The sequence below is a fragment of the Phaseolus vulgaris genome, chromosome 5, assembly GCF_051622355.1.
Source record: "Phaseolus vulgaris cultivar YP4 chromosome 5, ASM5162235v1, whole genome shotgun sequence".
NCBI classification, from domain to species: domain Eukaryota; kingdom Viridiplantae; phylum Streptophyta; class Magnoliopsida; order Fabales; family Fabaceae; genus Phaseolus; species Phaseolus vulgaris.
In genome coordinates this window covers 43,830,947-43,897,500 of record NC_143502.1, presented here as the reverse complement: position 1 = coordinate 43,897,500, position 66,554 = coordinate 43,830,947, and the positions used below count along the sequence as shown (strand labels likewise).

Here is a 66,554-nt window from a genome sequence, read left to right as displayed (position 1 = left end):
TTATGCATTGTGTTGATGTATAAAGCATTATGTTTACAGCAATATGAATGAAACTCCAAAATTTTTTGGCATTTTTTATCAATTTGATTGAATCTAACTAGCCATTGGCCGTATTCATGATTTAAACATTTTCTTTCGCTTAAAGATTTGATGTTTAACATAAAATTATTATAAATCCTGATGTGAAATGTTAACTTGTGCTTCAGGAAGTATAAGGGCTTGTAAAAATGCTGCCTTGAAGTGTGAGGAATCAAAGTTTGAACAGTACAAACTCATGGTTGGTGATCGATTCTCTACTGCCGATTCTGATGGCATGAATTCTTGTCTCAACAAGATCAAAGTTTTGGAACACTGAATATTTGGCCTTCAACTAGTGTCTCATTGAAATTTTTCAGGTTATTTGCAACTTGTTTGCGTTCAATCACAAGTTGCCTCAGAATTCTAGGTTTAAATTTTAATCTCTCTAATCATAGGGGTATTTGTTCTCTCTGTGAGTTCAGTGCATTTCTGAGTTTACTGGTTATAGTAACTAGTGTATGTTATAGTAACTAGTGTATGTTATAGTTACAAGTTTCTTCCGTGAGAGAAGTGTCCTGGGAAAATATGTAAATTTGTGCCTTTGTAAAATAATACTAGATAGATTATTTCTAGTTATAGGGAGACATAATTGCATAGGGAAACTTTTTCTCTTTTATATAGCCTGCAGCAAGTTTCTTCCATTCTTTCACTTCAATTTTCTAGATGTATAGGAACAGATGCATCTTCTTAATGATTTATTGGTCTGGTTTATAGTAAGCAAACACTCTAATGAATGTTTTGCTTGAAGTAAATTAGAGCTTGTATTCGTTATCACTTGTTAGATGAAACTTCAATTCTCTCAGCTCCCCTTCTGGAGCATCAACATCACATTGCAAATGTTCTCCCTTAGGAGCGACCGAGACCGTTGAAGACTCAACTGAGAAGGCCGAAGGCCACGGGTATTTGGCCGATGGCCGGCCCTCACCATGAGAATTTGGCCGATGGCCGAACCCCATTACAATTAACGCTCAAACCGAGATCAGTGAAGCTAATCCATCATCAAGAATTAGGTAATGCAACCCTAAGCGGTATCCACCCCGATAAACGGGCCCAACAAGGTAGGCCCACCAGAATAATATAAATAGCATGCATCCCAAGGAGTAAGGTATGTCATTTATTACGATTTGCCTACCTGAGAGCTGACCACCCGCTTTACTGACTTGAGCGTCGGAGTGCCTTCACAGGTACCCCCCACCATCCGGTGTTCACCCCGACGACCGAGCGCCGAGTGCCGAAGGATAAGCAGGAGGACGAGAAGAATCTCAGCTCACCACCCAGTCACCTGACCGACCGAGGGAAGGAGAAGAAGACTTCAATAGTTCTCTAGGTCCCATCTCCCTAGCAGGAACACTTTCCAAATATACTATTTTACCAATATACCTCCAGATAAATTAGAGATTATGATAGAAATCAGCTAACACTGATTCGGTCCATTATAGCAAATACTCATGACTAAACACTATAAATAAACATTCTTTAGAAGTATAATATACACTTTAATCAGTTTTCACTATATACTTTTAACACAGAGTACTTACTTGTCGGAGTACCTTCTTCAAGTCAACTTCGATCAACAATTTAAGAAGAAAATTTGAAGTGAGGAGCACCGAAATTATATAACTAATCTGAGATACTATCTAGACCCACTTTATCTATTTACCGTTTATCTATACAAATTTAATAATTAATAAATTCAGCAAAATTTTAGTATAATTTAAGAAAGTTTTGAAATATGAAAATAAATAAAAAGATTATAAATTTATTGAACTACGTTAACTTAAAGCATTGAAAATACGACATTGGAAAGAAAGTAAAAATAATAAAATATGTTTGTTTATTGAATTTGCTTGTGCACGTGTCCCGCAACGGATATTTTTCCACTCACATGTTTTAAGGGCGCCACTTACTCACTAACTCTATGATTTTCAAAATTTCAAAACGACGCGTAATACGAGGAGAGATAAACGAGGCCACACCGAGAAAACTTTGTGCTCTATCACAACTCAAAAACACGTGTGCGCACTATTGGGCTTCATGACTCAAAGCCCATTAAAAGACCCGGCCCGTATTTCCTGATCTGACATTATCTTCTAGGGTGTTTCTTTTTCTTCCTTCCATCGATGCTTTGTGTTCTGGGAATTCGAATCTTCAATTTGCCTCAGCGCGAAGGATCATGGTGGGATTCAGAAACAGATACATGGTGATGGAGGTTTTTGTCAACCCTAATAGAGACAAAGTGGGCAATGATTCTATTATAATTACACAGTTTAATGTCTCCAAAGCTGTGAAAGACAGCCTTTTGGAGAATTTTGGGGAGTGTGGTTTGGCTTCATCGTTGGGATCATTCCAAGGTAAGTGCTAATTTGTTTAATTTCATGCTTCTTTTTTTTTTAATTCTACACAATTTGATTTTGATCGTATTAACATTTGCTTTTTGTTTTTTGTGTACAGTTAAGTATGTGAATTCAATTACCAATGTGTGTATAATTCGGGTATCAAGAGAGGACTATCAGAAAGTATGGTCTGCCATTACAATGGTCACAAACATTGCAAACTGCCCCGTCATGTTTAATTTGCTGGATTTGTCTGGTAAACAAAAATAAAATCCTGCTTCGTTGGTTTTTTTTTGGTTAATTTCTTTGGAAATGTATTGGAATTGAACAAGGGAGAAAAGAAAAAAAGTGTGTGCTAGATATGATATCTCGTGGAAAAGGAAAATTGTGAAAAAATCGGAAATTTTGCATTGTGCTATTGCTTTTTTTTTTTCTATTCAGTTTGATCCTCATGTCTACGTGTATCAGAAAAAAAATGTATAGAGAGGTTAGCCCCTTGGAAGGATTTCATTACCCTGGAGGGTCTGCTTTGTGATCATACCATAAACAAATTGGTCCAGATTTCGATTTAGAATCCTGTTATTTGCGGGCACTACTGTTGTCAGAAAACCTTTGTTTATTATGCTGTCGCTCGTCTTTATCTTTCAACAACAAAAGAATGACTTCGTATTTTCATAACTTGTACATTTACGATGAAATTTTTTATTTCAATAGAATGCTGAGCCTATCTTGCTATGGGGTTATGATTTACGATGAAATTTATTATTAAAACAAAGCTACTAACTGTGAAAACAAAAGACCTCAGGGTACCAATGTGAAAACAAAAGACATCAGGGTATCAATGTGAAAACAAAAAGCATGTGTATTATATACTATTGAATGAAAATTGAGGTTTTGGATATTAGGCTTCCTATTATGAGGGGGAGTGGAGCTTTGGGAGGGAAATTGGTTTGCAATAATTTGATATATGCAATTGTTGGGGGTGACATGGACTGTGTGCTGCAGTCATATGTATATATAGATTAGTGTTTAGGGATATGTGTGCTACAAAATCAAATTGTGTAGAATTAAAAAAAAAAAAGCATGAAATCAAACAAATTAGCACTTACCTTGGAATGATCCCAACGATGAAGCCAAACCACACTCCCCAAAATTCTCCAAAAGGCTGTCTTTTCACAGCTTTGGAGACATTAAACTGTGTAATTATAATAGAATCATTGCCCACTTTATCTCTATTAGGGTTGACAAAAACCTCCATCACCATGTATCTGTTTCTGAATCCCACCATGATCCTTCGCGCTGAGGCAAATTGAAGATTCGAATTCCCAGAACACAACGCATCGATGGAAGGAAGAAAAAGAAACCCTGGAAGATAATGTCAGATCAGGGAATACGGGCCGGGTCTTTTAATGGGCTTTGAGTCATGAAGCCCAATAGTGCGCACACGTGTTTTGAGTTGTGATAGAGCACACAGTTTTCTCGGTGTGGCCTCGTCTCGGCCTCTCGGCCAAGTCTTCTAAAGGGTCTTGGCCTCTCGGCCGTCTCGGCCAAGCCTTCCAAGGTCTCGGCCTCTCGGCCAAGTCTTCTAAGGTCTCGGCCATACCGGTACACTTGCCCCCCAGGCTCAAGGGCAGATGTGTTAGATATGTCCGATGAGTCTTTAATGATGGGTGTCGGTCGATTTCCCTTGATCGTGCGGGTTATTCCATTTCTCGAGGTGTGACGTGACCCAGGGTGTGAACAAATAAGTTGGACTAGGGCGGTCGGACCTTTTAATTGTGATTTTAATCGAACAAGAACGGGCGATCGGCCATTTAATTGTGATGTTTAATCGAACAACTAAGGATAGGTGGCCAGCTTACTTGCGATGTTAATCGAGCAAGTGTAGTGGGCGGCCGACCATTACTTGCGATGATAGTCGAGCAAGCGGGAAGTCGGTTGGTCAATACTTGCGATGTTAATCGAGCAAATTTGGAGAGCGTTCGGCCGGGAACTTGCGATGTTAATCGAGCAAGAGGGCGTTCGTCCAATACTTGCAATGTCATCGAGCAAGTTTGGTGGGAAGTCGGCCGGCACTTGCGATGTTAATCGAGCAAATTAGGTGAGAGATCGGCCGGGAACTTGCGATGTTAATCGAGCAAGCGGGCAATCGTATCGGCCAATACTTGCGATGTTAATCGAGCAAGGGGGCGTTCGGCCAAACTTGCAATGTCATCGAGCAAGTTTGGTGGGTGGTCGGCCGGCACTTGCGATGTTAATCGAAAAAGCGGGGCAGTCGTTCAGCCATTACTTGCGATGTTAATCGAGCAAGTTTGGTGGGGTGGTCGGCCGGAACTTGCGATGTTAATCGAGCAAGGGGGGCAGTCGGTCGGCCGAAAAGTCGGCCAAGCATTGAGACTTGGTGGCGCAAATTATGTCTCCTATAACTAGAAAATAATCTATCTAGTATTATTTTACAAAGGCGCAAATTTACATATTTTCCCAGGACACTTCTCTCACGGAAGAAACTTGTAACTATAACATACACTAGTTACTATAACCAGTAAACTCAGAAATGCACTGAACTCACAGAGAGAACAAATACCCTATGATTAGAGAGATTAAAATTTAACCTAGAATTCTGAGGCAACTTGTGATTGAACGCAAACAAGTTGCAAATAACCTGAAAAATTTCAATGAGACACTAGTTGAAGGCCAAATATTCAGTGTTCCAAAACTTTGATCTTGTTGAGACAAGAATTCATGCCATCAGAATCGGCAGTAGAGAATCGATCACCAACCATGAGTTTGTAATGTTCAAACTTTGATTCCTCACACTTCAAGGCAGCATTTTTACAAGCCCTTATACTTCCCTGAAGCACAAGTTAACATTTCATATCAGGATATATAATAATTTTATGTTAAACATCAAATCTTTAAGCGAAAGAAAATGTTTAAAATCATGAATACGGCCAATGGCTAGTTAGATGCAATCAAATTGATAAAAAATGCCAAAAAATTTTGGAGTTTCATTCATATTGCTGTAAACATAATGCTTTATACATCAACACAATGCATAAATGATTTAAATAAAATCCTTATCCCCTCCTAACCCGCACTGGGAAGTAAGAAAAGCAATGCATAACTAATCTATATATACAATATGACTGCAGCACACAGTCCATGTCACCCCAACAATTGCATATATCAAATTATTGCAAACCAATTTCCCTCCCAAACAATGTTGTCAAACTCGTAACTCGGATCCGGATCAGAGAGGGAACAAAAACTCGTAACTCGGAGATCGTAACTCGAGTCGGAAGAGTTACTATTCGAGTTTCTATGCATAAGATAATTCATGAAACGGTCCAAATACATAATTTTGAGTCAGCTATGATTTTTATTTAGGATAAGAAAATGTGTTGGAGATAAAAATAATTGTAATTTTTAAAATGGGCCTAAAAAACCTAATTTTGAGTAAGCTGTTAATTTTATTTAGGGGTTCCAGAGCAGAAGACTGTGAATTTTATTTAGGATTCCAGCTGCACATAACAGAGTACATTCCATATTTAAATTTTGAATTAGGTTTTATTAGGTTAAAAATTGAAATGGGCCTTAGGCCCAAAGTTATGACTCTTAAAATTTAGGTTTAGGCATGTGCTGCAGCATCTTTTCCTTCCTTATGCGCGGCGCCGTCGCAACTCCTCCTTCCTTATGCCGCGGCGCCGTCGCCAACGAGCTCCTTCTTCATGCTTCGCCGACGTCACAACATACGTTTGCGGGTGGTGCGCGAAGGCGGGCGGCGGAGCACGAGCGGCGCATTAGGGTTTTTTCTGGACCGCGTCATGGATCGCGGAAGCTCATAGATCGATCCAACACTTAGATCACTGGATCGCTCCGATCCAGAGAGGGTCTGATCCCACCTCCGATCCAACTCGTTTTTGCCTAAAAAGATCGTAAAAGCGCAAGATCGGCGAGTTAACTCGCGATCTTGACAACACTGATCATATCTAGCACACACTTTTTTTTCTTTTCTCTCCTTGTTCAATTCCAATATATTTCCAAAGAAATTAAACAAAAAAAAACCAACGAAGCAGGATTTTATTTTTGTTTACCAGACAAATCCAGCAAATTAAACATGACGGGGCAGTTTGCAATGTTTTGTGACCATTGTAATGGCAGACCATACTTTCTGATAGTCCTCTCTTGATACGCGAATTATACACACATGGGTAATTTGAATTCACATACTTAACTGTACACAAAAAACAAAAAGCAAATGTTAATACGATCAAAATCAAATTGTGTAGAATTAAAAAAAAAAAAAGCATGAAATCAAACAAATTAGCACTTACCTTGGAATGATCCCAACGATGAAGCCAAACCACACTCCCCAAAATTCTCCAAAAGGCTGTCTTTCACAGCTTTGGAGACATTAAACTGTGTAATTATAATAGAATCATTGCCCACTTTGTCTCTATTAGGGTTGACAAAAACCTCCATCACCATGTATCTGTTTCTGAATCCCACCATGATCCTTCGCGCTGAGGCAAATTGAAGATTCGAATTCCCAGAACTCAAAGCATCGATGGAAGGAAGAAAAAGAAACCCAGGAAGATAAATGTCAGATCAGGAAATACGGGCCGGGTCTTTTAATGGGCTTTGAGTCATGAAGCCCAATAGTGCGCACAACGTGTTTTGAGTTGTGATAGAGCACAAAGTTTTCTCGGTGTGGCCTCGTCTCGGCCTCTCGGCCAAGTCTTCTAAGGTCTTGGCCTCTCGGCCGTCTCGGCCAAAGCCTTATCAGGTCTCGGCCTCATCGGCCAAGTCTTTTAAGGTCTCGGCATCTCGGTCGTCTCGGCCAACTCTTCTAAGGTCTCGGCCATACCGGTACACTTGCCCCCCAGGCTCAAGGGCAGATGTGTTAGATATGTCCGATGAGTCTTTAATGATGGGTGTCGGTCGGTTTCCCTTGATCATGCGGTTATTCCATTTCTCGAGGTGTGACGTGACCCAGGGTGTGATCAAATAAGTTGGACTCAGGCGGTCGGCCTTTTAATTGTGATTTTAATCGAACAAGTACGGGCGATCGGCCATTTAATTGTGATCTTTAATCGAACAACTAAGGATAGGTGGCCAGCTTACTTGCGATGTTAATCGAGCAAATGTAGTGGGCGGCCGACCATTACTTGCGATGATAGTCGAGCAAGCGGGAAGTCGGTCGATCAATACTTGCGATGTTAATCGAGCAAATTTGGTGAGCATTCGGCCGGAACTTGCGATGTTAATCGAGCAAGCGGGCAATCGTTCGGCCAGTACTTGCGATGTTAATCGAGCAAGCGGGCGTTCGTCCAATACTTGCAATGTCATCGATCAAGTTTGGTGAGCAGTCGGCCCGCACTTGCGATGTTTTTTTTTTTTGATCAGCAACGAATTAATAAAATTAAATGAAACACTTTAGGGGTGTTCCAACCCTTATACATAGACCTCCTAATTAAGCATTTAGCAATTAAAACAAGGTTAAGCGGCTCCCCACTTAACTCAAAAACTTAAAGCTAGGGTACATCATTGCGTTTTTGTTATTAACCTGGGGTATCTATTTTGGCTTTTGCAGTAACATGGCCAGAAACTGGTGGTTGGCGATGTTGGTCACGACTTAAATTTGGATAGAGTACCGGTACTTGCGATGTTAATCGAGCAAATTAGGTGAGCGATCGGCCGGAACTTGCGATGTTAATCGAGCAAGCGGGCAATCGTTCGGCCAATACTTGCGATGTTAATCGAGCGAGGGGGGCGTTCGGCCAAACTTGCAATGTCATCGAGCAAGTTTGGTGGGTGGTCGGCCGGCACTTGCGATGTTAATCGAAAAAGCGGGCAGTCGTTCAGCCATTACTTGCGATGTTAATCGAGCAAGTTTGGTGGGTGGTCGGCCGGAACTTGCGATGTTAATCGAGCAAGGGGGCAGTCGGTCGGCCGAAAAGTCGGCCAAGCATTGAGACTTGGTGGCGCAAATTATGTCTCCTATAACCAGAAATAATCTATCTAGTATTATTTTACAAAGGCGCAAATTTACATATTTTCCCAGGACACTTCTCTCACGGAAGAAACTTGTAACTATAACATACACTAGTTACTATAACCAGTAAACTCAGAAATGCACTGAACTCACAGAGAGAACAAATACCCTATGATTAGAGAGATTAAAATTTAACCTAGAAGAATTCTGAGGCAACTTGTGATTGAACGCAAACAAGTTGCAAATAACCTGAAAAATTTCAATGAGACACTAGTTGAAGGCCAAAATACTCAGTGTTCCAAAACTTTGATCTTGTTGAGACAAGAATTCATGCCATCTGCCCTTGAGCCTGGGGGGCAAGTGTACCGGTATGGCCGAGACCTTACAAGAGTTGGCCGAGACGACCGAGAGGCCGAGACCTTAGAAGACTTGGCCGAGAGGCCGAGACTTTGAACAGTACAAACTCATGGTTGGTGATCGATTCTCTACTGCCGATTCTGATGGCATGAATTCTTGTCTCAACAAGATCAAAGTTTTGGAACACTGAGTATTTTGGCCTTCAACTAGTGTCTCATTGAAATTTTTCAGGTTATTTGCAACTTGTTACTCATGATTGGTGGAAAATTAATTTCTAATTTTTTTAATACTTTTAATGAAAAGTGATTTAAACCAAATATAATGTTTTTCACGTAGGAATAAAAAGATTTTCATTATTTAAATCTATAATTATAACTTTTGTTTTGTAATAATTGTCATTCAAAATGTATTAGTTGTCATTTGGTATTGTGAGAAAAATAACGACAAAAAACTAATCCATAAATTCCAGCTCTGTAAGAAAATTATCCAGTACTCGTAAAAGAGGAGTAGTTATAAACATTATAACCATGCTAATATATAAGTCCAGTCTTAGCAAGGTTATGCAGAGCGTGGAATGTATGGTATCTCGATTTAGTCTTTTACCAGCAAATTCTTCACGCCCCACATTATCAATGCATGTATATGGAGCTTAATGGTCTTCTCCTTCCAGTTGCTGATAGTTTGTACAAAATCAACACACTGAATTACAATGAAACGTTTTAAAATTACTTCCCAATTTCAGTATAAAAAAAGAAGAAAATGCCCTTAAATAAAATGGAATACATTCCTTTTGTAGAATATGTTTTCCGAACTCCTTATGTAGAATATGTTCAGTTTTTTTTAGAAACATTTTTTTGTATTGTGAGTTTTTTGGATTTTTATTTCCGAAACACAATAGTATCTGCTGGAAAAGTTTTTTATGCCCCGTTGTCAAACTTAAACAAGCCCTTGTTGAACAATTTAGATTTCATTACATGGCAATTGCTTCCTGAACCATATCACTGCACCCGATCCCAGTGGAAAAGACGAAACTGTCCTTAAAAAAAAATTTCGAAATATGTGTTCCGGATATTCTTTTCCGGAACGAAATTTTATATTACGGATTTTTTTATCCGGAATGGATTTTTTATTTTTGTTTCTGGATTTTCATTTCCGAAACACAATTATTTCTTTTGTGGATTTTTTTTTCCGGAATGTATTATTTTTCAATTCTGGATTTTTTTGTCCGAAATAAAATTTTAATTTTTGTTTTCGGATTTTTATTTCCGAAACTTAATAATTACTTCCGGATTTATTTTTCTGGAATATATTATTTTCAATTCCAGATTTTTATTTCCGGAATTAAGGGCATTTTTTAAAATTAAAAAAATATGTTGGGTGCAGGTTAAAAATAATTGGGTGCAGGGAGCATTTGCCTCATTACATTTGAGGTTGTAAGCCCATGCAAGGCATCCCTACTTCTTCTGGAAAAAATTGATCAAAATAGTGTAATTCATTTTGAAAATTACACAAATAAACAAATACAAAAAAATTATGAAAATGGATATTTTCGAGTTAAAGTTGTTAATGGTATAGATAACATTAATTAAATTCATTAATCTGTCATTTATTTTATTTTTTTTAAAAATTAAAGTTACCAACATATTAACAACTTTACTTTATATAAAATATGAGAAAAGTGTACACTGGTTTGACAACTCTAATATTTTATTTAAATTGTTGACAATTTCAGTTGAATTTTTTTTTAAAATTTAATTTTGTTTAAAATAAAAAAATTTAGAAATTATTTAAAATTACATGAATGGACAACAACGTTGTGAAAATTTGTATTTTATAGATAAATAATATTAAAAAAGTTAAAACTACATTTTGTTTTGACAAAAAAAAATTGTGTTGGGTTAAAAATAGGTTGTGCAATAAATACAAAATATTTAACACTTTTTAAATATTGTTAAAATTAAACATTTTTTGTTGTTTTAAAAAATTAAAATTATGTTCACGAAGTAGCATTTATGATTTATATAATTATAAATAAAAGGGGTAGCATTTAAAAAATATTTATAAAATAATAAATAAGTAAAATTTATACATGATTAGAAAATAGAAATGTAGGAAAAGTTGTCATCTATGAGAAGCTGTGCCACAGGGTGGTCTTCTTCGTTGTCCTCGTGGTCGTCCTTGTGGTTGTTGTTCGGATGGAACGGTAGGAAGGAGCGGAGGTGGAATGTCATCGTAAGTGTCTTCGACTTCATTGTCCTCACTTTGATTTATGGACACCTGTGAAGGCATTGTTGGTCGATAATATTGCATGGATGACATTGGATTGTAGGTAGATGGAGGGGTTATGGTAGAGGTTGCAAAGGAATTTGATGGACCAACAAAAAATTGTTGTTGAGATGAAAATATTAAGTAGTTGAAAGGTGGTTGATGGAATGACGATTGGAATGACATGTGAAATTGATCCCTATCTCCGAACAACTGGAATAGGTGAACACTTGTTGTTGAACATGTACCCGATTTTTGTTGACTATAAAACCTAAAAACACTACACTATCTACACAAAAAGTGATTTTATCTATATTGTTCCGGCCGGTTGACCTGGGTCGTCTTTATGCGTATCTTGTTCTAACGAGCTAGGGCACCTTCGTTCCGCTTCGTCTGTGAGTACCTGAAAAAGAAGAACAAAGGGGCGCCCTCGTGGCCGTTTGCACTCCGACGATCAAGTCAGCTGGCGAGAAACACCGAAGTAACTAGAAACTGTATGCTAATCTCAATGACTGAAACTGTGTGGCTAAAACTATGTTGCCCTAATTGCCTTGTGCTCACAGTGGGTGCGCCGTCAAGAACAACTAGGGTTTTTCCTCTATATGTCTATCTGAGAACTAGGTTAAAAATCGTGTAACTGTGAAAACGTACCTTACTAGGGCTCTTCGCGCCCTTCATATAGGTGAAAACTAGGGTTTACCTTTGCGCTGCTGCTATTATCTAGGGTTCCTTGGAGAATGTCCTTACGCCGCTATCCTTAGGATCTTAGCGTATCTGGCCCTTAGCGTATCTGGACCATGGACTTCCCTTATCTGGAGTGCAATGATTAACCTTGTGGCCGCTTGGGCTCTAACTTGAGCGTTGTATCTCTCACGCCATCATACTGTTTAGGTGCCCTAATTAATAACGTCTCATGCATGCAGCCTTCCTTGGAGATCTTTTATGGGCACGTGGGCATTGTTACGTGCCCCTTTGACTTGATCGTTTATTCTGTGCGGAGGGTCCCACAGCGCCGCCACCCAACTTAGGGTTATTCCATCGTGTGATGTCACGCGGGTTGACTCTTCGGGCGATGTCTTACTTGAGCGGCGTCTTGCTTAGGCGATGTCCTTCTCTTGGCGGTGACACATCTCGGCGATAACCGATTATTTATACTGCAGAACGCCGCTTCTACATACGGCGACTACGTTGACTTCTTGACCACCTACCTTTCTCTTGTCCATGTCATCACACCCGATGACCTGGTCGGTACATATATTAACAAACAAACTATTTTTCCTAAGCACTAAAAGAACCTCTTTTAGGCGACTTAGGTAAGACTTTAGACTTTGACTATATACTAATATATCATCAAAATAAACTACTACATATTTACCTATGCATTATTCATAAGCCTCATGAAAGTGCTAAGTGCATTAGTGAGTCCAAAAGGCATCACTAACCACTTATATAGTCCAAATTTGGTCTCAAAAGCAATTTTCCACTCATCACCTTCTATGATTCTTATTTGGTGATATCCGCTTTTAAGATCAATCTTGGAAAATATAGTGGACCTATGCAATTCATCAAGTTTAGGATTTGGATGCCTATATTTGATGGTGATGTTATTGATGGCTCTACAATCAAAACACATTCTCCACTTGCCATCTTTCTTAGGCACCAACAAAACAGGTACAACACAAGGACTTAGACTCTTTTGTGTTAGAATGTATGGCTTTAAATTAGAGGGGGTGAATGGTTTAAAGAGGGTTTTCGCAAACTTTTAAGTCTAGATCTTTTGAGAATGCTTAAGCTTTGGATTCAATCAAGAGTGGATTTATACAGTTAATCTACCCCAGATCCTATCTAAAGACAGCTCAGCAACAACAAGCATATACAACCAGCCTTCCATCAACCTTCAAAGGGTTTGGATTCTTCAAAGCTTGAACACACTTGATTCAACAATCTCCCCCTATTTGATGAAGACAAATCCCTGGTTGCTTGTGTTGGATTTGATTGAATCTGAAAAAGTTCCTGCAAGACAAAGTTTAAGCAAAGCACAGTATCTCTGATATAGGGTTAGAGTTAAAAACAGAAACAATATATCAACAGTAAAACTAGCAGAACTAAGGCTTACTTAAACATCCATAAACCACATAGAGTTTTGCAGAAATTAAAAGATAATGAAAGAAAACACAACATAAATCTCCCCCTATTTGTGAAGACAAATAGACAAAAAGAAGAGATAAAAAAATAATTATTCCAGATCATACAGAAATTTAAAACAAAAGCAATTAAACTGTTACAAGACCTAAAACAATCGGTTGTTTCGTGAATTCAACCAGTTGTTTTTCCTTTAATCTTCCTTGCCATACTGCAGTTCAAAGATTTGATTCTGAACAACTTCTATCTATTCATCCAAGGTCATGAACCGTGTATCCATGCTGTTGAATCTGTTGTCTATACTCTGGAAGTTGCTTACACATAAATCATGAAGATTTCTTTGATTCTCGGCAAATCCATCAAGCCTATTGACCATATATCTTTCAAAAGAAGACATGGATGACATTTCATCTCCTTGATTCCCTACACTGGTTCCAACACCTAGATTGGTTTCAGGTTGCTCTTCTTGATGAAAATCCATGTCAGCAGCTTGATATTCTTCATCAAAATCAGCAGCTGCAGCACTTGGTGAAGCACCATGATCACCATCTTTGCTCACCCATTTGCCACTTATTTTGGTGAATCCCATCTTGCTAAGAGAGCCACTGTTAATCTCTTGTGTTGACTTGACAAGCTCAGATGACTCATCTTCCAGATTCACTTCAAAATAAAGCAGAAATTTATAGATCAAAACAACATAGGGATAGTGATAATCACTTAACCTCATGGATTTTTGCATGTGCTCTTTGATGATGTGGATCAAGTTGATTATGATTTTCTTCATGATGTAGTAGATAGATCATGTTCAGGATTTTTAATAGAACACATGGTTATCCAAAAACTATTCAGCACCAAGTAGATGACACTAAGCTTCAAGTTTCAACTGAAATACATGAAACATAGAATCACAACGGAAGTTGAAATAAAGAAAAACTATCCCCTATTTTATGTAATTTCACTTTTTGCAGATCAAAAAGGTGCTAAAGCTCCAAATTTCAACTGAAATACAAACATGGAATAAAAAAAAATAAGCCCCAATAGTTTATATAATTTTATTTTACCCCACAAAGCTATGTACTCTTGCATACACAATATAAATCTTCTTTAACCCAATAAATTTTACATCGAGCTTAAAATGACAGAATCCTTCTAAAGAAATGTAACATAATCAAACAATATCCCAAGGGAAGTATGAAAAGTGCTAAGAGGATACTGGTGACAAACATTCGAGTCTCACAACTAGCAGCACAGGCACCACAAGTAGAAGGGAAAGTCATCACCTGTCAAAAAAAGGCAGCAACTTGACATTGAATAAACAAACACATAAGGCCAAAGCTCAGTACACAGAACTATATAGTTCAGCAATTGTACCTCTTCTGGTGCAGTATATCGAAACAAGGCTTCAGCAATTTCTGCACTGTTACTCTGTGCAATGGCACGATGGCCAGCTGTTGCCCCTACTGATCCATGTGGTTCTCTCCTCACTTGATCAGTAGTCACAGCTTCTCCGCCTCCCGGGGCATCAACATGAGTTCCTTCAGCCTGTGCAGAATCAACAAGGTATCCCAATGATGCTTGCTGCTCAGGAGTTCTCTCATAAAACTTGATCGTCAACGATGGATCAGATGATGGTGCAAACCTATTCAATGTGTTCTGCATTTACTTAAAATAGTACTAGCTAAAACATTGGACTAATATTACCAAGTACCAAATGAAGGTACAAGTTTGCCTCACCAACAAATACATGTTTGTCTTGACCAATTTAAAATAAGTTAAAAGGTACAATATGGTGTGATTCATAAAAGAATGTATCCAATCCAAAGTCAAGCACAAGCACAATGTGACTAAATTTTAGCCCATACAGAGATCAGCACTTTACATACTAAACCACACTCCACTCTTGAGCAACAAATCCAGGAGGTTGCTAATTCATATGCTATCACTGAATACCTTTTGTCATTTACTTGTATGTGAGGATACCTTAGCCTCTATTGTTATAATCTCTTCTCTAATAAAAATACTTTTACTCATTTAAAAAAAATACTTCTACAAGGTATAATCTCTTACGGGTTTTCAATAAAGCTGTTTCCGACAGGATCATCAAGAATAAATGTGATGCATGATTCTCCTGTTGCACAGGCTCGCAGTTTCACCAAGAACTGATCAATTGCTCCAGCTGTCTCCGGAGCCACTTTCTAGAGGGTAGAAAGCATAACATTAATTAAGTTATTTAAAGAAGAATGCATGCATCAAATAAAAATATTTAGCGCAGAAACAAATAGTACTTTGCGTTCCTCTTGAAGGGCTTGAAGTTCATCAGTTGCTCTCATAAGTATCCCTTCCACCTATAATTACACAACAAAAGATATTGTTGAATCATTTGATTACAAATTTTCAACTGTTCAATGTTCATGAATTTTCACAAAAGAAAGTTAAGAGTTCTCTGATGCCCACGATTTACATTCCTTGTTGTTAGTAGGATATTAAATGTACTAGTAGAAGCTTCATGTTAGTAGGATATTAATGTACTACTAGAAGTTGTTAGAAGTTGTAGAAGATTCTAGATATCTCTTTGTAATAATTACTCTAGGGTTAAAGTTTTCTATATATAAAGGTTGATGTCTTGTTTCAATTAATATAATTGAATAAAAATCTTCTTTCATTCATCATTTATTTCATTTAAGTTAGTATTAGAGCTCACAATGTTGGGGCCTATTTCTACGACCTTTCACTGTCACTGAAGTTTTTTGTGTTAATGTTTCATTATACTTACAAGGGAGACTAAGAAATTCTTACTATTTATCTTATCACGGCAACTCTACTAAGTAATGATGATCTTCCTTCATCCTCTTCAATTGACAATGGAATGCCTGCATTACATGCTGAAATTGAACGTTTAAAATCTCTCATGGAGTCTATCAGTAAGCCACCTTGTGGTACTTGCTTCGTAACCATGACTGGTAAGAACTCTAATTCCTCTTTTGATGTTTCTTAAAATTTATGCAAGGACTCTTGAGTTCTAGACTTTGGTGCGACAGACCATATGACACCTCACTCATCTCTTTTAATGTCATGTGTTTCTTTTCCTGGTAATTACATTACTCTTGCCAATGGGACTCGTATCCCAATAGTTGGACATGGTAATATTTATCTTATGTTTCTAACTATCCGACTCTTCTTCAATATTATCCAATGGGGCATATCCCCCGTCTTCCCCTTCAGAGAAACTCTAGTCAAAGTTAAGTAATTATTCAAACTCAAAATCAAAGCTATCATGCAATTCATTCCCAACCCCGATTTGAATCTTCCCTTTGCCCCTCCCTTGTTGGGGATGGAGTTGCAGCTAGACCTTTCTTAGAAGCATGAGAAGATCCAATGACAATACCACAACCACTTGATGGTTGCTTTCTTTTACTGGTTACTTGTCTTGTGTAAATTATTAGTTCTCCAACATCTAAAGCTTCATAAGCAGTTGCCTAATTTAGAGTGGAATCATCATCAAAAACCAACTCATTTCCCCCCTCTTCATTATCATTATCATCATCATCATCTACTTGCCCCACTAACCACTCATCAATGTTATCGATATTGAATAACGGATCATATCGGAGACCCCATAAATCCTTTATAAAGTTATAACAGAAACCATAACGGGTTATGGCGGAAGGTGTTGTGGCGGAGATAAAAAAATGTATTGTGGATTGCAATAAGTATAATGTTTTAAATGGGTCAAAAATGGGCCCAAAAAAAACTAATTTTAGGTAGGTTTTGAACTCTTAATTAGGTTTAACAGCTCATGTAGCCGCAACACATTCAAATTTTATTTGAATAATTAAGGTTTTATTAGTTAACCGTTGGAATGGGCCAAAGGCCCAAACTTAATTTAAGTAGGTTTTGAACTCTTAATTAGGTTAAATAACTGATGCAGCTGCAGCACATTCAAATTTTATTTTAATAATGAGGATTTTAGGGTTTTATTAGTTAAAAGTTGGAATGGGCCAAAGGCCCAAACTTATTAGGGTTTTTTCAAAATTAGGTTTAGGTGTTTTATCTTCTTCATGCGTCGAAGGTCCCTTCTTCATTTTTTGCTATCGTCGCAGCGTGCGCTGCCGCTGTTACTTTCGTGGTCGTTGTCACAGTGTTTTTCTCTGCCTTTTACGATATTTCCGTTTTTCGTTAGCTTTCTGAGATGCCAAAAGCGACCTCCAAGGGAAAACCGCATCACCACCGCCTTGTTGTGGCGGTGGTCGGAAAATCCGCCACCGTCTTCCGCCATGGCGCCGCCATAACCGAAAAGTGATAACAATGACACTCATTGCACTCATCCATGCCATTGAATACAATAGGGTCTATTTTATCTCTAATATTGTATCTTTGAGCAAGTTGTTGGTTACGTAAACCAAATCATGCAACGTTTTGTACAGCCTATTCCTTTTTTTCAATGAATCTACAAGTATAATGTGAATTAATTTATTTCTACATTCTACAAAATAATAATGAAATGAGTCATGTTATGAGAAATAATTATTACTTCCTCAAATAAACTCCAATTGCGCTCACATTCCGATGAACTACATATCAAACTTAAAATCGTAATTGCTAGCTTTTATAAGTTGGGAGCTACGTGCCCATAATTCTTCCACCATTGAGCTATAAAAGTAAAAAAACTTAGAATGTAACCATTATATGATATAATTTACATCTTAACCCAATTTAGATAGCGTTTAATTGTCTCACCTGGGGTTGTGGTCTTCCTTGATTCTTTGGCAGAGAACACTTCAACTTTTATAAAGAGGCAAGTCAAATAAATTTTTTTGTGCACATCTTTACTTGGCACCAACCTCTTAATGCAAGCATACAATCCATTTGTATCTTCCAAATCATATTCCATTTTTGGGTTAGGACAATAGAACTTTGGATTCAAAAAAGTGACCAATTGCATGCAAGGGGCAAACGAAATTGGCATGTCCATCTATTATCAATGATTGTAAATACATCCTTGTATTTACTTTCGTGGTTATTGAATGACTTCATTATTGTTTCCTTGACTTTCTCCATTGCTTCATATTTATAACGCATAGTTGCTTTTCTCTCTCTATCAATCAAACAAAGTACATGAAGAAGAGGAGTCATGACTTTGGCAGTAAATATAACATGATTCCGAAATGAAGGCATAAGAACAATTTGTGTAGGTTCTTTACCCTTAGCTTCCTTAGACAGCTTGTTCTTGCTCCATTCATTTCAAGTGAAAATCTTTCTCAAATTTCCCTTCTTTTGATACAACTTTTGTAATGATAAATAAGAGGTAGAAAACCTTGTAATTGCATGTCTTACCAATTCCCTCTTATTTGTAAATTATCTCAATAAACTCAAGGAACTACAAAGGAATTTTTCCAATGTCTTCAAGCATCAAATCTATACAATAGGCCAGCACAAGGAGTCCAATAAAGATTATGTCTTTTTTCTTCCAATAATTTACCAACCAAGACATAATTAATACCATTATCTATGATAACTTCAACCACATTTTCTTCTAAAAATCTCCTCCAAAAGGGCATCAAGCATCTCGGAGAGTTTTTCTCCTGTCTTCACAAATTTAGAATCATCAATCGACTTGGCAAACATTGTCCCTACAAGAGAGCTCACCAAAAAGTTAATCAAACATCGTTGCTTCCAATCAATCCATGCATCTGACATGATAGAACAACCATGCTTAGTCCAGTGCAATTTATGATCTTTCAACAATTCTTCAGTGTACTCAATTTCCTTATTGAGGAGTGGAACTCTAATCTCATGGTAGGTAGGAGCTGGCAAATTAGGTCCATAAGCACCTATAGCAGCAATCATATCTTGAAAACTCTTCAATCTTACAAGATTAAATGACAAGCTTGCTTGATACCAAAATTGAGCAATATATTTATGCCTTTAAGAAGATGATGAACATGAGAAACAAATCTTGAAAAGAAAAGATTGCTACTCAGTTTGAAATGAAGGATCTAGGAAATTAAAGTACTTCCTTGGGATAGAAGTAGCTTACTCAATGTTGTTAAAATCATGATCTAGATCGTAAGATTGTACGATCTTGCAATTTTTTAGAAGAAATCGTGTCGGATCGCACGGTGGATCACTACCTAAATGGATCGGAGCGATCTAACGAGTCGGTAGCCGGATCAAAGAATCAAGGAGTCACGGCTCAGCACTATTGAAAAAAAAACTCTGAAAATGATGTTCGAGAATAACCCTAATATCAAACTCGCACCTCCGTTACCGCGCCTCTCTGCCACTCACCCCTCCATCACGCGCTCCTCCGTTGTTCACCTCTCCGTTGTCGCACCTCTTCGTCGTTGCGCCTCTCCCTCTCCCCACTGCCTTTTATATAGGCATGTTTTGTTCCTTCTTTATTTTCCCTTTCTTCTACTCCCTTGCCTTGTTAAAGGCACCATTGTTTACTAATATAAACACAAACCTAATGTGGAAGCAAGGCACAACAGTTTACTAATATAAAGACCTAACGTAGACAGATTATTTGTATTAAATATTTATTAATTTATTAATTATTTTATGCATTAATCTTGCGAATTATACTATATATGTCTAATTATTTTATATATTCAATATTATTTTTCATATTCACATTATTTTTCATATACCACTAACCCTTTATGGGTCGAGTTACAAAATTTTATCTCTTTTCCGATCCTCTTTCTATCCTCGAGTTTAACAACATTGAGCTTACTCGAAGAAAGGGATCTTTGTCTCCCAAAGAAAGTATGCTCTTAATCTTCTAAAATAAACAAGTAAGATTGATTGCAAGACCACTAGAGTTCCTATAGAACAAAGCCGTAAATTATAAATGATGAAGGCAGAACTACTGTGAATAAAGGTCAATATTAAAGACTTGTGGGGGAAGCTCATTTACTTAGGTCACACTAGACCTGACATAGCCTATGTTGTAAGTGTAGTTAGTCAGTTTATGCCTAATCCAAGTGAGAGACATTTACAAGTTGTGAATAGAATCCCTCAATATTTGAAGACAATCCAGGAAGGGGATTATTGTTCAAAAGGAATGGAAAATTAAGAATGGAAGTGTATACTAATGTAAATTTTGAAGGGTGTCACAAATAGGAAATCCACCTTAGGATATTGCATGTTTTTTGCTAGAAATTTGGTGAGTAGAAGTAAGAAACAAAATGTTGTTGCAAGGTCTACTGTAGAGGCTAAATTCTGAGTTATGGCACAAGGGGAATGTGAATTATTATGGTTGAGAATTATTCTAAAAGATCTTAAAGTGGCATGTGAAGAGTATATGATTCTTTATTGTGATAATAAGTCAGCTATTAGGCATTGCTCACAATCCAATTCAGCATGATAGGACCAAACATATAGAGATAGATCGACACTTTCTTAAAGAGAAACTAGATAGTGGCCTTATCATTACATCTTATGTGCCATCTTGTTAGCATACTTGTTTACAAAAGGTCTTCCCACTTAACAATTTCATGATCTCACATGCAAACTGGGAATGATAGATATCCATTCGCCAGCTTAAGGGGGAGTGTTGTTAGTAGGATATAAATGTACTACTAGAAGTTGTTAGAAGCTATAGAAGATTCTAGAGATCTCTTTGTAATAATTACTTTAGGGTTATAGTTCTCTATATATAGAAGTTGATGTACTGTTTCAATTAAATTTAATTGAATAAAAATCTTCCTGGCTACTAAATAAAGGGTGCATATAGAAATTGCCAAACCTATGATATGATCAAGAGTCGAACCAAAAGCTTAAAAAATCTACACTAAATCAAACAAAAAAAAAAGACAAAAAGGATAGCAATCTCTTCTTTTTAATTCAACAATTGTTTCGACCAAACAGAAAGGACACTGACATGTTTACTCACTAGATGATTATACACATGCGGAGTAAATTTAGCCATCTTAAATAGAAATACAATGTTGAGACTCGAGATTTTCACTGACAAATGAAATAATGGGTAACCCCCTGCCCTACCCAGAAAAAAAAATTGAACAAGCAAACTTGTCATTGCCAGGAATGGGAAACAACAAAGTAAATTGAAATATGTATTAGAAGTACCGTTGACAAACTACCACGTTGAGCCTCTGGTGGAATCTCAAAATCCAGTTCAGGTATCTGCACAATCATATACATATAAGGTTGCCTTTTGAATAAATTTATTACAAAGCAGACTATAAATTTTGAATAATAGAACCAGATTAGTCATTAAAATTTATAAGCAACATCTTAAATTACTTCTTTCATAAAAATATCTATCTTTCTAACTATCTATGTAAACAAATAGACATACAGATAAATAGGTATGTAGGTATGTAGGTATGTAGGTAGATAATATCAGCTCAACTAAGACTATGTGGCTTAGCCCTAGACTTCAAAGAGACAAGAACCAAGGTGTTAATGAACTAAAGAATTTTGAAGATTACAATCTAAATAGGAAATAGGGTACACAGGTTTATATAAATATGAAGAAAATAAACAAAACAAATTTGAGTACCTTAATGGTAGCAGATTCTGATTTAACCACTTGACGATTTAGCATCTACATTCATTAAACTTGTTAGACACTTGTATAAACAAATCATCATAACGGCAAACCACAAAGACAAGTTTACAAATCAAAATAAGATAATCCCAAATAATCATACATTCACCATAACAAGTATTAGAGATAATATTTTATTTCTTAATTATTTGATGTACTTTAAACTTATTTAGTAGAAATGTATTATTGACAACCCGAGATGCTTTACTTTTGTAGTTGACTGTATTGTTTTATTGCCAAGTTTTTGTTTTAACAATTGTTTTATTATGGAGTTCAAATGTATAATTACTATGTTATTTATTGTTAATATTTTTTATGGTAAGTAAACTCTTACAAGTTTGAGTCAAGTTTACAAAAGCCTTCACAAGTTTCTATGAACTCTCAAGTTTTACAATCTTGATTGCATGCATTTTGCTTCAAATAGTTTTATATCATTACATGATAGATGTCCTTTACAATGCTAAACTCAATATTCTACCTAGGATAAGGAGATTAAAAACTCGTAAATTGGGGATCTTAACTTGGATGGTAAGATCCTATGGTTTTACATAAAATGCAAAACTATACATATATAGTGCATATGCATAAGAATATCATAAACAAAGAAAATAACCTCCAAAATCACTACATTAAAACAAAATTAGATTTAAATTTATAACTATAGTAAGTCAGGTATCCAAATAGTATAATCAGAAATGTGAGAAAGAAATTCTTAATTCTATTTGTTTATTAGTAACGCTCTCGCTGGGAACCTTGGTCCCAGTTTAACTGCGTGTAACACGAGACCCCGATGACAATGCACCCGATGACTGATCGGTGCTCTATTGCTTCTCGCGTTTCTCCACTTGATCTGTCGGTGGTCACTTGGTACTGACCACCGATCACCTTCGTGGTTCCTACGCCACCTGATCTATCTGTCACCTTGACCACGTGTCACCCTGCGATTGGTCCACGCGGTCGTCTTCTGCTAACGTTATCGAACACCGATGACCGATCGGATCACAAGCCCCCTAGTCTCGAGCTGAGAACTCGTTCTCAGTGAAGAGACTAAGTGATTGTGCCCTTGGTCCACGTGGCATGTGGGGCCAGCTCACGTGCCACCTAGCGTGCCATCTCACGTGCCGCTTCTTCTTTCCTCACGTGCGGCTTCCTTTAACGTTTCAACTCCCTCTCTTGATCTCGCGACACGTGGACGCATCAAACGGCCAGCGCTTAGTGTCGCTAACGCTTCCTTCTTTTCAAATAGGCGCGGGTTTTACTGTTCCTTCATCTTCTCCACTTAGCTCTCAGACTTCTTTCGAACCTTCTCTCCGCGCTTCCACCTTTCTTCAGATTCCTACCTTCAAGACTCTCGCGATCACTCAAAGGTATGGTTTTTCTTCTTTCCCAGTCTATTTAGGTTATTTCCATCGATTGCATTCATCTCCTTCATCGTTATGCATTCATCTTCTCTGCTTTCCTCTACTCAACCCGCACTAGGGTTTCCCTGCTCCTTGCTTCGCTTTCTGCTATTCCTCCTTCCTCTCTTTTACCTGGGCATTTCTTTCTCATTCCCCTTCTTTGTTTTCACCGATCCATACATCATTTCCTCTTCTTCTACTCATTCTGACTTTTCGTTTTTCCTCCATTGCAGCTGTCTCACGATGGCTCGTTTGAAGCAAACTGCTCGCGTCATTGCTTCCTCTTCTGGTGCACAGCCTTCCGCGAGTGCACCAGCTTCGCCACCTCCTAGCGCAACCTCCTACCACGACAATGCCAGGGTCTACCAATGGGCTCCCCTGGCATTGCTTGCTGAGACGTCCACCCTACTGCCTCAAGGACACCTCACATCCCTGCTGAGCAATGACCCTGACGAGCCTTCCTGCGCCATCGATAGGGAGAACGATTTCAACATCCGAATACGCATCCCTCCCCGAGGGATGCCTATCTGCGTGGATGATAGGGCCACCAATGGGGTGCCCTTCACCTTCGTCTACTCCGCGATTTTCAAAAGACTGAAGTTGCGGCTGCCCTTCACTTTCTTCGAGAAGGAGTTGATGACAGAGCTCAACATCGCTCCCTGCCAGTTTCACCCGAACGCCTGGGCTTTCGTCCAAGCTTTCCAAATTCTTTGCAACTACTTCGGGCTTCCCGCCTCTGTGGACGTGTTTCTCTATTTCTTCGAAGCGAAGAACCCTGGGGACAGGTCCTGGGTGAGCTTGAACGGGGTTGTTGGACGGGTGCTCTTGGGCCTGTACCAGCAATCCTTCAAAGATTGGAAAGGCAGGTTCTACATGATCTCTGCCACCCCACAAAGCCCAACGCTGCTCGAGGGGTACCCTCTCTACTGGGTTCCTGGGGTTGAGTTCAAAAAACCCCGGGGTCTTGAGGCTATGGCCCCTTATGAGCGCGAGCTGTGCGGGCTGCTGTCGGGAGCCAAATACAGCTCAGCCCTCCTCATCAAACATGAGTTTGATGTGCTATCCCTGAAGAAACATATAGGTAGGCTCTTCTTCTTTCACCTCTCAGATGTTTGCACATTCTCATTCATGTTTGTACATATCCTGACTTATTTGCATAACTATGTCATCTGACCCTTCCTTCTCTCTTTGATGCAGATATGATTTCAGGGAAAGACAAGAGGAAGGCCCTGCTGGAGCTCGCTAGAGTCCAAGATACCAAAGGGACGGGCTCCCCTTCTTCCCCCACTGATCCAATTGCCGCTCAGCCTCTCTCGGTTGCGCCAGCTGAAGGCGCGGGGCCAGAGAGGAAAAGAAAAAGGCTGGTGAAGGCCTTTGCTTCATCTGCTGCTGCTACTGCCGCCGCTGTTCTTGCTCCTTCAACCGAAGAGGAGAGTTCTGGCTCTCCTCTTATACCCCGCAGGAGGAAACTGCCAGCGATTGAAGGGACCTCGTCTCTCCAGCCCGGGGAGATTGAGGTGGTGGAGGTGGAGGAAAGTTCAGCCCCTCTTCCTTCTGCTCAACCAGCTCCAGCGCCCACAAACCTTCCTTCTCCGCGCCAAATGCCATCATCTCCCCCAGTAGGCCAACCTCTTGGTCGACCTGCTCTACCTGCTGGGGGCGTCTCTGCTCTACCTGAGGGGCCACCACCACCGCTGCCAACTCCGGTTGCTACCACTGAACATGGTGGGGCCAGCTCGCGACCAAGCGCCTCGGGGGCTAGTCACGAGAACCTCAGCAAGGTTATTGCCTTGGTTCGACAGCTCATCAGCAACCGGGAGCTTGTTGATTGGAGCGGAGACGAGGTGGATATGCACCTTGCCAAGCAAATGATACTCTCCTTAGAGTTCTCCACTCAGCACCGCAAACAACTTGCCCTAGAGAAACGGGTACAGGAACTTGAGCATGACAAGGGGTCGCTACAGAGTGACTTCGAGGCTGCACAAGGATCTGTTGCCCTGATGAGGGGTATGGTGGAGAAGTCTAGGAGAGAGTACCTAGCGCAAGTCCAGGAGACCATCAAGACTGAGATCTTGATGGGCCAAGCCGTTACCACGCTGGACTGTGAAATGGCCGAGTTGAAAAGCAAGGTTCTCCGCCTGGAAGACGAGACTTCCTCCCTTCAGCAAACGAACTCAGAACTGGCGGGGAAGCTCGAGGCTAGTGAGGAGAAGGCCGCATCCAAGGAGAAAGAGCTTGAGGAGGCAAGGTGCCAGCTAGAAGAAGCTTCCTCTTCCATCGCTTCCCTCACCACTGCAAAAGAAACTGCAGAAGCTGAGAGGGCCTCCTTAATGAGTGTGGGTGCTGAGGCTCTTACTGACGGGTTCGAGCTTGCACTCGAGCAGGTCCAATGTGTTCTCCCGGACCTGGACCTCTCGCAGTTCAGCATTCACCACGAAGTGGAAGATGGGAAACTTATTCCTCCTCCTTCTTGAGCTCTTTCCATTTTTTGTAACCTTCGTTTTGTAACTTTAAATTTCTGCACCATTGACTATTGTACCTGAAGCTTCTTTTAAGTGTCTTTGTTAATATACATTGGTTTCAGCTGCACAACTTTCTCTTTGTGTTTTCTTGACTTCTATCTTTCTATTTGCACACGATTATCTGTTAACCAGCTTAGGCTTAGCGCGACCTTGAGCCTTGTCTTTTCCTTTTCGCATGGCTAAGTGTTGGCCAGTTTAGGCCTAGCGCGATCTCAAGCCTCTGATCTTGGCTTCTAACTCAATCACGACTAACAACTCGCTTAACTTGATCTCTAACAGTCCTTGTGCATGGCTTCGTACTGGGTATTCTGTTTGCTAACTTGATATGTGAGAACTTGTTTGGGAAAGCTTCCGCAAACAGGGCACTTACACACTAACACCTCTGCTGGCGACTCATCGGTCTTCGACGGTCGCGCTCTAACCCTCGGCGCTCTCAGCGTTTCTTGAGTCACGACCGATGACCGATCGTTAGACATTCCATCGCTTTGTACACATGAAGTACCTGGTTGTCTGACACGAACGCTCGTGGTACCTTCAAGGTTGGGCGCCTGTGATCGGTCATCGTTCTACGGTCTTTTCTTAGCTTCTCTGTGGCTCCAGCGCTAAGTGCATAGAGGACTTCGTCATCAATCTTTCGAGGTGATGCCTTGTTTTGGGGAAAGAAAAGTGTTTCTCGCTGACCCCTCTTACCTTCCCCAGGGTCATCAACCTTTGCGGATTGGTCGATCTTTCCCTACCTCACACCTGGGGTGAGAAGGGTTTCAAACTAAGAGCTTACTGGGCCAATATGGGTGTATGCCAAGTGGGCAAGGACTGCTGTCAAAATCTTTCCTTTCCCTCACTTGGTCTTACTAACCCCCTCGGGGTTTCAAACTTCTAACTGCTTGCGCTCACACCTGGGGTGAGGAAGACTCAGATTAGTGCCAGCACTTGCGCCTAGGGCAAGTAGGGCCTAATCAATCACCTGCACTTGCACCTGGGGCAAGGAGGATTCTGACGTCAATACTTGAGCACACTTGATACGCTGGAAATTTTCTTTTTAATTGGGTGGCCTCATCAAAAACCCTCCTTAGGGAAAAGAGTGCCCCCTTGTCTGTTCAACTGTTTCCACTACATACAAAGCATGTACCTCTTAGCGCGAGAACGCCATTATTGTACAACTTTTAACTGAAATAGAATTTTAAATGGGTAGCGTTCCACGTTCGGGGGATTGCTCCTCCCTCCAAAGTCTCTAGGCGATAGGCTCCGTTTTCCAACGTCTCCACCACTCTGTACGGGCCTGTCCACTTTGGGGACAACTTGTTCTGCATGTCAATCTGATGTGCCTTTCTCATCACCAGATCACCTTCCTGGAAGCGCCTGAGCCTCACTTTAGAGTTGTGCCTTCGTTCTACTCTTCTTTTGACGGCTTCAGCGCTGATTCTGGCTTCTTCTCGCACTTCTTCCAGTAGGTCGAGATTCACCCTTCGTTCTTCATTGGATTCTTCAGCAATGAAATTCAAAAACCTGGGGGAGTTCTCCTGTATTTCCACAGGGATCATGGCATCTGTCCCGTAAACGAGGCTGAAGGGCGTCTCGTGGGTGCTGGACTGTGGGGTGGTATGGTAAGACCATACGATTCTGGGAACCTCCTCAGCCCAGCTCCCTTTAGCCTTGTCTAACCTTCGCTTCAGCCCCCTGAGCAGTACTCGGTTGGCTGACTCTACCTGCCCATTTGTCTGCGGGTGTTCTACTGAGGCGAAAACTTGCTGTATTTTTAACTCCTCGCACCTCTTCCTTAGCTGATGACTCGTGAACTGGGTGCCATTGTCGGAGACTAACCTCTTGGGTACTCCGAAGCGACAGACGATGTTTTTCCAGACGAAGTGTTGGACTTTCTGTGCGGTGATGTGAGCAATTGGTTCTGCCTCCACCCACTTGGTGAAGTACTCGATGGCCACTATGAGGAACTTCATCTGCCTTATCGCCAAGGGAAAGGGTCCCAGGATGTCAATCCCCCATGTGTGGAATGGCCACGGGCTACGGATGGATCTCAACTCCTCGGGGGGCGCCTTATGCCAGTCCGCGTGAAGTTGGCACTGTCTGCAACGCTGAGCAAACCTTACGCAGTCTTCCTTCAGCCTTGGGCAGTAGTAACCTGCACGGAGTATCCTACTTGCCAAAGCGCGACCCCCCTACTAACTCTGGCAAGCTTCAAACTGTGGTGTATATGGGACCACGATTCACACGGCCCCACGGTGGGCGCCAAATGATACTGCCGGCAACTCGAGCGTGATGGAATGGCCTCGCTGCGCTCCTGATCCGTCTGTGCAGCTGTGTTCTCTACGCGAGCACCTTCAGAACCTCCTCTGCAAGCTCCGAACGTGACCTGCAAAACACACAGACGGCGCCTCTAGCGGCCGTTTGTGCTCCGACGCTCAAGTTAGTCCACAGAACCACCAAAAGAAAGCAACTGGAGAGCGTGATAACTCTCTTGAGAAAAGATGCTCTCTGTCTCTATGCGTAACCTCCTCTCTTTCAGACTCTGTGTCCCTCGGAAAAACCAAAAGTCCCTTTTTTGTCTCACCCTCACTCCCTTTTATCTTTCTCTTTGGTGACGTGATCAACAGGGCTCTGCTGCGCCTTTGGCGTGTGTCAGAACCCTGTTGTGCTTTCCTATCACCACCTACCCTCAGAGTTAGTGAGACTTGGGTGTCTGTGCCCGCCTGCGGGAGTCTGCGCTGGCTGTGCTAGGCTGCGCGAGACTGTTCCCTTTAGCGTGCAGAATACACTTTCGTCTGGGCCGCGCCATTCTCAAATGATGATACGTGGAGGCATGCTACTCACATCTAACCACACACGCGTCACCATTTGCAGGGCTCTGGTGCTTCTCTTTGCGGATCTAAGTTATTCCCTTGCGGAATGACTCAGACCCTTCTTCTATCTGGATAACTCGCGCGCTCGCAGGAGAGTGCCAGGTGTGGCTGGTCTAGGCACACTCACCAAACACTGCTCCCCGCGTAAGCGGCTTTCCTTTCGTGGCGTCATGCATGTAATGGGTTGAGGGAGTAACCGATCACTGATCGGTGTACTGGCTCCCTCAGGCCATCCTCGTGCACGATTCCCTGAGGTATACTCATGCGGGGTTCATGCGTAACGCTCTCGCTGGGAACCTTGGTCCCAGTTTAACTGCGTGTAACACGAGACCCCGATGACAATGCACCCGATGACTGATCGGTGCTCTATTGCTTCTCGCGTTTCTCCACTTGATCTGTCGGTGGTCACTTGGTACTGACCACCGATCACCTTCGTGGTTCCTACGCCACCTGATCTATCTGTCACCTTGACCACGTGTCACCCTGCAATTGGTCCACGCGGTCGTCTTCTGCTAACGTTATCGAACACCGATGACCGATCGGATCATTGCTCCTTTATCCTAACTATTCGATTAGTACTCTAACAAAAAATAAATTATTATTTCTTCAAAAAAAAAGTTGAACTAAACGCAGGCAACTTCTACTTCCATGCACAAGACCACCCAAAGTCAGATATACCCTTCAACTAGATCTCATTAATACCGATAAAGAATAACCATCAACGCCTGCTCACCTCCAAAATGCTTGTGCAGCGCATCAACCCTGGTGCTAAGTGCTAACTATTCTACATGTGCAGTGCACCGACCTAATACAAAGACAATAAGTGCTACCACTTCAACATGTGCAGTGCATTGGCCATATACAATAAACAAACAAAAAAATTTGATTGTGCCCTGTACAAACCTAATGTAAAAGTGCAGTGCATCAACCTGATGAATAGACAAAAACAAAATTTTTGCTTGTGCCAACTGCAAACCAATTCTGCAGATGGAGTCTGTCGACCTGATACAATAGACAAAACAAAAAAGTTTTGCCTGCACTAATACGAACCAATACTACATGTGTAGTGCATCAAACCGATGCAATAGACAAAACCAAAACGTTTTGTTTGTGCCGACTGTAAACCTATTCTACATGTGCAATGCATTGATCCAACACAATAGAGAAAGCAAAATGTTTAGGTAGTGAGTGCTAACGTATTCTAGGAGTGCAGTGCATCATCTAATTGTAACAGACAACAGTTTTGTTAGTGCCAAGTGCTAGCCTATTCCACTTGTGCAGTGTACCGACCCTGATACAATAGACAAAACAAAAAGATTTCCTTGTGACTTGGTTGCTTGGGCAAAGTGCTAACTATTCGTTTTGTCCAATCCTTCAATATGAACAAAACGTATCCTTAGTTCCCAACTCATACACGCAAACAATTTAATTAAGAGCTTAATTAAGTTCCCATTACATGAAACTTAACATCATAAATTTGATTATTATAATAAACTAGAAAATGGCTTATATTGATAAATTTCTCCTAAAAACTTATGCAAAACAAATAGTACTATTACAAGTCACATTCACAAACTTGAGCGAAATAAAAACTATATGACCTGAGTTCAAGGAGTTGTGAGTTCAAGGAGTTGTGAGTTCAAAGAGTTGTGAGTTCAAAGCGGTGTTCACTACCACCCCCACAATCCCCAAACCCCAACTAAACGCATTGATGGATAAAGTAAACACACCACCGGCTCATAAATTAAACGCATCGAAGCAGGAGGAGGCAAAAACAAGGTGCGTTGTTTAGAACATGACAAAGTTCACCAACTAATTCAGAGAGAAGGGAAAAGGGCAAAAAAATGGTGTATTGAATACAAATTAAACGCAGTGAAGCGGGGAAAGAAAAAAAAAACAAGGTGCATTGTTTAAACTTCGCCAACGTTCACCGATTAAATACGAGGGAAGAGAAAAAAAAAGTAAAAGAAATCGAGCATTGTTCATAGACTATTAAAAGCAATGACGCAGAGAAGAAGAAAAACCACATGAGCATGGCATAAACATCTAACGTTCACCCGATAAATTACGAGGGACGGAAAAGAAGGAGTAAAAGTAATCGAGTATTGAATACAAGTTGAACGCATTGATGCAGCGGAAGAAGAAAACAAAGCGCTAACTTCGCAACGTCCACCGAAAGAAGAATAAAATAGTAAAAGAATGGAGAATTGAATCCCTGAATTAACCACGCCAAAGGTGCGCGAAAAAGTAGAAAGTGAATTCATTGAAAAGCCAAAGGAAAAGGAAAAGGTGGCGGAGAATGGGGAGAAGCTTACGTTTTCACCACATCGCATGCAAAGACTTTCGAGGCTGTAGAGAGGAGCATCACCGTCATCGGCTGAAACGGCCTCCACTACCGATCCTACATCCATGATTTGGTCGCTTTTCGCATTCCCTTCCATTACTCAATTCAACAAGTTTTACTGTGAGAACCTTCAATTTCAACCAGAGTGACTACAGTTCCTGAACCGATGCAAAAGAAGTAGAATGCTGATTTCTATTAGCCTGTTTTGTGTTGGGGAAGACGCTGGAAGAAACTAGGGTACACGTCATCGGGTAAAGTTATTCTGGTCGGGTCATTGTATGGGTCCATTGCCCAAGTACTTGTTGGATTCAAAAAATCGAATTTACGCGGTTGACATTTAAACTGTTGGATGAGTTTTATTCAATCTAATGTGTTTAAAATAAATTGCATTTTACCTTGCAGGTTACTACGATGAATGTTTAATTTTATTTAATAAAAAAAAAACAAGTTATGTTTTAGCATTAGTTTTAATTGTTTTAGGTGAAAAAATATTTAATTTTGTTAATAGTATTTAATAAAAAAAAATTATTAAGAAGGTAAATAAGTTAGATTGGACAAATTCATCGACAACTTAAAAAAAAATCTATCACAACGTTTCTGTATTTTTATTTATCCAACCTAATCCAGTCTTTGTAACAACCCATCCGGTCTTTCTAACAACGTAACTTTTTTAAAAACAAAACAGAAACCCCAGCACATGCTGACGGCCCTGCGTCCGGGGCCCTTTGCCGACAACCTGTGCATGCAGCCGGCCGACAGCCTGGACGAGCTGAGAAAGAGAGCTGCTAAGTACATGCAGTCGATGAATTTGTCCAATCTAACTTATTTACCTTCTTAATAATTTTTTTTTATTAAATACTTTTAACAAAATTAAATATTTTTTCACCTAAAACAATTAAAACTGTTCTTACAAGGACCTAGAAACAAACTTTCTTCGCCCTCCACACGTTGACCTCTCGGCCTTCGCTTCCGGACTCCCTTCTCGGTATGATCTTTCGGTTCCCCTTACCCTTCACGTCTTATTAGATTGCCTGATGGAGACTTCCCTGTCCACTTCTAGCTCACTCGTTAATCTTTCGGTTTTTAGTCTCGGTTTCCTCTCACGGACGGGTGTGCGTACCTGAAAGGTGCTCCGATGCCAAAGTTAGATTCAGTTTTACAAGATACCAGAGTGAATTCCACTTACCTCACCTCTCAGGATGACCCTGTATTTATACTACTCTTTTATTGGGCCCAGTAGTTATTTGGACGTTTTCTCTTTGTATCAGGCCTTTACTACATACACCCGCATATTTGGGCCCAACTGGGCCCAGCTTCATGGGCTTTTGCTTAATAATATATTCCATTCTATTTTATTTCTTCCCTCATTTAGTTTACTTTCGGGTTGAGCTATCAGCTTAGTTTTCGCATTGCTTTCGGTCCAATCTCTCGGCCCGGTATACATTGCTTTCGGTCGGCCCTGTACACATTGCATTCTTTCGGTCGGCCACATTACTTTCGGTCGGCCCAGTACACTAAGCCCCCCAGGCATAAGGAGGTGTAGACGACGAAATGCCTTTTAGAAGATAAAATGCTACCTCTTGTATTTTTGGGGGGAAAATCAATTTTGAAAGAAAAAGAGAAAAACTTGAATGGTGTATTAATTACGAAAAGACTGTTTCGTTTTACGCGCTTCTTGCTGATGGGACCGCTTGACAGGACAAGCTAGAAGTTTCAACCATCGGATGTAAGTAAATCTGATGGTCACTATGCCATGACTCTTCAGTTTTCACCATTCTTCTACCACTATAAATCTTCACTTCTATTCACCTTATGTCACAGTTTCTCCCTGCATTATATATTAAAGCTGAAGCAAATATTCGCGGAAGGTATAATGTCTTCATCAAGTTCTGTTTCCGTTTCTTCTGAGTTTACGGAATTTTCGAGCACGAGTAATGAATCTACTGGGAGAGTGATTGAGACCAATAAGAATGCCGATCCTGCTTTGTCACCTGAAACGGTTTCGTGTCTGAATTCGTCAAGCAAGGATGGCGTAGATGTTGAGGCCGAGGAAAGAGAAGAAATGGCCGAACAAAAATTAAGCCTTCGACTCGGGTACGAATGGGTTAATCCAAAAGTTCGGGAATATTTCTCTCGGTACCAATTTAGCTCAACCCTTCGTAACTTCCTTTCTAAAATTTATGTGTATTCTCCTGATGCCACTGAGGAAATCATTTCTTTTCGGCGAACTTGTGCCATTGATAATGTTTGCCATGGCCGTGAAGGCGACGAACACGAATTTTTTTATTTTTATGAATGTCTCTTTACTGATCTCCATATTCGGTTTCCGTTAAGTGAATTTCAGATGGGTGTCCTGCGTTTTCTTAATATTGCTCCTACCCAACTTCATCCCAACGGTTGGGCTTATATGTAAGCTTTCAGTATTTTGTGTAAATACCTTTCTTTAATTCCGAGTCCGAAAACCTTTTTATATTACTATAGCTCTCGGCCCGGTAAGAAGCCTAGTTGGTTGTCCCTGATCAGTAAGAGAAAAGTGTGTTTTCTGTCTCCATTTACTTCTTCGTATAAAAATTTCAAAGGAGGTTTCTTTAAAATTTTAATTGAGGAAACCGGGAGAAAGTACTTCTTTGATGGTGATATTCCAAAATTCCCTTTTTACTGGACCCGTGCCCCTGTGCGATTCAACTCTAGTTCTTACCATTCGATGACTACCGAAGAGAAGCATGGTATTGTGGTTCTAGGTCACTTCTCCCATAAGATTCCAACTCGTGCTCTGCTTCGGCTATATGTTTCTCGTAAACCCCAAGAGGATTTCACGGGTATGTGATTCTTTCGGATTTTCTCTTTGAGTAACAATAGAATTTTAACTTTGCTGAATCTGTTGGTGATGTCCAGGTTTAATGGCGGCCATGAAACCGAAGGATCGTGCTTATTTTTCTAAGCTGTTTAATCAGGCTGGAAGTTCAACTCCTCGTCTTGAGAATGAAGCTCCAGGAACAGAAAATGAAGTTGTTGAGCCTATCCCTCACTTAGAGGGTGAAGTAGCCGCGGACGCCGGAATAGGACCTTCTAAGAAGAGTAGGAAACGGGACAAGAGTAATAGAAGGTCACACTCCTCTAAGAAACATCGTCATGGTTCCGGGAGCTCTTCTCAATCGCTTTTTGAAAGAATATTCACATCGTCCACACGTTTTTCAGACTTTGTTGACTGCAATCTTGATTCCTCTGCTCGGGATATGTTCAAAGTGGTTTCTGTTCCTTCTCTAGCTGATTCGATGTTTGAATTGACTAGCCGTGCTTTTTTGATTAGTGAAGCGATAAAGGAGAAAACAAAGAGCCATGTTACTTCTGCTGAATTTGAGAAATTGAAAAGGGAAGCAGCCGAATCAAATGAGAAAATCACATTACTAAATTCTCAAATTGATAAACTTTCTTCGGTTAATAACCGACAAGAAGCTGAGAAAGAAAAGTTGAAGAATGAAAATGTCAAGCTCTCGGCCCAAACTTTGGCGCTTAACACGGAGAATCAAGAATTGAAGGGAGACATTGCTAAACTCACGGCTGCGAAGAAAATCGATGCTGAAGGCATTTCTCAATTGGAAGCAGAAGTGAACAAGTTAAAGTTGAGAATGTTCTCCTCTTTCGCTCATCTTGTTTCTCGGCCCCACGGTGGGCGCCAAAATGTTCTTACAAGGACCTAGAAACAAACTTTCTTCGCCCTCCACACGTTGACCTCTCGGCCTTCGCTTCCGGACTCCCTTCTCGGTATGATCTTTCGGTTCCCCTTACCCTTCACGTCTTATTAGATTGCCTGATGGAGACTTCCCTGTCCACTTCTAGCTCACTCGTTAATCTTTCGGTTTTTAGTCTCGGTTTCCTCTCACGGACGGGTGTGCGTACCTGAAAGGTGCTCCGATGCCAAAGTTAGATTCAGTTTTACAAGATACCAGAGTGAATTCCACTTACCTCACCTCTCAGGATGACCCTGTATTTATACTACTCTTTTATTGGGCCCAGTAGTTATTTGGACGTTTTCTCTTTGTATCAGGCCTTTACTACATACACCCGCATATTTGGGCCCAACTGGGCCCAGCTTCATGGGCTTTTGCTTAATAATATATTCCATTCTATTTTATTTCTTCCCTTATTTAGTTTACTTTCGGGTTGAGCTATCAGCTTAGTTTTCGCATTGCTTTCGGTCCAATCTCTCGGCCCGGTATACATTGCTTTCGGTCGGCCCAGTACACATTGCATTCTTTCGGTCGGCCACATTGCTTTCGGTCGGCCCAGTACAAAAACTAATGCTAAAACATAACTTGTTTTTTTTTTATTAAATAAAATTAAACATTCATCGTAGTAACCTGCAAGGTAAAATGCAATTTATTTTAAACACATTAGATTGAATAAAACTCATCCAACAGTTTAAATGTCAACCGCGTAAATTCGATTTTTTGAATCCAACAAGTACTTGGGCAATGGACCCATACAATGACCCGACCAGAATAACTTTACCCGATGACGTGTACCCTAGTTTCTTCCAGCGTCTTCCCCAACACAAAACAGGCTAATAGAAATCAGCATTCTACTTCTTTTGCATCGGTTCAGCAACTGTAGTCACTCTGGTTGAAATTGAAGGTTCTCACAGTAAAACTTGTTGAATTGAGTAATGGAAGGGAATGCGAAAAGCGACCAAATCGTGGATGTAGGATCGGTAGTGGAGGCCGTTTCAGCCGATGACGGTGATGCTCCTCTCTACAGCCTCGAAAGTCTTTGCATGCGATGTGGTGAAAACGTAAGCTTCTCCCCATTCTCCGCCACCTTTTCCTTTGGCTTTTCAATGAATTCACTTTCTACTTTTTCGCGCACCTTTGGCGTGGTTAATTTAGGGATTCAATTCTCCATTCTTTTACTATTTTTTTCTTCTTTCGGTGGACGTTGCGAAGTTAGCGCTTTGTTTTCTTCTTCCGCTGCATCAATGCGTTCAACTTGTATTCAATACTCGATTACTTTTACTCCTTCTTTTCCGTCCCTCGTAATTTATCGGGTGAACGTTAGATGTTTATGCCATGCTCATGTGTTTTTTCTTCTTCTCTGCGTCATTGCTTTTAATAGTCTATGAACAATGCTCGATTTCTTTTACTTTTTTTTTTCTCTTCCCTCGTATTTAATCGGTGAACGTTGGCGAAGTTTAAACAATGCACCTTGTTTTTTTTTTCTTTCCCCGCTTCACTGCGTTTAATTTGTATTCAATACACCATTTTTTTGCCCTTTTCCCTTCTCTCTGAATTAGTTGGTGAACTTTGTCATGTTCTAAACAACGCACCTTGTTTTTGCCTCCTCCTGCTTCGATGCGTTTAATTTATGAGCCGGTGGTGTGTTTACTTTATCCATCAATGCGTTTAGTTGGGGTTTGGGGATTGTGGGGGTGGTAGTGAACACCGCTTTGAACTCACAACTCTTTGAACTCACAACTCTTTGAACTCACAACTCCTTGAACTCACAACTCCTTGAACTCACAACTCCTTGAACTCAGGTCATATAGTTTTTATTTCGCTTAAGTTTGTGAATGTGACTTGTAATAGTACTATTTGTTTTGCATAAGTTTTTAGGAGAAATTTATCAATATAAGCCATTTTCTAGTTTATTATAATAATCAAATTTATGATGTTAAGTTTCATGTAATGGGAACTTAATTAAGCTCTTAATTAAATTGTTTGCGTGTATGAGTTGGGAACTAAGGATACGTTTTGTTCATATTGAAGGATTGGACAAAACGAATAGTTAGCACTTTGCCCAAGCAACCAAGTCACAAGGAAATCTTTTTGTTTTGTCTATTGTATCAGGGTCGGTACACTGCACAAGTGGAATAGGCTAGCACTTGGCACTAACAAAACTGTTGTCTGTTACAATTAGATGATGCACTGCACTCCTAGAATACGTTAGCACTCACTACCTAAACATTTTGCTTTCTCTATTCTGTTGGATCAATGCACTGCACATGTAGAATAGGTTTACATTCGGCACAAACAAAACTTTTTGGTTTTGTCTATTGCATCGGTTTGATGCACTACACATGTAGTATTGGTTCGTATTAGTGCAGGCAAAACTTTTTTGTTTTGTCTATTGTATCAGGTCGACAGACTCCATCTGCAGAATTGGTTTGCAGTTGGCACAAGCAAAAATTTTGTTTTTGTCTATTCATCAGGTTGATGCACTGCACTTTTACATTAGGTTTGTACAGGGCACAATCAAATTTTTTTGTTTGTTTATTGTATATGGCCAATGCACTGCACATGTTGAATTGGTAGCACTTATTGTCTTTGTATTAGGTTGGTGCACTTCACATGTAGAATAGTTAGCACTTAGCACCAGGGTTGATGCGCTGCACAAGCATTTTGGAGGTGAGCAGGCGTTGATGGTTATTCTTTATCGGTATTAATGAGATCTAGTTGAAGGGTATATCTGACTTTGGGTGGTCTTGTGCATGGAAGTAGAAGTTGCCTGCGTTTAGTTCAACTTTTTTTTTTGAAGAAATAATAATTTATTTTTTGTTAGAGTACTAATCGAATAGTTAGGATAAAGGAGCAATAATGTCATAGTACTAATTTATTTACAAGCAACATTATTACCCGAGTAATTGAGTAATGAATATTTACATTTTTTGTGTGTTTCGTCTTTTGTGTTGTTCTATCCAGGGCCATGTTAAAAATCAAGGAAACAATTATTTATCGCTCAACAAATGAGTCAAATTCACCCTAAGTCTTAATATTGTATCTTCATCCAAAATATTTAAATTTTATCATCTGACTTGAATTTCTGTCATGTTTGTCAGGGGATTACAAGATTTTTATTGACTTTAATTCCCCACTTCAGAAAGGTATGTCTTGTCTATTGCTCCATTTGCTCTTGTGATTGGCAAGTTGTTACTGTTAGTAGGTATTGGGATATATCATATATGTAGTTAAATTTCATCTTTATTTCTGTCTTTCCTTATGTTTAGGCCTCATTCACTTTTCTCCCTGATGTTATTTGTTACATATTTCAATTAAATGAATTAGCATTATTGATTCACAAATTACATAATGGATCGTAATACATATTATTTTTATCTGCTGTTTCTTTTGTTTTGTCTGTCCATTAGTTTTCTGAAATATAACTCATTGTCACATTTACCTTTCCTGCAGATTTTGTTATCAGCTTTTGAATGTCCACATTGTGGTGAGAGGTAAACGGCCCTTTAGTTTATGCCCTCTCCGTGTGCGTTGAACATAATTAGTTCCTTTGATCTTCCTCTTAATTTTTCTTTCTTTTATAATTATTGATTTTATCTGTTAGGAACAATGAAGTACAGTTTGCTGGTGAAATTCAACCACGTGGTTGTTGTTACACTTTGAAGATTCCATCAGGCGAGCAAAAGGTTGGTTTGTTCAAATTTCAATTCCCCATCCCCAAATGATTATTTTATATAACATAAGAAAACATATATGGCGCCTAGGTACTCCAATGCCTCTATTAGCTATCTTCTTCCCATTCAGTTAACATCCATGCTGAGGTTCTTGACACTAGTGACTGACTGTTAGGCAGGAAAATAAAGACAGCACTTGGAGGGTGTATCATAGAAGGAAATTTAAAAATAAAGGTTAAGCGGGTTAGTTAGTTGTGGTGAGGGGGTCTTTAAATAAAGACCAACCTGCTGTGGGGGAGGGGATATCTGAATTGTTGTAAGAAGTTGACAGGATTAAACCTGTGTGAAAGGAGCTATTCTCCTTTGTAACCCTTTTGGGTGTTCTGTTCTGCATTGTAATAAAACAGAGTTTTCTTTCTTCTTGCTGTGTTTGGGAGGGAATTCTGGTTTTTCTGTCTAGGAACCTAACAGTTGGTCCGACCTGCCGGATCTGAAAAAACAGAGAGTGAGGAAGAAAAGATGGAACAGAGGATGGCAGCAGTAGAGAAATTTACCAGCGAACAATTGAAATGGAATTCTGAAATAAAAGCAGAAATTATGGGGTTGAAAGAAGGCATGCTGGAGTTAAAAGAAATCAAAGAAATGTTGCGGGATCTCAAGAAAGGAGATAGAAGGTCGGAAGGGGGAGAGAGTTCGGTGAATGGTGAGGAAAGAGTGGAGGAACCATCAAGGCAGGATAGCCAATGGGAAAAGATGAAGGAAGGAGAGATGAAGTCGTGGGGTAGGAGAGTGGAGTTACCGGGGTTTGAGGGCGAGGACCCAATGGGTTGGCTGGCCAGAGCTGAAAAATTCTTTGAGGTGCAGAATGTGATAGCAGGGGAAAGATTAAAACTGGCCTTCATCAGTATGGAGGGAAGCGCCAGTCCTTGGTTCAGTTTTTGGAGAAAGAACTCCAAGAATCCTTCTTGGGAAGAGTTTTCCATGGCGCTGAATAGGAGGTTTGGGGGAAAGGAGAGAAGTTCTGTTTTTGAGAAGCTGGCGAAGATCAAACAGAATGGAAGAATTGATGAATACATTCAAGATTTTGAGATGTTAGTGTCACAAGCACCACAGACAGGGGAGGAACAGCTGCTGGGGTATTTTTTTGCTGGATTACAGTCCAAGATTCGTAATCAAATCAGACCGCATGACCCCAAAGAATTGATGAGAGCCATGGAGATTGCGCTGGATGTTGAGGAGTCCTTCAGGGAAGAAAAAATTAGCAGTTTTGGGCATAGGAATAATGCGTCTTTTCTGCATTATCAAGGAAGCACCGGGATAACATGCCACACAAATTTGCATAAGGGGAATAGTGGGCCAGTCTCGTCTAGTTTGACTAGCACAGCAAGGAATGAGTCTTCTTCTTCCAATAGAGAGTTTCGGCCAGGAGAAGGATCCAGAAACAGGGGGTCCAGGACCCTTCCCTATCCCGAATATGTGAGAAGAAGGGAAGAGGGAAGATGTTTCCATTGTGGAGGGGCGTACGGTCCCGGACATCGCTGCCCTGAAAAGAATTTGAGGGTTATCATTTTTGCAGAAGATGAGGGAGACCCTACAGAGGTGAATCATTCTGGGTGGGGACAGATTGAGGAAGATTTGGAAAAAGAACATCAAGGAGCAGTGACCTGATTTCAACCTTGAGGACAAGGTTGTTTTGTCATAAATGAGTAATGTTAGGCAGGAAAATAAAGACAGCACTTGGAGGGTGTATCATAGAAGGAAATTTAAAAATAAGGGTTAAGCGGGTTAGTTAGTTGTTGGGTTAGTTAGTTGTGGTGAGGGGGTCTTTAAATAAAGACCAACCTGCTGTGGGGGAGGGGATATCTGAATTGTTGTAAGAAGTTGACAGGATTAAACCTGTGTGAAAGGAGGATTAAACCTGTGTGAAAGGAGTTATTCTCCTTTGTAACCCTTTTGGGTGTTCTGTTCTGCATTGTAATAAAACAGAGTTTTCTTTCTTCTTGCTGTGTTTGGGAGGGAATTCTGGTTTTTCTGTCTAGGAACCTAACAATGACCTAGTTTGAAGGATGGTTTTTCATACTTTTGCATCCATGTTTAGCTAGAAGACCATTGTTGTTGAAGTCAATATTTACCATCTGGAAAATCCCTTTCTTCTTATTTATGAAGCCCTTCCCAATCCATTCGTGATCTTCTCCATCTTGGACTGTTCAACCTTTTCTTTGTCATTCCATTGTTGCCTTAGAGTATTGCCACCTATAACTTTTATTATTGCACCTTCCTTTGGCTGTAGCAACATTTTCAGTTTAGTAATCCTTACCATAGAAGTTAATTTTGTGGGATTGAGCTTGACCCTATGCTCAAACTCTATGATGGTAACAAAGGCAATCCTAAATCAATTGTTGGGTCACCTACATTGACCAATTCCAGACTTATAGTCCTTGGCATAGGGGGTGTTGGTTCAAATGCATATTAATTAAGGACAATCCTTGCCCACCATAATTTGCAGCCACGTGCACCTTCATTATGGTAGGTGAGTGGGTAAGTATAAATCCCGCATAAAACTTGGAAAATTGTGTGGTTAGGTTAAATCCTAAACCTAAATACTAAGATAGTTCAACAACATAATTTTCTAGTCCCAAGTTAAGATCCCCAATTTACGAGTTTTTAATCTCCTTATCCTAGGTAGAATATTGAGTTTAGCATTGTAAAGGACATCTATCATGTAATGATATAAAACTATTTGAAGCAAAATGCATGCAATCAAGATTGTAAAACTTGAGAGTTCATAGAAACTTGTGAAGGCTTTTGTAAACTTGACTCAAACTTGTAAGAGTTTACTTACCATAAAAAATATTAACAATAAATAACATAGTAATTATACATTTGAACTCCATAATAAAACAATTGTTAAAACAAAAACTTGGCAATAAAACAATACAGTCAACTACAAAAGTAAAGCATCTCGGGTTGTCAATAATACATTTCTACTAAATAAGTTTAAACTACATCAAATAATTAAGAAATAAAATATTATCTCTAATACTTGTTATGGTGAATGTATGATTATTTGGGATTATCTTATTTTGATTTGTAAACTTGTCTTTGTGGTTTGCCGTTATGATGATTTGTTTATACAAGTGTCTAACAAGTTTAATGAATGTAGATGCTAAATCGTCAAGTGGTTAAATCAGAATCTGCTACCATTAAGGTACTCAAATTTGTTTTGTTTATTTTCTTCATATTTATATAAACCTGTGTACCCTATTTCCTATTTAGATTGTAATCTTCAAAATTCTTTAGTTCATTAACACCTTGGTTCTTGTCTCTTTGAAGTCTAGGGCTAAGCCACATAGTCTTAGTTGAGCTGATATTATCTACCTACATACCTACATACCTATTTATCTGTATGTCTATTTGTTTACATAGATAGTTAGAAAGATAGATATTTTTATGAAAGAAGTAATTTAAGATGTTGCTTATAAATTTTAATGACTAATCTGGTTCTATTATTCAAAATTTATAGTCTGCTTTGTAATAAATTTATTCAAAAGGCAACCTTATATGTATATGATTGTGCAGATACCTGAACTGGATTTTGAGATTCCACCAGAGGCTCAACGTGGTAGTTTGTCAACGGTACTTCTAATACATATTTCAATTTACTTTGTTGTTTCCCATTCCTGGCAATGACAAGTTTGCTTGTTCAATTTTTTTTTCTGGGTAGGGCAGGGGGTTACCCATTATTTCATTTGTCAGTGAAAATCTCGAGTCTCAACATTGTATTTCTATTTAAGATGGCTAAATTTACTCCGCATGTGTATAATCATCTAGTGAGTAAACATGTCAGTGTCCTTTCTGTTTGGTCGAAACAATTGTTGAATTAAAAAGAAGAGATTGCTATCCTTTTTTGTCTTTTTTTTTTGTTTGATTTAGTGTAGATTTTTTAAGCTTTTGGTTCGACTCTTGATCATATCATAGGTTTGGCAATTTCTATATGCACCCTTTATTTAGTAGCCAGGAAGATTTTTATTCAATTAAATTAATTGAAACAGTACATCAACTTCTATATATAGAGAACTATAACCCTAAAGTAATTATTACAAAGAGATCTCTAGAATCTTCTATAGCTTCTAACAACTTCTAGTAGTACATTTATATCCTACTAACAACACTCCCCCTTAAGCTGGCGAATGGATATCTATCATTCCCAGTTTGCATGTGAGATCATGAAATTGTTAAGTGGGAAGACCTTTTGTAAACAAGTATGCTAACAAGATGGCACATAAGATGTAATGATAAGGCCACTATCTAGTTTCTCTTTAAGAAAGTGTCGATCTATCTCTATATGTTTGGTCCTATCATGCTGAATTGGATTGTGAGCAATGCTAATAGCTGACTTATTATCACAATAAAGAATCATATACTCTTCACATGCCACTTTAAGATCTTTTAGAATAATTCTCAACCATAATAATTCACATTCCCCTTGTGCCATAACTCAGAATTTAGCCTCTACAGTAGACCTTGCAACAACATTTTGTTTCTTACTTCTACTCACCAAATTTCTAGCAAAAAACATGCAATATCCTAAGGTGGATTTCCTATTTGTGACACCCTTCAAAATTTACATTAGTATACACTTCCATTCTTAATTTTCCATTCCTTTTGAACAATAATCCCCTTCCTGGATTGTCTTCAAATATTGAGGGATTCTATTCACAACTTGTAAATGTCTCTCACTTGGATTAGGCATAAACTGACTAACTACACTTACAACATAGGCTATGTCAGGTCTAGTGTGACCTAAGTAAATGAGCTTCCCCACAAGTCTTTAATATTGACCTTTATTCACAGTAGTTCTGCCTTCATCATTTATAATTTACGGCTTTGTTCTATAGGAACTCTAGTGGTCTTGCAATCAATCTTACTTGTTTATTTTAGAAGATTAAGAGCATACTTTCTTTGGGAGACAAAGATCCCTTTCTTCGAGTAAGCTCAATGTTGTTAAACTCGAGGATAGAAAGAGGATCGGAAAAGAGATAAAATTTTGTAACTCGACCCATAAAGGGTTAGTGGTATATGAAAAATAATGTGAATATGAAAAATAATATTGAATATATAAAATAATTAGACATATATAGTATAATTCGCAAGATTAATGCATAAAATAATTAATAAATTAATAAATATTTAATACAAATAATCTGTCTACGTTAGGTCTTTATATTAGTAAACTGTTGTGCCTTGCTTCCACATTAGGTTTGTGTTTATATTAGTAAACAATGGTGCCTTTAACAAGGCAAGGGAGTAGAAGAAAGGGAAAATAAAGAAGGAACAAAACATGCCTATATAAAAGGCAGTGGGGAGAGGGAAAGGCGCAACGACGAAGAGGTGCGACAACGGAGAGGTGAACAACGGAGGAGCGCGTGATGGAGGGGTGAGTGGCAGAGAGCCGCGGTAACGGAGGTGCGAGTTTGATATTAGGGTTATTCTCGGACATCATTTTCAGAGTTTTTTTTTCAATAGGCTGAGCCGTGACTCCTTGATTCTTTGATCCGGCTACCGACTCGTTAGATCGCTCCGATCCATTTAGGTAGTGATCCACCGTGCGATCCGACACGATTTCTTCTAAAAAATTGCAAGATCGTACAATCTTACGATCTAGATCATGATTTTAACAACATTGAGTAAGCTACTTCTATCCCAAGGAAGTACTTTAATTTCCTAGATCCTTCATTTCAAACTGAGTAGCAATCTTTTCTTTTCAAGATTTGTTTCTCATGTTCATCATCTTCTTAAAGGCATAAATATATTGCTCAATTTTGGTATCAAGCAAGCTTGTCATTTAATCTTGTAAGATTGAAGAGTTTTCAAGATATGATTGCTGCTATAGGTGCTTATGGACCTAATTTGCCAGCTCCTACCTACCATGAGATTAGAGTTCCACTCCTCAATAAGGAAATTGAGTACACTGAAGAATTGTTGAAAGATCATAAATTGCATTGGACTAAGCATGGTTGTTCTATCATGTCAGATGCATGGATTGATTGGAAGCAACGATGTTTGATTAACTTTTTGGTGAGCTCTCTTGTAGGGACAATGTTTGCCAAGTCGATTGATGATTCTAAATTTGTGAAGACAGGAGAAAAACTCTCCGAGATGCTTGATGCCCTTTTGGAGGAGATTTTTAGAAGAAAATGTGGTTGAAGTTATCATAGATAATGGTATTAATTATGTCTTGGTTGGTAAATTATTGGAAGAAAAAAGACATAATCTTTATTGGACTCCTTGTGCTGCCTATTGTATAGATTTGATGCTTGAAGACATTGGAAAAATTCCTTTGTAGTTCCTTGAGTTTATTGAGATAATTTACAAATAAGAGGGAATTGGTAAGACATGCAATTACAAGGTTTTCTACCTCTTATTTATCATTACAAAAGTTGTATCAAAAGAAGGGAAATTTGAGAAAGATTTTCACTTGAAATGAATGGAGCAAGAACAAGCTGTCTAAGGAAGCTAAGGGTAAAGAACCTACACAAATTGTTCTTATGCCTTCATTTCGGAATCATGTTATATTTACTGCCAAAGTCATGACTCCTCTTCTTCATGTACTTTGTTTGATTGATAGAGAGAGAAAAGCAACTATGCGTTATAAATATGAAGCAATGGAGAAAGTCAAGGAAACAATAATGAAGTCATTCAATAACCACGAAAGTAAATACAAGGATGTATTTACAATCATTGATAATAGATGGACATGCCAATTTCGTTGCCCCTTGCATGCAATTGGTCACTTTTTGAATCCAAAGTTCTATTGTCCTAACCCAAAAATGGAATATGATTTGGAAGATACAAATGGATTGTATGCTTGCATTAAGAGGTTGGTGCCAAGTAAAGATGTGCACAAAAAAATTTATTTGACTTGCCTCTTTATAAAAGTTGAAGTGTTCTCTGCCAAAGAATCAAGGAAGACCACAACCCCAGGTGAGACAATTAAACGCTATCTAAATTGGGTTAAGATGTAAATTATATCATATAATGGTTACATTCTAAGTTTTTTTACTTTTATAGCTCAATGGTGGAAGAATTATGGGCACGTAGCTCCCAACTTATAAAAGCTAGCAATTACGATTTTAAGTTTGATATGTAGTTCATCGGAATGTGAGCGCAATTGGAGTTTATTTGAGGAAGTAATAATTATTTCTCATAACATGACTCATTTCATTATTATTTTGTAGAATGTAGAAATAAATTAATTCACATTATACTTGTAGATTCATTGAAAAAAAGGAATAGGCTGTACAAAACGTTGCATGATTTGGTTTACGTAACCAACAACTTGCTCAAAGATACAATATTAGAGATAAAATAGACCCTATTGTATTCAATGGCATGGATGAGTGCAATGAGTGTCATTGTTATCACTTTTCGGTTATGGCGGCGCCATGGCGGAAGACGGTGGCGGATTTTCCGACCACCGCCACAACAAGGCGGTGGTGATGCGGTTTTCCCTTGGAGGTCGCTTTTGGCATCTCAGAAAGCTAACGAAAAACGGAAATATCGAAAAAGGCAGAGAAAAACACTGTGACAACGACGACGAAAGTAACAGCGGCAGCGCACGCTGCGACGATAGCAAAAAATGAAGAAGGGACCTTCGACGCATGAAGAAGATAAAACACCTAAACCTAATTTTGAAAAAACCCTAATAAGTTTGGGCCTTTGGCCCATTCCAACTTTTAACTAATAAAACCCTAAAATCCTCATTATTAAAATAAAATTTGAATGTGCTGCAGCTGCATCAGTTATTTAACCTAATTAAGAGTTCAAAACCTACTTAAATTAAGTTTGGGCCTTTGGCCCATTCCAACGGTTAACTAATAAAACCTTAATTATTCAAATAAAATTTGAATGTGTTGCGGCTACATGAGCTGTTAAACCTAATTAAGAGTTCAAAACCTACCTAAAATTAGTTTTTTTTGGGCCCATTTTTGACCCATTTAAAACATTATACTTATTGCAATCCACAATACATTTTTTTATCTCCGCCACAACACCTTCCGCCATAACCCGTTATGGTTTCTGTTATAACTTTATAAAGGATTTATGGGGTCTCCGATATGATCCGTTATTCAATATCGATAACATTGATGAGTGGTTAGTGGGGCAAGTAGATGATGATGATGATAATGATAATGAAGAGGGGGGAAATGAGTTGGTTTTTGATGATGATTCCACTCTAAATTAGGCAACTGCTTATGAAGCTTTAGATGTTGGAGAACTAATAATTTACACAAGACAAGTAACCAGTAAAAGAAAGCAACCATCAAGTGGTTGTGGTATTGTCATTGGATCTTCTCATGCTTCTAAGAAAGGTCTAGCTGCAACTCCATCCCCAACAAGGAGGGGCAAAGGGAAGATTCAAATCGGGGTTGGGAATGAATTGCATGATAGCTTTGATTTTGAGTTTGAATAATTACTTAACTTTGACTAGAGTTTCTCTGAAGGGGAAGACGGGGGATATGCCCCATTGGATAATATTGAAGAAGAGTCGGATAGTTAGAAACATAAGATAAATATTACCATGTCCAACTATTGGGATACGAGTCCCATTGGCAAGAGTAATGTAATTACCAGGAAAAGAAACACATGACATTAAAAGAGATGAGTGAGGTGTCATATGGTCTGTCGCACCAAAGTCTAGAACTCAAGAGTCCTTGCATAAATTTTAAGAAACATCAAAAGAGGAATTAGAGTTCTTACCAGTCATGGTTACGAAGCAAGTACCACAAGGTGGCTTACTGACAGACTCCATGAGAGATTTTAAACGTTCAATTTCAGCATGTAATGCAGGCATTCCATTGTCAATTGAAGAGGATGAAGGAAGATCATCATTACTTAGTAGAGTTGCCGTGATAAGATAAATAGTAAGAATTTCTTAGTCTCCCTTGTAAGTATAATGAAACATTAACACAAAAAACTTCAGTGACAGTGAAAGGTCGTAGAAATAGGCCCCAACATTGTGAGCTCTAATACTAACTTAAATGAAATAATATGAATGAAAGAAGATTTTTATTCAATTATATTAATTGAAACAAGACATCAACCTTTATATATAGAAAACTTTAACCCTAGAGTAATTATTACAAAGAGATATCTAGAATCTTCTACAACTTCTAACAACTTCTAGTAGTACATTAATATCCTACTAACATGAAGCTTCTACTAGTACATTTAATATCCTACTAACAACAAGGAATGTAAATCGTGGGCATCAGAGAACTCTTAACTTTCTTTTGTGAAAATTCATGAACATTGAACAGTTGAAAATTTGTAATCAAATGATTCAACAATATCTTTTGTTGTGTAATTATAGGTGGAAGGGATACTTATGAGAGCAACTGATGAACTTCAAGCCCTTCAAGAGGAACGCAAAGTACTATTTGTTTCTGCGCTATATTTTTATTTGATGCATGCATTCTTCTTTAAATAACTTAATTAATGTTATGCTTTCTACCCTCTAGAAAGTGGCTCCGGAGACAGCTGGAGCAATTGATCAGTTCTTGGTGAAACTGCGAGCCTGTGCAACAGGAGAATCATGCATCACATTTATTCTTGATGATCCTGTCGGAAACAGCTTTATTGAAAACCCGTAAGAGATTATACCTTGTAGAAGTATTTTTTTTAAATGAGTAAAAGTATTTTTATTAGAGAAGAGATTATAACAATAGAGGCTAAGGTATCCTCACATACAAGTAAATGACAAAAGGTATTCAGTGATAGCATATGAATTAGCAACCTCCTGGATTTGTTGCTCAAGAGTGGAGTGTGGTTTAGTATGTAAAGTGCTGATCTCTGTATGGGCTAAAATTTAGTCACATTGTGCTTGTGCTTGACTTTGGATTGGATACATTCTTTTATGAATCACACCATATTGTACCTTTTAACTTATTTTAAATTGGTCAAGACAAACATGTATTTGTTGGTGAGGCAAACTTGTACCTTCATTTGGTACTTGGTAATATTAGTCCAATGTTTTAGCTAGTACTATTTTAAGTAAATGCAGAACACATTGAATAGGTTTGCACCATCATCTGATCCATCGTTGACGATCAAGTTTTATGAGAGAACTCCTGAGCAGCAAGCATCATTGGGATACCTTGTTGATTCTGCACAGGCTGAAGGAACTCATGTTGATGCCCCGGGAGGCGGAGAAGCTGTGACTACTGATCAAGTGAGGAGAGAACCACATGGATCAGTAGGGGCAACAGCTGGCCATCGTGCCATTGCACAGAGTAACAGTGCAGAAATTGCTGAAGCCTTGTTTCGATATACTGCACCAGAAGAGGTACAATTGCTGAACTATATAGTTCTGTGTACTGAGCTTTGGCCTTATGTGTTTGTTTATTCAATGTCAAGTTGCTGCCTTTTTTTGACAGGTGATGACTTTCCCTTCTACTTGTGGTGCCTGTGCTGCTAGTTGTGAGACTCGAATGTTTGTCACCAGTATCCTCTTAGCACTTTTCATACTTCCCTTGGGATATTGTTTGATTATGTTACATTTCTTTAGAAGGATTCTGTCATTTTAAGCTCGATGTAAAATTTATTGGGTTAAAGAAGATTTATATTGTGTATGCAAGAGTACATAGCTTTGTGGGGTAAAATAAAATTATATAAACTATTGGGGCTTATTTTTTTTTATTCCATGTTTGTATTTCAGTTGAAATTTGGAGCTTTAGCACCTTTTTGATCTGCAAAAAGTGAAATTACATAAAATAGGGATAGTTTTTCTTTATTTCAACTTCCGTTGTGATTCTATGTTTCATGTATTTCAGTTGAAACTTGAAGCTTAGTGTCATCTACTTGGTGCTGAATAGTTTTTGGATAACCATGTGTTCTATTAAAAATCCTGAACATGATCTACTTTCAAATTTCAGAAACTTGACTATGGATTTATGCTAGCTACACAACATTAATTTCAAATGAAACATCTGTCTACAGTGTTGCATGTATTCTGATTGCTGATAGGGTAAAAACTAGATAATATTTATTTGCTTGCTTGATAACGGTCATACTCTTCAAAATATGCCATGTGCCAATTTTATATTCTATATTATTGCTTAGCAATTTCCGGCATTTCTTCCACAAGCTGTTGATCTTAACAATGGACAGATATTCCTTACTTCCAAGAAGTAATTGTTATGGCATCCACATGTGATGCTTGTGGCTACCGCAACTCTGAGGTATGCTGATTTCTTGAGTGTAGCTCTGTCTTTTTAGGGCTGGAATAAACATTAATTTTCCATCTTGCAGTTGAAACCTGGTGGACGAATTCCTGAAAAAGGAAAAATAATTACTCTTTCTGTGAAAAATGTCAATGACCTGAGCCGTGATGTAATAAAGGTCTGTAATTCTTTGTGATCTTAACTAATTTCAACCCATCAGTTTCTTAATTTGTATATGTTTAGTGATGAATCATGGATCTTGTAGTTTATCCTTGCATTTAGAGAGCATATATTTTTTCTTGTTTCTAGTATGTAATTACTACAAATTGGGATCAGTAAAAGAAATCTCATTAGAAAAGAAGGTAGTTTGGACTTTGGTTATTGAGCTACTCAAATGTAGGGAAAAATGTAAGCTTCCAAACCTGTTTTGCAGAAAGTGTAAAGTAACTAAGGATAAAAACTAATCATGAGTACTCTTTCAGTGCCACTTTAAAGTTTTGCAATTTATTTTGACATCTCCCTTGCATGAAGCTATAGCATTTTAAGGAATCAAATTCGCATTTTGGGGTTTTTAGAAGCCTGAAATGATTTTTTCATCAAGAGATAACCTAGAAACGTTAACACCAACATGTACTGTTTTCAATGATATATCAAAAGTTGTAATGATACACACACAGTCTTGCTAAGTTAACCTGTGAAATATGTCCTGATGGTACCCATATAGGCCTGACCATTTAAACATTATTTTATGCAATCTGAGATCTATACATTTTATATCTATTGACTGAGTAGTTTGGTTTGATTAGTCTGATACTGCAAGTGTAAAAGTTCCGGAAGTTGACTTGGAGCTGGCAAGCGGAACCCTTGGAGGAATAGTTACAACTGTTGAAGGTTTAATTACAAGAATTAGTGAAAGTAAGTATCCTTCTATCAGTCACACAAACTATATAGGCAGCATCCTAATGAGACAGGAGGAAGGAAAGGACATCGTAGTACCCATACACTTTGTTCAGCTTCAATTGTAACAAAATGATGAAAACATTTTTCTTTTCAATAGATCTTTCAATTTTCAACCACTTGAGCATCATTATTTATTTCTTTCATTCCAAATAATCTATCTCAAATATGTTTTAAAAGTCTTCTAAATGCCAAATTTGTATCTGTTTTGGATGGGTGGAGTTTAAACTGTTCTCTTTTGTCATGTTTATGATGTTCCTGATCCCGTGGTGTGATTTAATTTTTAATATAATCTATTTATTTTTGCTAGAATGTATCAATGTAGAATATAATTTTATGTGATTTGTATGTACAGGCCTTGAGAGGGTCCATGGCTTTACTTTTGGAGACAGTCTTGATGAAAATAGTAGAAGCAAGTGGATAGACTTTAAAGCAAGGCTAAACAAGGTAATACGTGACTATTTTATGAGAGTTGGTTTAAATTTCTCCATATATGTTTACTATATAATTCTATTTATCAGGTTATTATTGCAATTTTTTATATTTATTCTTTACACAATGTTTTGTGGCTGACTGGGAAAAGAGGGAAGAGGAGCAATACATAACTTCAGGCATTGTATATTCTTTTGTATTTCTAAAATAATCTTGTCTTTATTTCTTGTTCTCTTTTAGGAGGATATGTTGTCCCGTTTTGTACCTCTTTCGACACCTCACTTTGAAAAATTTAGTAAAAAAGAAATGGACGACAAAGAGAATAGGGTTCACGGAATTTTAACCAAATGCATTGTAACAAGAAGGGTCACTTTGAGCAACAAAGACCTGTGGTCATATTCCATGCTACTTTTGGGCTACATTATGCCTCTTTAATACCAGCAACTAATAGACTGCATCGGTCTTTGTGTCTTTGAATTTGAAGGCTTTGATTTGACTTAACCTATTTAAACTTATTGGTTCAAGGTCTTGGATCCCACTTTTTTTATCTGCATTCTTTCATTGTATGCAGCTTCTTAGCTTGGAAGAACCTTGGACTCTAATTCTTGATGATGCATTAGCCAATTCTTTTGTAGCACCTGCAACTGATGATCTGAAAGAGGACAATCAATTAGCTTGTAAGATTTCCAACTCAGACATCAAGCTATACTTTGAGCAGATAAAGTTCACATTTTCTGAGTTGAAATTCTGAATTCCATTTCCATGATGCCAATTCTTTTTCTATACATATGGAAAGTTGAAACATCAATTTTTTGTTCCTTAAAATATCTTATTCGATTCAACTATCGGAGTTGCTGGGGATCCCGAGTCCAGTATAGACCATCATGTAAATAAACAAACAAACAGAAGTAGGTTTATTTCAGACATTTCCCCTTGTTGGGACTCGTGTTTCAACCTTTTGCTTTACAGTGTGCCCTGAGTAGCCTGCATAATTGGATTTGTGATGAATCGGTCTAATGTGCTGTATGTGTAAATATGATTCTGATTGTTTAATGCTGTGTTTAAATATGGTGCATAGTTTTTCATGTAAATATATTCATGTTTTGTGGTTTTCTGTTTTGCAATTGGTATTTCTCCAGTTGAGGACTACGAGAGGTCATGGGAACAAAATGAAGAATTAGGTCTGAATGATATGGACACCTCTTCTGCCGAAGTTGGTGATGCACCAACCAATACTTCTAAAACTGAGTGAAGATCATGTAATTTCCTCTCCTCACATCCCAACCAAAACAAATGGAAGTATTTTTGTGATAGTTTGATATCATCGAGAGAATGGAAAAGTCTGTTGTCTTGAGCCTCATTTCATTGGCTTATTGATATATTTTAATGTAAGCCCATTAACTTGTATCATCCGTTAGAATAGTTGTCTGAAAAATGTAACTTCGTGAGTTAGTAAGTTAATTGCTTTTTATTTTTATTTTTCTGGTTTTGTGGCCATCTGATTTTATTTCTTAGAGCAATTTTTTTCTTCTTTCCCCTTTTTAGCACAGCGGCGATAATTATCAAAGGTTGTTATCAGTGAATGTGAATATTAGTATCAACAAAGTATTTCGATTAAGGATTGGTAGGATATTGAAAATATTCATGGTTAGTAATAAGAAAAGGAAGATAAGGAAAAACAGTAAATTAATTATCAACGAGTATTCTCAAAGGTGATTGTTCTTACAAAAAAGGGACCAAGAACACTCGAACCGAAACGATAAGATGGCCTCCTTCTTGATCTTCTGATTTCGGGCTATACTCTCGGTTTGCTATTGGGCTGGACTGCTTGTGTTCCTCTCGGCTGCTTCTTTCGGCTATTCCTTTCGGTTGATGTTCCTCACGAGTGGGGGGATGTACCTGCAAGTTGCTCCGATGCCAAAGTCAGAGACAATGTAATGGTTTTTTCAGATAAAACTAAGCTTACCTTTTTCTTGTGTTGACTTCCTATTTATAGGGTTTCGTTGATGGGCCTTCTACAGTACTTTTGGACTTTCTTCCCACACCTTTTTATTATTTTTACACCCCCTTGTGCAAGTTCCTTATATTATCCTTTTAGGTTTCGGTCCAGACCTTTCGGTTTTTGTTTAACACTTTGTTCATTGAACATGTAGTTCTCGGCATATAGTTCTCGGCATGTAGTTTTTGTTTAACACTTTGTTCATTGAACATGTAGTTCTCGGCATATAGTTCTCGGTTTTAGGCTACTAGTACACTGGCCCCCGAGACAAAAATAATTTATTTATATTGAAAGTATTTGTTGTCTTGATAAAATATAATTGTTGAGTTTTGATTTGATGTGGTATTTAATGCCTTGGTTTTCGTAATGCACTTTTCTGAAAGTATGTGATTTGACACGAGATGCCTATCTGAACCGTTAGATCAAATATTTTTGAATAATTTTGTTGATCAGAACGTTTCAAATTCTAGGGTTCTCGTGGGTTATAAATAGGTTCCCCTTTGAACCTTTTTATGATTGTGAAACCTTTCGCTTTTTTAAGCCAGAAGCTCATTTTCCATCATCAGTTGATTTTGGCAAAGGTAATGTCTCTTTCAAGCCTTTCTGCTAGTGATGATTGTTCGAGCGCGGGTGGGGAATCAACTGGGCGAGTGGTTCGGGCAGAGGATCATCCAGACTCAAAGTCTTCATCTGCTACCCCTTCTTGCATGAATGACTCTAATGCAGCCCCTACTGTTGATGTTTCTCAAGAAACTGATTTGATGTCGGCTCGGAAAAACCTTCGTCCAGGTTATCAGTGGGTTAACCCTAGAGTTCGGGAATATTTTTCGAAGTATCGTTCTGCTATGGAACTGCGTAATTTTCTTTCTCATTCTCAGATATATTATTCTGATATTGAGAACGATATTATTTCTTTTCGGCGTGTTGGAGATGCTGATAACGTTTGCCATGGCCGAGAAGATGATAGCTATGAGTTTTTCTATTTTTATGCTTGCTTTTTTAGAGACCTTCACATTCGATTGCCTTTGAATAACTTTCAAATAGGCGTACTTAATTTTCTTAATGTTGCCCCTACTCAGCTTCACCCTAACGGGTGGGCTGCCATGCAAGCTTTTAGTATTTTGTGTAAATTACTGTCGCTTTCTCCTAGTCCTGCTTCGTTCTTGTATTATTATTGTTCTCGGCCTGGTAAACGATCAGGGTGGCTTTCTCTTATTAGCAAATCCAACGTTTGCTTCCTTAAACCTTTTACGTCATCATATAAGGAATTTAAGGGAGGTTTTTTCAAAATTCTGGTAGAGCCGATAGGGAAAGAATATTTTTTCAATGGAGAGTCTCCAAAATTTCCTCTTTACTGGACAAGGGATCCCGTTAAGTTCAATTCAATATCTTTTCACTCAATGGGGGCGGCCGACTGGTATGTTATTGAAGTTTTCAGTCACCTCTCGCACCAAATTCCCACTCGCGCCTTGCTAAAATTGTATACTTCGTCCCATCCACAAGAAGATCTTATTGGTAGGTGGTTGTTCTTCATTTTCTTGTTTTATAGGATGTGTTTTTTAACTTTGCTAAGTTTTTTATTGATTTCCAGCTTTGATGGGAAGCACAAATCCAAAAGCTCGGTCTTATTTTTCGAAGCTTCTGAACAAAGTAGGTGATGTGACCCCTCGGCGTGAAAATGTGGTAAACCCTGTTGTTGAAATGGAAGAAGCGGGGCGTATTGCGCCTATTGAAGTGGTTGAAGTTGCACACAATGTGGAGGTTGTCGGGCCTTCGAAAAAATCAAAGAAACGAGATAGAAGCAACAAGAGATCGCACTCTTCTTCTCGGCGTCATCGTCGCGTTGAGAATGTGTCGTCTGAACCGCTGCCCGAAACCATTTTTTGTGCGTCAACTAAGTATGCAAAGTTTATCCAAACTTCTTTTGACGAATCATCTTATAATATGTTGAAAAGTATGGATGCTGCCTCATTAGCTGATTCCGTTATTGAATTGTCAAGTAGAAGTTTGTTGCTTGGAAAAATGTTGAAGGAGAAAAATGTAAATAGTGTGGCTTTATCTGAATTTGAAAAGTTGAAGACTGACCTTGCTGAATATAAGGAGAAAGCAAGCTCTTTGTTCGAGCAACTAGAAGAGATGAAGAAACAGAAAGGTGAACAAGAAGTTGCAAAGGAAGAGTTTAAAAAAGAAAACGTTGAGTTGAAGAATGAAAACTTGAAGTCTAATGAAGAAAACGCTCAACTACGTAAAGAGAATCAACTGCTGAATGAGAAGGTGTTAGCGTTATCGTCTACAAACGAAGCCGACAAGAAAGCCATCAAAGAAATGGATGAAGAGATAAGCCAGCTGAGGACCAACGTTTTTGAAGCCGAAAGCGCTACATTTGAACAACATCAACTTGGTTTTGAGAAAGCACTTCAGCAAGCAAAATATTTTTACAATATTCCACTTGACGAAGGCAACTTTGATGTTAAAAAGGATTTTTACAAGGGTGAATTGGTGCCGGCTAACGAAATCCCAGACACTGATGCTGAAGATGTGAATATTGAGAGCTAGATGGGCGTGGGTTTATCTGTCGAAAGTAGATTTATTTTGAACTATGAATCCATGTATGGATACTTTTTGATATGGTAATCCATGCCGAAAGTAGATTCGTTTTGCTAAATGTAATGTCTTTTTTGAGAACTTTAATACATATAGTTGGTTGGATTATCAATTGTCACGATTTTGTATTATTGATCGTATGCTACGTAATTGTCACGATTTTGTAAAATATCATGAATGGTGGATGCATAACGAAAATTCGGGTGAAATCATTCGAGACCGAGAGTTTGATGAATATATTTCTTTTCGGGTGGGCTTTCACGTAGAGTGAAATCATCCAAGACCGAAAGTTTGAGGAATATATGTCTTTTCGGGTGGGCTTTCACTTAGAGTGAAATCATCCAAGACCGAAAATTTGATGAATATATTTCTTTTCGGGTGGGCTTTCACTTAGAGTGAAATCATCCAAGACCGAAAATTTGATGAATATATTTCTTTTTGGGTCGTCTTTCACTTAGAGTGAAATCATCCAAGACCGAAAATTTGATGAATATATTTCTTTTCGGGTGGGCTTTCACTTAGAGTGAAATCATCCAAGACCGAAAGTTTGATGAATATGTGTCTGTTCGGGTGGGCTTGTGAAATCATCCAAGACCGAAAGTTATGTAAAGAAACAACACATTAATAATGGATAATGCTTCTCCTTGGATGGATAGATATATATACAGTCTTATTTGTACATCTGCAAATTCAACTAAAATAAAACTTTAAATGACTTGTATTCCATGTGCTTGGTACTATTTTTTCTTCTAAAGTTTCCAATCTGTATGCTCCATTGTGCAAATTTTCGAGTATTCTGAATGGACCTTCCCAGTTAGACGCCAATTTTCCATGTCGCGGATCTTTTCGAGCATTAGTGCGCATTCTCCATACTAAATCCCCCTCCTTAAAATTCCTGAATTTTACTTTCGCATTGAACCTTTTCATTGCTCTTCTTTTTACTGCTGCCTCTTTTATTTTCGCCCGCTCTCTAAGTTCTTCAATGAGATCTAGGTCGGTTCTTAAACATTCATTGTTTATGTTCCAGTCTTCTATTTGGCTTCGTAATGTTGGCTCGGTTACTTCTATAGGCAGCATTGCATCCGTTCCATAGGTGAGGTTGAAGGGTGTTTCGCCAGTTGAGGTTTGTGGCGTGCACCGATATGCCCATAATATTTCTGGTAATTTTTCTGCCCACAAACCCTTGGCGTCTCCTAACCTTTTTTTCAATTGTCCTAGGATAACTTTGTTAGCGGCCTCTGCCTGTCCATTTTTCTATGGGTGTTCAACGGAGGTGCGGGTTGACTTGATTCCCAAATCTGCATAAAATTCCATAAGTTTTTTATCAATGAATTGCCGGCCATTATCGGTTATTATGGTGTGTGGGATTCCGAATCGACAGATTATATTTTTCCAAATGAATGTTTGGACTTGTTGAGCTGTTATCGTAGTCAGTGCTTCCGCTTCTATCCACTTGGTAAAATAATCTATAGCGACTATCATGAATTTGGTTTGTCCGCGGCCAAGTGGAAATGGGCCGAGGATATCAATACCCCATTTTGCAAACGGCCATGGAGAAAAAATTCCTTGTAACTCCTGTGCCGGTATATGATTTAAACTTCCAAACTCTTGACATTTTCTGCATGTTTTAACATAAATCTCACAGTCTTCTCGGAGTGTTGGCCAATAATATCCGGCTCTGCATACTTTGGTTGCCATTGTTCGAGCTCCACAATGTAACCCACATACTCCTTCGTGAAGCTCTTTTACCACATATTGGGCCTGCTCCTTGGAGAGACATTTTAACAGAGGTGTTGAATGGCCACGCTTGTAAAGCTGATCTCCAATTAATACAAAACTAGCTAATCTTTTGGATATTTTCGTATCTAATTGAATACCTTGTTCCTGATTCTTTATGGCTTCGGTGTATGTCTTTATCCACTCGTCCTTAGCGATGGTAATATTGGAACATTTCTCTACGCCGACCGATGGGTGACTAAGAGTTTGTTGTATGACGGAGTTGTGTTGGAGTGGCCGCTGTTGACTTGCTAGTTTGGATAAGGAGTCGGCTTTCATGTTTAGCTCTCTCGGAATATAATTTATTTCAGCTTGATTGAAGCATTGCATGATATTTAATACCTTATGATAATATTGCATCAGTAAGGGGTCTTTTACCTGATAGTCTCCTCGTACTTGTCCCACGGAAAGCTGGGAATCACTTTTACAAATGATATTTTCAACTCCCATGTCCCTTGCCAGTAGTAGTCCGGCAATAAGAGCTTCGTATTCGGCTTGGTTGTTAGATGTCCTGAACTCGAACCGCAATGCCATCTCAACTTGGAAGTTGTCTGGTCCTTCAAGGACTATTCCTGCCCCGCTTCCTTTTTTGCTTGACGCGCCGTCTACATACAACATCCATCGCTCCTGCTGCACTGTTGTCGGCATATGGATGATGAAATCCACAAGGGATTGGGCTTTGATTGGTCCTCTTGGTTCATACCGAATCCCATATTCTGAAAGTTCCATGGACCATGTGACCATTCTGCCGGCCAGCTCCGGTTTTCTTAAGATTTTTGATATTGGATAATCCGTCCTCACAATTATCTGATGATTCTGAAAGTATGGCCGAAGACGTCGTGCGGCGTATACCAGAGTTAAGGAAATTTTTTCCACCTTGGGATATCGGGTTTCAGCACTCTGGAGGGATCTACTTACAAAGTATATTGGTTTTTGATCTGGAGTTTCTTGGATTAACGCCGCTCCTATGGCTTGATTGGAAGTTGCGAGGTAGACTATGATGGGTTGGGTACAATCAGGCTTGACCAGGATTGGTGGTTGTGCCACCATGCTTTTGATTTGAGAGAAAGCTTGCTCGCAGTGGTCATTCCACTCGAAGGTTTCAGATTTCTTTAACAAATTTACTATTGGTTTGGTTTTTTCGGCTAGGACTGGTAAGAACCTTGACAATGAGTTTAGTTTCCCCACTAATCTTTGGACCTCTTTTAAATTTTTTGGTCTTCCCATTTGCATAATTGCTTCACATTTGTCAGGATTGGCTTCAATGCCTCTGTTGGTTAGCATAAAACCCAGAAATTTTCCACCTTTGACGCCAAACACGCATTTTTCTGGATTGAGGCGTAGATTGTACTCTCTTATGCGTGAAAACACCTCTTCAAGATTTTCTAAATGTTTCTCCACTTCGCTTGATTTCACAACCATATCGTCCACATATATTTCAATGATTCTTCCGATTTGATTTGTGAACACCTTATCCATCAGTCTTTGATACGTTGCCCCGGCATTTTTCAAACCGAAAGGCATGACTTTGTAACAATAATTCGTTGTATCTGTGGTGAAAGCTGTTTTTGACACGTCCGGGCCATACATTTGTATTTGGTTATACCCTGAGTATGCATCGAGAAAACTCATCATCTCCTGTCCCGACGCTCCATCCACCAATCGGTCTATGTTGGGTAATGGATATGTATCTTTCGGACAAGCCTTATTGAGGTCCGTATAGTCTGTACACATTCTCCACCTTCCGTTCGGTTTTTTTACGAGTACCACATTGGACAACCATGTTGTGTATTGAGCTTCCCGGATGAAACCAGCCTGCATTAGCTTCTCGGTCTCTGCTATTGCTGCTTGTCGTCTTTCCTCCCCCAACTTTCTTCGTTTCTGAGATACCGGTTTCGCTTCTCGGCAAATTTATGACAAATTATCCTCGGATCAATTCCAGGTATATCAGATGGCGTCCAGGCAAATAAGTCTTTGTTAGTACGTAACAATGTGATGAGTTTGTGTAACAAGTCTTCGGGTAGGCTGCCACTTATATAAGTGCATTGCTTCTCGTCCTGTCCGAGTATTACAGCCGTAGTCTCTTCTTTTGGTTCTAGTCTTTCATCATTGATTCTCGGATCTAGATCTGCCATCGCCACCATTCTTTCGGTATCTGTGTGTTCTTTCAGGTTCATCTTCAAACCTATTGCATAACATTCTCGAGCATCCCTTTGGTTAACATAAACAGTCGCGATCTCCCCCTTTTCGGTTGGGAATTTCATTGCTAAATGCGGGGTTGAGACTATTGCTCCCAACTCATTCAAAGAAGATCGTCCTAACAACACATTATAGGACGTGGAAGCATCTACCACCAAATATCTGATCTTGATCTTTTTGGTCTTAGTTCCTCTTCCAAAGGTAGTCATCAGGTCAATATATCCTTTCGTACTAACTCTTTCGTCTGAAAACCCGATGATTTGTTCTCGGAAAGGTACAATGTCTTCTTCTTTTAGATGTAATCTTTTGAAAGTATCCCAAAACAGAATATCCACTGAGCTCCCTTGATCGACCAAGGTTTTCATGATGGCGTATTCGGCTATTTCGACTGTTATTACCATGGGATCGTCATGGTCAGGATCAATGTCTTGAAAATCCTCGTCTGTAAAAAGCATTGGTGGCAAAGTTCTTTTTTTGAAGATGTGATTGATGGTCCTGATGCTTCTCCAATGTTGTTTTCTTGCTGATGACGACTCCTTTCCAGAGAAACCACCAGAAATAGTATTTATAAACCCCCTGACGGGTCTTCCCAAACTTCGTTCCCTGCTTCTTCTCATTGGTTGTGTGTTTTGGTAAACTCTGTTGTTTCGTTCTTCTGATCTCCCACTTCTTCTGCCATCTTTTTTATCTATTCTTTTTTCTCTTTCGACTCTCTCTACCCTTCTTTCTCCTGCTTCTATCCCTTGCACCCTTCTCCCCGGGCTCATCCTCAGTCTTACGTTTCCTCCTTGAACAAAGCGTTTTAATTGCCCTGCTTGAACCAACTCCTCTATTCTGTCTTTTAATCTGATACATTCCTCTGTATGATGGCCATGATTTTTATGATACTCACAATGTTTGGTACGGTCGGCATTTTCCGGTGTTCGTGCTTTCCTAGGTGGTGGTATAATTTCTGTGGACATGGCTTCTTGTAAGACCCTTGCTCTGTTCGTATTCAAGGGTGTGTATTGCTGGAATCTCCGGCTTCTGAATTCTTCCCTGGCTCTTCTAACCATAGGTCTACTTTCTTTCTCTGTTTGTTTTCTTTCACTTCCATCAATCCTCACGTGATTCCGAAACTCTCTGAGTTCTTCCATTTGCATGAACTTTGACGCTCGTTGTCTCAATTCGTCTAAGCTAGTCGCAGGTTTCTTGCACAAGCTGTCAGCAAACGGCCCCGGTTTTAATGCTGTTATCATATGGTGCATGGTGACTTCGGGGCTGAGATTTCGGATTCCTAGGGCAACTCTCCCGAAACGTTCCATGAACATCCTTAAGGACTCTCCGTTCTCCTGTCTTATGTTTACCAAAGCAATTGATGTTAAATGGTGAGGACGACTAGTTGCAAACTGAGCGCCAAACTTCTCTATCAGCGTATCAAAACAATCTATACTCAAAGGTGGGAGGCGTGTGAACCAGCTCAGCGCTGCCCCCTTCAGAGTCGTAGGAAACACTCTGCACATGATAGCATCATTCCATGTGTACAAGCTAATTTGAGTGGTATATATTGCGATGTGCTCATCGGGATCGATGCTCCCATCATATTTGTCAATGGTCAAATTCCTCCAATTGCGGGCAACGGGGTATCAACTATAACATCATAAAACGGATGTTTTCTAGAAGATGTTCCTGCCGAGACCCCAGAGTTCTCAAGCCATTTTTTTTTGGTTTGGGAACTTTCGTTGCGGTAAAGCCTTTCGTTCACTGGTGTTCCTAGTTGAACGGTTCCGAAGGATGTATTCAAAACCGTGTCTTCATGTATTTTTCTCCTCATGCGTGCATTTTCGGCTCTCAAGATACTTAACTCTTCTTCGTTACTCTTCTTTAGGGCCTCAAATTCTTTTTCTAGTTGAACCAACATTGTCATTGGTATGTTAGCATTATCTTCACGATCTCCACTCTGTTCCCCCTCTTGGCTCATCTTGCCTTCTACTTTTCCTTCTGACTAGTTCTCGGGCCCCACGGTGGGCGCCAAAATGTTCTTACAAAAAAGGGACCAAGAACACTCGAACCGAAACGATAAGATGGCCTCCTTCTTGATCTTCTGATTTCGGGCTATACTCTCGGTTTGCTATTGGGCTGGACTGCTTGTGTTCCTCTCGGCTGCTTCTTTCGGCTATTCCTTTCGGTTGATGTTCCTCACGAGTGGGGGGATGTACCTGCAAGTTGCTCCGATGCCAAAGTCAGAGACAATGTAATGGTTTTTTCAGATAAAACTAAGCTTACCTTTTTCTTGTGTTGACTTCCTATTTATAGGGTTTCGTTGATGGGCCTTCTACAGTACTTTTGGACTTTCTTCCCACACCTTTTTATTATTTTTACACCCCCTTGTGCAAGTTCCTTATATTATCCTTTTAGGTTTCGGTCCAGACCTTTCGGTTTTTGTTTAACACTTTGTTCATTGAACATGTAGTTCTCGACATATAGTTCTCGGCATGTAGTTTTTGTTTAACACTTTGTTCATTGAACATGTAGTTCTCGGCATATAGTTCTCAGTTTTAGGCTACTAGTACAGTGATGAAAGAGACTTGGTTTATTAATTTTAAAGAACCTGGCACAAATATTTTATTGAGAACATGGAACAAATGACTCACCTATTATTTGTTTGCAACCTTCACGAGCATAAAATATTTTGAATTTTTAGATGATAATTTATTTTTACATCAGAGTTATCTTATTTAATGTAATCAGAATTATTTATGCCTCGTTCGGCATCAGAATTATCTTATTACTTTAATGTAATCCGAATTATTTATGCCTCGTTCGGCATCAAAATTATCTTATTACTAATGTAATCAGAATTATTTATGTCTCGTTCGGCATCAGAATTATTTATGCCTCGTCCGGCATAAATTCGATTTTTTGAATCCAACAAGTACTTGGGCAATGGACCCATACAATGACCCGACCAGAATAACTTTACCTGATGACGTGTACCCTAGTTTCTTCCAGCGTCTTCCCCAACACAAAACAGGCTACTAGAAATCAGCATTCTACTTCTTTTGCACCCTTCTCCCCGGGCTCATCCTCAGTCTTACGTTTCCTCCTTGAACAAAGCGTTTTAATTGCCCTGCTTGAACCAACTCCTCTATTCTGTCTTTTAATCTGATACATTCCTCTGTATGATGGCCATGATTTTTATGATACTCACAATGTTTGGTACGGTCGGCATTTTCCGGTGTTCGTGCTTTCCTAGGTGGTGGTATAATTTCTGTGGACATGGCTTCTTGTAAGACCCTTGCTCTGTTCGTATTCAAGGGTGTGTATTGCTGGAATCTCCGGCTTCTGAATTCTTCCCTGGCTCTTCTAACCATAGGTCTACTTTCTTTCTCTGTTTGTTTTCTTTCACTTCCATCAATCCTCACGTGATTCTGAAACTCTCTGAGTTCTTCCATTTGCATGAACTTTGACGCTCGTTGTCTCAATTCGTCTAAGCTAGTCGCAGGTTTCTTGCACAAGCTGTCAGCAAACGGCCCCGGTTTTAATGTTGTTATCATATGGTGCATGGTGACTTCGGGGCTGAGATTTCGGATTCCTAGGGCAACTCTCCCGAAACGTTCCATGAACATCCTTAAGGACTCTCCGTTCTCCTGTCTTATGTTTACCAAAGCAATTGATGTTAAATGGTGAGGACGACTAGTTGCAAACTGAGCGCCAAACTTCTCTATCAGCGTATAAAAACAATCTATACTCAAAGGTGGGAGGCGTGTGAACCAGCTCAGCGCTGCCCCCTTCAGAGTCGTAGGAAACACTCTGCACATGATAGCATCATTCCATGTGTACAAGCTAATTTGAGTGGTATATATTGCGATGTGCTCATCGGGATCGATGCTCCCATCATATTTGTCAATGGTCAAATTCCTCCAATTGCGGGCAACGGGGTATCAACTATAACATCATAAAACGGATGTTTTCTAGAAGATGTTCCTGCCGAGACCCCAGAGTTCTCAAGCCATTTTTTTTTGGTTTGGGAACTTTCGTTGCGGTAAAGCCTTTCGTTCACTGGTGTTCCTAGTTGAACGGTTCCGAAGGATGTATTCAAAACCGTGTCTTCATGTATTTTTCTCCTCATGCGTGCATTTTCGGCTCTCAAGATACTTAACTCTTCTTCGTTACTCTTCTTTAGGGCCTCAAATTCTTTTTCTAGTTGAACCAACATTGTCATTGGTATGTTAGCATTATCTTCACGATCTCCACTCTGTTCCCCCTCTTGGCTCATCTTGCCTTCTACTTTTCCTTCTGACTAGTTCTCGGGCCCCACGGTGGGCGCCAAAATGTTCTTACAAAAAAGGGACCAAGAACACTCGAACCGAAACGATAAGATGGCCTCCTTCTTGATCTTCTGATTTCGGGCTATACTCTCGGTTTGCTATTGGGCTGGACTGCTTGTGTTCCTCTCGGCTGCTTCTTTCGGCTATTCCTTTCGGTTGATGTTCCTCACGAGTGGGGGGATGTACCTGCAAGTTGCTCCGATGCCAAAGTCAGAGACAATGTAATGGTTTTTTCAGATAAAACTAAGCTTACCTTTTTCTTGTGTTGACTTCCTATTTATAGGGTTTCGTTGATGGGCCTTCTACAGTACTTTTGGACTTTCTTCCCACACCTTTTTATTATTTTTACACCCCCTTGTGCAAGTTCCTTATATTATCCTTTTAGGTTTCGGTCCAGACCTTTCGGTTTTTGTTTAACACTTTGTTCATTGAACATGTAGTTCTCGGCATATAGTTCTCGGCATGTAGTTTTTGTTTAACACTTTGTTCATTGAACATGTAGTTCTCGGCATATAGTTCTCAGTTTTAGGCTACTAGTACAGTGATGAAAGAGACTTGGTTTATTAATTTTAAAGAACCTGGCACAAATATTTTATTGAGAACATGGAACAAATGACTCACCTATTATTTGTTTGCAACCTTCACGAGCATAAAATATTTTGAATTTTTAGATGATAATTTATTTTTACATCAGAGTTATCTTATTTAATGTAATCAGAATTATTTATGCCTCGTTCGGCATCAGAATTATCTTATTACTTTAATGTAATCCGAATTATTTATGCCTCGTTCGGCATCAAAATTATCTTATTACTAATGTAATCAGAATTATTTATGTCTCGTTCGGCATCAGAATTATTTATGCCTCGTCCGGCATAAATTCGATTTTTTGAATCCAACAAGTACTTGGGCAATGGACCCATACAATGACCCGACCAGAATAACTTTACCTGATGACGTGTACCCTAGTTTCTTCCAGCGTCTTCCCCAACACAAAACAGGCTACTAGAAATCAGCATTCTACTTCTTTTGCACCCTTCTCCCCGGGCTCATCCTCAGTCTTACGTTTCCTCCTTGAACAAAGCGTTTTAATTGCCCTGCTTGAACCAACTCCTCTATTCTGTCTTTTAATCTGATACATTCCTCTGTATGATGGCCATGATTTTTATGATACTCACAATGTTTGGTACGGTCGGCATTTTCCGGTGTTCGTGCTTTCCTAGGTGGTGGTATAATTTCTGTGGACATGGCTTCTTGTAAGACCCTTGCTCTGTTCGTATTCAAGGGTGTGTATTGCTGGAATCTCCGGCTTCTGAATTCTTCCCTGGCTCTTCTAACCATAGGTCTACTTTCTTTCTCTGTTTGTTTTCTTTCACTTCCATCAATCCTCACGTGATTCTGAAACTCTCTGAGTTCTTCCATTTGCATGAACTTTGACGCTCGTTGTCTCAATTCGTCTAAGCTAGTCGCAGGTTTCTTGCACAAGCTGTCAGCAAACGGCCCCGGTTTTAATGTTGTTATCATATGGTGCATGGTGACTTCGGGGCTGAGATTTCGGATTCCTAGGGCAACTCTCCCGAAACGTTCCATGAACATCCTTAAGGACTCTCCGTTCTCCTGTCTTATGTTTACCAAAGCAATTGATGTTAAATGGTGAGGACGACTAGTTGCAAACTGAGCGCCAAACTTCTCTATCAGCGTATAAAAACAATCTATACTCAAAGGTGGGAGGCGTGTGAACCAGCTCAGCGCTGCCCCCTTCAGAGTCGTAGGAAACACTCTGCACATGATAGCATCATTCCATGTGTACAAGCTAATTTGAGTGGTATATATTGCGATGTGCTCATCGGGATCGATGCTCCCATCATATTTGTCAATGGTCAAATTCCTCCAATTGCGGGCAACGGGGTATCAACTATAACATCATAAAACGGATGTTTTCTAGAAGATGTTCCTGCCGAGACCCCAGAGTTCTCAAGCCATTTTTTTTTGGTTTGGGAACTTTCGTTGCGGTAAAGCCTTTCGTTCACTGGTGTTCCTAGTTGAACGGTTCCGAAGGATGTATTCAAAACCGTGTCTTCATGTATTTTTCTCCTCATGCGTGCATTTTCGGCTCTCAAGATACTTAACTCTTCTTCGTTACTCTTCTTTAGGGCCTCAAATTCTTTTTCTAGTTGAACCAACATTGTCATTGGTATGTTAGCATTATCTTCACGATCTCCACTCTGTTCCCCCTCTTGGCTCATCTTGCCTTCTACTTTTCCTTCTGACTAGTTCTCGGGCCCCACGGTGGGCGCCAAAATGTTCTTACAAAAAAGGGACCAAGAACACTCGAACCGAAACGATAAGATGGCCTCCTTCTTGATCTTCTGATTTCGGGCTATACTCTCGGTTTGCTATTGGGCTGGACTGCTTGTGTTCCTCTCGGCTGCTTCTTTCGGCTATTCCTTTCGGTTGATGTTCCTCACGAGTGGGGGGATGTACCTGCAAGTTGCTCCGATGCCAAAGTCAGAGACAATGTAATGGTTTTTTCAGATAAAACTAAGCTTACCTTTTTCTTGTGTTGACTTCCTATTTATAGGGTTTCGTTGATGGGCCTTCTACAGTACTTTTGGACTTTCTTCCCACACCTTTTTATTATTTTTACACCCCCTTGTGCAAGTTCCTTATATTATCCTTTTAGGTTTCGGTCCAGACCTTTCGGTTTTTGTTTAACACTTTGTTCATTGAACATGTAGTTCTCGGCATATAGTTCTCGGCATGTAGTTTTTGTTTAACACTTTG

The 66,554-nt window shown here is 39.2% G+C and overlaps 6 protein-coding genes, 1 long non-coding RNA gene and 3 pseudogenes across 10 annotated transcripts; 4 read left to right on the top strand and 6 right to left on the bottom strand.

Annotated features, from left to right (window-relative positions):
- Positions 1-2,180: 2,180 nt before the first annotated feature.
- Positions 2,181-2,998, top strand: LOC150027675 (uncharacterized). The gene is made up of 2 exons (XR_016520785.1): positions 2,181-2,429; positions 2,530-2,998. It is a non-coding gene; the product is annotated as an uncharacterized LOC150027675 (long non-coding RNA).
- A 2,037-nt stretch (positions 2,999-5,035) lies between these two features.
- LOC150027674 (putative ribonuclease P/MRP protein subunit POP5) lies at positions 5,036-6,966 on the bottom strand (annotated as a pseudogene). The gene is made up of 3 exons (XR_016520784.1): positions 6,746-6,966; positions 6,481-6,645; positions 5,036-5,258 (listed from the first exon to the last, which is right to left on the bottom strand). The product of XR_016520784.1 is annotated as a putative ribonuclease P/MRP protein subunit POP5 (transcript).
- Positions 6,967-14,278: 7,312 nt separating this feature from the next.
- Positions 14,279-21,827, bottom strand: LOC137806065 (uncharacterized). 2 transcript variants are annotated; one of them, XM_090302819.1, is made up of 6 exons: positions 21,698-21,826; positions 21,262-21,318; positions 15,456-15,515; positions 15,238-15,365; positions 14,542-14,809; positions 14,279-14,450 (listed from the first exon to the last, which is right to left on the bottom strand). In XM_090302819.1, the coding sequence occupies exons 1-6, from the start codon at positions 21,740-21,742 to the stop codon at positions 14,301-14,303; spliced, it is 708 nt and encodes a 235-aa protein (XP_090158945.1). In that variant the 5' UTR covers positions 21,743-21,826; the 3' UTR covers positions 14,279-14,300. The 2 variants fall into 2 exon arrangements, with proteins under 2 accessions (XP_090158945.1, XP_090158946.1); XM_090302820.1 differs by lacking the exon at positions 14,279-14,450 and having other exon boundaries at positions 14,755-14,823; positions 21,698-21,827.
- On the bottom strand, positions 17,810-19,109 carry LOC150027673 (uncharacterized; annotated as a pseudogene).
- A 13,699-nt stretch (positions 21,828-35,526) lies between the features above and the next one.
- LOC150027670 (uncharacterized) lies at positions 35,527-52,359 on the top strand. The gene is made up of 16 exons (XM_090301986.1): positions 35,527-35,658; positions 37,699-37,743; positions 38,051-38,091; positions 38,202-38,283; positions 41,435-41,479; positions 41,851-41,907; positions 47,645-47,704; positions 47,793-47,920; positions 48,349-48,616; positions 48,708-48,774; positions 49,441-49,511; positions 49,582-49,671; positions 50,300-50,408; positions 50,806-50,897; positions 51,454-51,559; positions 52,022-52,359. Exons 1-16 carry the CDS (start codon positions 35,533-35,535, stop codon positions 52,132-52,134), a joined length of 1,500 nt encoding a protein of 499 aa, XP_090158112.1. The 5' UTR covers positions 35,527-35,532; the 3' UTR covers positions 52,135-52,359.
- On the top strand, positions 38,882-39,953 carry LOC150027672 (uncharacterized). Its single transcript, XM_090302635.1, has one exon. The coding sequence runs from the start codon at positions 38,887-38,889 to the stop codon at positions 39,937-39,939; it is 1,053 nt and encodes a 350-aa protein (XP_090158761.1). The 5' UTR covers positions 38,882-38,886; the 3' UTR covers positions 39,940-39,953.
- LOC150027671 (uncharacterized) lies at positions 44,057-47,281 on the top strand (annotated as a pseudogene). The gene has a single exon (XR_016520761.1). The product of XR_016520761.1 is annotated as an uncharacterized LOC150027671 (transcript).
- A 6,740-nt stretch (positions 52,360-59,099) lies between the features above and the next one.
- Positions 59,100-60,962, bottom strand: LOC137817462 (uncharacterized). Its single transcript, XM_068620753.2, has one exon. The coding sequence runs from the start codon at positions 60,960-60,962 to the stop codon at positions 59,100-59,102; it is 1,863 nt and encodes a 620-aa protein (XP_068476854.1).
- A 1,530-nt stretch (positions 60,963-62,492) lies between these two features.
- LOC150027669 (uncharacterized) lies at positions 62,493-63,260 on the bottom strand. Its single transcript, XM_090302969.1, has one exon. The coding sequence runs from the start codon at positions 63,258-63,260 to the stop codon at positions 62,493-62,495; it is 768 nt and encodes a 255-aa protein (XP_090159095.1).
- Positions 63,261-64,790: 1,530 nt separating this feature from the next.
- On the bottom strand, positions 64,791-65,558 carry LOC150027668 (uncharacterized). Its single transcript, XM_090302968.1, has one exon. It carries the CDS (start codon positions 65,556-65,558, stop codon positions 64,791-64,793), a length of 768 nt encoding a protein of 255 aa, XP_090159094.1.
- Between the last annotated feature and the right edge of the window lie 996 nt (positions 65,559-66,554).

Coding starts and splice junctions, on each gene's coding strand:
- LOC137806065 (XM_090302819.1), bottom strand. CDS start 21,742: ATGCTAAATCGTCAAGTGGTTAAATCAGAATCTGCTACCATTAAG. Junction 14,810..15,237: donor AACAGCTTTATTGAAAACCC/GTAAGAGATTAT, acceptor CACATTGAATAG/GTTTGCACCATCATCTGATC. Junction 14,451..14,541: donor GATATACTGCACCAGAAGAG/GTACAATTGCTG, acceptor TTTTTTTGACAG/GTGATGACTTTCCCTTCTAC.
- LOC137817462 (XM_068620753.2), bottom strand. CDS start 60,962: ATGTGCAGAGTGTTTCCTACGACTCTGAAGGGGGCAGCGCTGAGCTGG.
- LOC150027669 (XM_090302969.1), bottom strand. CDS start 63,260: ATGTGCAGAGTGTTTCCTACGACTCTGAAGGGGGCAGCGCTGAGCTGG.
- LOC150027670 (XM_090301986.1), top strand. CDS start 35,533: ATGGAAGGGAATGCGAAAAGCGACCAAATCGTGGATGTAGGATCGGTA. Junction 48,617..48,707: donor GATATACTGCACCAGAAGAG/GTACAATTGCTG, acceptor TTTTTTTGACAG/GTGATGACTTTCCCTTCTAC. Junction 49,672..50,299: donor TGAGCCGTGATGTAATAAAG/GTCTGTAATTCT, acceptor TGGTTTGATTAG/TCTGATACTGCAAGTGTAAA.
- LOC150027672 (XM_090302635.1), top strand. CDS start 38,887: ATGCTGGAGTTAAAAGAAATCAAAGAAATGTTGCGGGATCTCAAGAAA.
- LOC150027668 (XM_090302968.1), bottom strand. CDS start 65,558: ATGTGCAGAGTGTTTCCTACGACTCTGAAGGGGGCAGCGCTGAGCTGG.